The sequence below is a fragment of the Protopterus annectens genome, chromosome 2.part1 (assembly GCF_019279795.1).
Source record: "Protopterus annectens isolate FY-2018-M chromosome 2.part1, PAN1.0, whole genome shotgun sequence".
NCBI classification, from domain to species: Eukaryota; Metazoa; Chordata; order Ceratodontiformes; family Protopteridae; genus Protopterus; species Protopterus annectens.
This window is the reverse complement of record NC_056729.1, coordinates 199,672,987-199,745,075: the sequence shown is the minus strand read 5'-3', so window position 1 is coordinate 199,745,075 and position 72,089 is coordinate 199,672,987.

The following is a 72,089-nucleotide window of genomic DNA, read 5'->3' as shown; positions in this document are numbered from 1 at the left end:
TGGTGAAGAATGGTAGGTCTTAGACCAGTGCATGGGTGCATTTCTGTACATTAAGTGGACACAACCTATCATTTAGAAGAAAAAGTCTTGGGGTTGGGAACCGACAGAAATTGTATAGCAGTGTTATGTAAGCTACATTTTGTTTCCTAGCTTTTTCACCACTCCTAGACACATGCAGTCTGCATTGTATGATCTAAAGATCTTGTGCAGTATGTTCTGATGGATTATAGATGTGAGAAATTGGCCACTGATTAGGTTTCTTTAATTGCTGGGTACCTCCTGCCTTACATTTGGCTGTCCCAAGCCTAGTGCACCAATGCACCTTAACTCACGTGAAGCAGATCTTATGAAAACAACCTTTGTCTCATTGCTATTTATTCTAAAGGGTCGGTTGCTGACTGACAGGGAGCATGGCATGATGCACAAGCTGTAGTTTGCATATTAACATTGTAACTAACATCGAAAAAAACAACTGACCAAAAGGGTCAGAAAAGTAAAATACTTTTCTGTGTCTCTGCTTGATTCCTTGTACTTTTAAACTCCCTCACATACAGACTACTTTGCAGTGACTGTTCCCCCAGAAAACAAAGTTGTTGCAAATTTCCACCTTATATACCCATTGCACAACACTACTGACAATCACTGACACAAAGATCTTTAACTCTTGAAATATGAAATTCCAAAGCATGATCTGCATAAAACGAATGTCCACCTAAAATAGAAATGCAAATGTGCATCTTATTCACCTAAGATAGACATAGATATAGTCACTTCTAAAATTATTTATGAAACAGCAGCCTTTTCTAGAAATGTCTGTCTACCTATACCTATCTACTCCCCTCACTAATGTGTGGCGCTCCTCTATTAACTAACTTGTCACTCACTTCAAAATTGGAAGTCTGTTATAATGAGATTTCTAAATTTGTCACCAAAGCCAAATACTCCTCCCATCACTGTATTGCCCTTAATTTGTTACACAGGCTTGAACCCTCCAACCATCTAGACTATCTTCAGATTACCACAACCCACAAACTAATCTTTCAGCCCTCTAAGTGCCCTGCTCTATGCAACATCCTTCTCCCCTACACCCCTAAGAGAACTCTCAGATCTACTCACCAAAACCTAATCTGTGTCCGAAAACCCAATCGCCCTGCTGGTCAGCTCCTGCTATCCTTTTTCTTAGCAAAAACAATTAATTTTCTTCCTTCCTCTCTAAGGACCTGTGCAAACTTCGAAAACTTTAAATCTCCATTACATTCCTACATTTACTGTAACAGGAAATGCAACTGCATTCTCCCCACCTAGTCCTATAAGTTTCTCTCCACCTCTAAACCCCTCTCCAGCTATGATCACTAGCCTCTCTAGCTATGATCTGTAGGCTACCACATATGTACATATTGTAAATATGACATTTGTACCATGTACCTAAGAATCTGTACCTGCTCTCTAACATGAAATTTAACTGTAAATTGTTCATTATAGTATTGTGTCTGTATCTAAAGGTAACATGTACCTAAGAAATTACATCTGCTCTCTAGCATGAAACATAATTGTAAATTGTTCTTCTTTTCTATATTGTATCTGTATCTAAACTTTGTAACATGGAGCTTTTCTCCCTGGGCCTCCCTGAGCCCAGTGGACATCCCCGGTCATCAAACTGGAAATGAATGAATAAATAAATAGCTCATCAGAAAGGCTATTTTCTACCATGTAATGCTCTCTTGCCTGTTAATGTAAAACACCACTACGTTGTAAAACTTTGCTAGTAATGTAGTATATATCAACACAGGTAAATTACCATATTTGTCTTAACTTGTATAATTGCCTATGGCTGTGGATGTGGCTGAAATGGGTCCAAGTACAAAGCTCATAGAGCCAGTTAACAAATATGGAGTAAGTAATTGCATTTGTTTCTCAATACTGAACCCCTCCCTCCAGCCTATACAAGGCCATTGTATATTGTTTTGGTGCAAGCCCATCTCATCTCCCATTATTAGTATATGCAGGCAATGAATGCTAAACAGTGGCTTTTGCCAGTTGTGGGCAAACTGTCTAGTGGGCATCAGCTGATGGAATTAGAAAAAAATGTCTTTGGGTTCAAACCAAATGTTTTGATTGCTGTTTATTTTACTCTCTAGGCCAAAGGTTCAAAAGGATCAGAATAGATGCTGGTGAATAACTGTTTAAAGACGTACATTTTCTGACGGTGTTAATGCATCTTGATTCATATGTCTTACTTGACAACCTCCTCAGCATTGTGTGTGCCTTTTGAGTTGAACAGTGGAGCACCATCATTTTAGACTGGTGTGGGAGTAGGATTTACAGAAGGCGTTGCAGTGTTTTTGAAAAGAGGGTGAGAATTTGTATGTGTGGAATGATACACACATCTGTAGAGATTTAAAGTAAAAACTGATAAACTGCATGCAGACTGAATTATGTGAGACAAGGCTTCATGTATACATTCACAGGAGGTGCTGGGATTGGAAGTCTTCTTTTAAAACAACAAATGTATACTATGACTGCTTATAAATGAGCAGCTGAGAAAGCCCTTGTGCTAGAATTCCTACAGCAGTTGTACACCCATACTGTTCATTTCAACTCTGCTGTGTATAAAAGAAATTATTTTTTTCTGGACCAGCTGTAGTATATATATGGTGGAAATAAAGGACCTATCAGAACAGGCAGTTTGATGTTCAGCATGCCACAAGTTAATTTTAACAAGCTGATGTGTGAACAAAATGGAGAGGGAATGATAGTTATGTTGCATTAAAGTACCAGTTTTTGTGGTTTTGAACATAGTGAAAGAATGCTAGCAAATGTACTTTTTCCTGTAAGAATAAATGTTTACACACTTCACAGTCTTGGTTTCTGCACCTAAAGTAGCAAAATGCAAGGTAACTTGAGGGGTGTGTATGTGTGTATGTGTTGCTTGTATGTATGTGCAGTGTGTATGAATATAAATATATAAATATATGTATATATATATATATATATATATATATATATATATATATATATATATATATATATATATATATATATATATATATATATATATATATATATATATATATATATATTTAAGTATTTTAAGCTAATGTCTTGGAGATGAACAAATTTAATGATTGACTAATGCAATGGATTAATACACGCCAGTGAATCATGCTGGCTTCAGGCTACACCTGGCAAAACAATACTGTCTGAGTTAGTTAAACATTCATTTGGCCCTCCCCCTCTTTCAGACAAGACACACTTCAGATTGCACTAACTTTACAGAAGGGATGCAGATTAATTATACACAAGAGATAAGAAATTATACAGTGTTAAGAATAACACTTATTAGATTCTGGAAGATCAGAAGGCTGTGGATTATATTCCCTCCCCAAAAATAGCAGCACAAAGTAAATGGCTTTAAGTTATAAAATTATTTCACACTCTTAAATGAAGTTGGTGACTGTGTGTCTACAGGCTAAATAGCTTGGTAGTTACAGCATGCAGAAAATGCTGACTTTTATGGGTTTATGGCAGTCCAGGTGTGTACCCTGCCCTGAGGATTAATGTTTCATGTGTTTGTTTTAGTGTACTTGTGATCATATTCAGTGGTTAACTTGGCAACAGCAAGCAATCCAGTGACACATTTATCTAAGTTAGCTGATATGCTTCCCTCTTAACAAACTTGCAGTGTTATATTTTACTTTGTTGTACTCTTAACATTTTCCCAGAACAAGACATCTGAGTGTAATAATTAACTATTTTTTTAGGGGGTGGGTCATTAGCACTACTACTGCACTTCTATATATTTTATTTTTTTATATATATATATTTTTTGCCAGTATATTGTCTGAGAGTAGCTATAATTATAAGAAACTGAAAAACATAACATTAACATTTTCAATTAGGGTAGAATGCTTGCATTAGAATCTAAAAATAAGCAGGCAGTGTACTACACAATGCATTGTGTTTTAAATCAGTATCTGTGGTACTTGAATACTTCAGAATCAGTACATGTTCATAGGTTCATAGGTTTATACTAGGCTATCTGCCCTAAGGCATTTATAAGCCTAGCCCAAAGTTTTGTGGCTTACGCCACCCCTTATGTTAAAAAATACTGTGCCCATTAGTTTGTTGTGCCTCTGTCCAGCAGTGACACAGAGATGATTCCCGGGGTAAACCTACGATCTCCCATCCACTGGTCAAGATTTCTCTTGAACAGAGCCAGCGAGGTGCTCTGCCTCACATGGACCGGGATTTTATTCCACAGCATAGGGAGTCTCTGGGTGACAAATCTATCCCTCCAGCATGTCCTATTTATATCCGTGCTAAGGTTTAAGTCACTTGCTCTAGTGGATCTGGTAGATTTGGATTTTTTGAGGTGGAGCATGTCGATTAATTCCTGGTTGGACATGGCCTTGTATGTCAGGCACAGTTCACCTCTGAGCAGGCGGTATGCGACTGAATAGAGCTGGAGTTTCTTCAGTCTGGCAGCATATGACAGATTTTGGAGTCTCTTTATCCTTTTAGTGAGGAACTTTTGGGGTCTCTCCAATTGCTGCAGGTGTCGGGTGAGATACATCCCGAATGGGGCATTGTACTCGATCATTGGTCTGATAAGTGAAGAGTACAGGGGAACAATGACCTCACTTGATCTGGATGTGAATCCCTTCATGATCAGGTGGGCAATGTAGAAGGTCTTTCTAACCACTTTAGCAATGTGAGTGTCAAAAGAAAGGCCACTGTCAACCTGGGTCCCCAGGTCCCTGATAACCTCTTCTGTGCTTAATGGATTGCCACCTATATGGTAGCTTGGGGTTACCTTGTTTTTCCCGAAGGGTATGACTATACATTTTTTGGCATTTAACTTCAGGCCATGGCTCTGGCACCAGTTATCAGTTTCCATGAGACCCCTCTGAAGTATATCTGTGTCCGATGTACTTTCCACTATGGCGCCCAGTTTGCAGTCATCTGCAAACTTTGTCAACCATAATCCTCCTATGTTTGCCTGTACTTCTGAGAAGTAGATGCCGAACAACAGGGGGCCAAGGACTGAGCCCTGTGGGATACCACTTGTGACCGGCTTGGAGTCTGACATGGCGCCAGCAACTCTAACCCTGTGGGTTCTGTCCTTTAGCCAGTTTGCAACCCATCTTGTGACATATGGGTTTACATTTAAGCTGGTAAGTTTCTCTATAATACCCGAGTGGGGTATTGTGTCGAAAGCTTTTGCAAGGTCAAGGTAGGCTGTATGGACTGCCTTTCCCTCATCAATGACCTTGGTGACTGTTTCGAAGAAGTTGACCAAGTTCAAAAGGCATGATCTGCCCTTGACAAAGCCAAACTGGGTCGGGTCCAATGTCTGCAAGTCCCCTATGTCTTTGTTTATGAGTTCCATTATGATCCTCTCCATAGCTTTGCAGACCAGGCTTGTTAAGCTTAAGGGGCGGTAATTTCCAGGGTCCGTAGAGGTACCGCCTTTGTGGAGTGGGACCACAGTTGCCGTACGCCACTCCTTGGGCACGTATCCTGTGGTAAGGCTAAGATTAAACAGCTGCCTTATATGCGGGTTTAGTTCCTCGTTGAGTTCGTGTAGCACACAGCTGGGGACACCATCAGGTACCATTGATGCTGTGTTTTTAGCTTTAGAGAGAGCAGCTTTCACCTGTGCATTAGAGATGTCTGGGAGGCTACACTCCACTGGGATAGTTATCTCTCCTTTTGGGGGGGAGAGGGGGGTGATGTTTGCACTGAACCTGTCTGCCAGTATGTTGGCAATGTCTGTGGGTTCAGTGATTTTTGTATCATTTTGGACTAATTCTGCGCATATCTGGGAGTTTCCACCCAGGTTTTTAACATAGCTGAAGAAGGCCTTATGATTGTCTTTTGAATCTATTGCAATTTTTCTCTCAAATTTGGCCTTGGATGATTTTATGAGTGCTCGTATTTTTTTACTAATAATGATCAAGGGTGTCTTCTCTTTTACGGATTTTGCTCTATCGTGTAACAGCTTTCTCCTCTTATTGTAAAGTTTGTTTATGGCTGGGGTCCACCAGACTGGACGTTTGCCCTTGGTGGAAAGAGTCTTGGTTTTATTAGGGATTGCCTGATCCATGCAGTCCTGGAAGTGTTCGTAGAAGGTATTTGTAAGGGCTTCCGCAGCTTGGGTTGTGGTTTCCACTGGCTCAGGGGCCTTGAAGGATACCACACCAGTCTTGAGTAGTGTGAAGTTTGCTTTAGAGAAGTTCTTCACTGTGGTCTTTTTTGTTTGGGGTGGGGGCGGGATGTGGATTTCCAGTGAGATAAGTTTGTGATCTGATCTCACCAATGAGGGATATACTTCCGGTGTGGAGCATTTTGTCCCCATGTTTGTGATGATGAGATCTAGTATATTTTCCCCTCTTGTGGGAACGGTGACTAGTTGTTCCATGGCATTTGAATTTATGAACTCCAGGAACCTTTGGGCTAGAAAGTTGGGGCTTGAGTAATGTTCCCAGTCTATATTCGGGTAGTTGAGGTCACCCAATATAATGGTGTTTGGAGATACATTTATACCCTCCAGTGTCTTCAGGAAGGCTGTGTGGGGTTCCTGAGTTTGAGAGGTTGGCCTGTAGCATGCTACAAATTGTAGAGCAGTTTTGCCTATGGTTAATTGCACCTGGATGGTTTCCGATGCTTCGTGCATTGCCACCAACCTGGAGGTGTGGGTATCCTTGATGAATATGGATACACCCCCTCCTTTTGTTGTGTGGTCCGGGTTTTGGGGCCAGAACGCATGATATGAGGTAAAACCTGATAGTGCCGGGGTGCTCTCAAGAGCCTTGAACCAGGTTTCAGTCACAGCACAGACATCGATGTTCTCCATACTGAGAAGGGCCTTGAGAGCGTGCATTTTGAGATTTAGACTTCTGGCATTGAGCAGCATTACCCTTAGTTTCTTCCCATTTTTGTTTTCTAGGATGGTAGGTTTAGAATTTGAGCCTTGCCTAAAAAAGGCACTATGGGGGTGGCAAGAGCCTTAGCCAATATCCGGAATCCCAGGGTGACAGGTGCAAGCCGTCCCTTGCAAAGCAGCGTGGCTTGTCAAGCATGTCATCCCAGGCAGAAAGACACTGGAAATTAAGCCAATTGTTAAAGCTGATCATCTTGTCTCTATGTTGTGGCATCATTCTTGGTGAAGGAAGGATACTGCTCAGGGTCAGGGTCATACCTGCCTGGGCTACATAATCAGAGAGCTCCTCTATGTCTCTTTTCATGTAGTCCAGGGAGGTACGTCTCAGGTCGTTCACACCAGCATGGACAATGACTGTGTCATATTTGTACTTGCTGTGGAGTGACCCGAGTGCTTGTGTTATGTGGCGGATTCTAGCGCCCGATAGGCAGCTTACTGTGACCCTCTCCTTGTTCAGCCTGGTGAGTGGGACGTCAGTGTGTCTGACTATGGAGTCACCTATGATAAGTATGTTTGGTGTTGTATTTGGCCTTAAGGGCTGTGACTGCTTTGCACACTGATTTTGCGGTTTATGTGTTGCCTGTGGTGTGTCATGAGGTGGCAGTTGCTTGGATGTCTGCTTTGGAGGCCTCTGCTGTTTAGGTAAATTTTTGCTCAGAGCCTCCGAGTATGAGTTTGTGTGTTTATGTGTTTGATTCATTGTTGTGATAGCTTTATGTGAGACTGGTTTTGTGGTGTGTGTAGTTGCCTTCTCCTCCTGTCTGGTCTTCCTCCAGTTTGGCTAAATAGCTGCATCTCTCGCAAGTATTTGTGTTATGTGGGAGGAGGAGAGGGTTGTCAGTGTACATGAGGCAATTGTAACATTGCCTCAATATTCCCAAATTCACCAACTGGACAGGAGAGGACGCCAGCATCTGGCCCTTTGACATGCTAGAGAAATTTAGAAGTTAGGGGTGTAACTGAATAAGAGAGGACTTAGTAAGGAAGTGGGTACTCCTGGGGGGGGTTTGCTAGTGAGGGACTTTGTATAATACAGAAGTGCTAAATCTGAAAAGAAGATGCTTTTAAGACAAGTAAAAGCTTTTAGGAACAAGTGCTGCACTTTTTAGTTAAGGGATATACTGTTTAGATTACTAGTAGAGCAGTTCTAAGGGAAAAAATGAAGAACAGACTTGATGGAGCCAGAAAAAAGTTTAACCTTGTTAAATGCTGCTCTAATGGCAACTCCGCGCTAAATCGCGCTAAAGCACTCTAAAGCGTGCTTGATAGTAGGGGCTGGAAAGAGCCAGGAATTGACCCAAAACAGCCAATAAAACTACAGTTTCAAGTCAGTAACCACTCCCACGGGGGGCAGGGAAGCAGCCCAATGTTTATCACTGCCACTGATCAACAGAGAGACTTTCCTTTAGCCCAAGCAAAAATGGCCTCACAGAAACTTACAAAACAGTTCAAGAACAGCAAGCCAGTAACTTGAACTTTTTTATGTGAAATGGAATGCCTGGAATATCATTTTTGTTATATGTGTATTGGTCTGAGACTGGTACTCTGTAGTCTGTATGCATCCTCCTTTTCTGGAAAATAAAATTAAAAGATATTGTGCATACAAATAAGGAAATGATTGCATGTGGAAATGCTTGTACATGACTATGGTGGTTAAATACAGTATGATATTTTGGCCATTTTTAGGAGTCTTTCTTTCTGGAGGTTAGGACATCTGTTGGGGCATTTCAGATCATTTTGTCAGAAATAGCCTAGGTCTCTGAAATGAAATAGCCTGTAGTTTACACAGACACACCACCAAATAAAGTAAAATTATGTGCAAGTTCTTGGCTATTGTGATGTGAAAGAAATGCAACCATGGAGATTTATTTCACTTAAACATTGTAGGCTGAAAGCAGTTTCTCTGGGTAGGGAGTTAGGCTGGGGGCAATGCTTGTGTGAATAGCTGCAGTTCTGTCTACATTTGCAACAGTAATGTGAATTTCACTGAAATAAGATCGACCAGAAGCTGAAGCTATGAAATCTGAGTGTGGTTTGTATGTGTGTGTGTGGGGGGGGGGGGTCAAGGAATTTTTGTTAAACCATGTTTTATTGTAGAAAGTCTGGTAAGTAAAATTAATTTTAAAATTAAATGTGTACTTGGCTGATGCACACAAGCTGTGATAGTGAGTCTGTCAGCAAAATGAAAGTATGCAAATGCAGCTGTTAGTATTTGCACTTTAATCCTGACCAGTAAAAAGTAGCTACTTCATTAGGTAATGGGGGGGTGGTGTTTGTGAATTCATTGATGTGACTGCCCTTCTTTACTGTCAGTTATGGCTTTGCAAGATGACTGTTTGGGTAAAGTCTGCTGTTGAGCAAGCCTGTAACTACCATTTCTGTGCAATGGACTAAATTAATGCAGCCATTTGCAGTTCATTACTGTTTTGCTTTCTGATTTCAAGGTTTTTGAGCCAGGTACGTTTGGTAGGCTGTTGGGATGGGGGGGGGGGGACTTTCATGTCGCCAGTGTTGGAATGAAATAACCATTTAGTGTTGTAATTCTGGCTTTGCAAAACTCTATGTCTGAGGGAGTAAGCAATATGCATACAGGCTGTGACTACGGTCTCTGTGCAGCAGATATATTTTAATGCTGGAAGGATCAAAGCAGAAAGTATAGTGGGGGCAATGAAATGACTGCCCCTGTTAGTCCTGCAAAGACAATGTAAGCAGTGTGTGCATCACAAATGCATTAATAGTCTTTAATCCTGGCAAGGCCAAGCCAGATAGTTGGTAGGTCATGGCTGTGGCAGACTGTCAATGAAATGAGTGCTGTTTCTGAAGCTGTAAATCATTACATGTATACAACAGTGGCACTTAAATAATTTCTGCAATATCTTCATTTCAGAGTTGCAACAACTACAATAACCAGAATGAGTGAACAGAGTGAGAAGAGTGTTACAGTGGCCTATCTGAAATCTATTAATTTTAAAGAGTTGACTCTTGATGAGAAGTTAAGAATCAAGAGGACTGGAAGACCCACACCTGATCTGAAGATAGAGTCTGCAGGTACAAGTAGGTCAAGAACATACACACGCAGCTTCAACAGGTCAGTGTATGACAAACACACCTGGATCTGTGGTTGTGAGGAAACAAACAGCTTGTACTGCTTCCCATGTTTGTTGTTTGGTGGAGAGGAAGCCTGGACATCAATTTATTTTTTTTATTTTTATTTATTTTACATTTGTTGACCGGGCTAGTCCAGCTGGATACATATCCATTTTCAGCAGAGGCCCGGGGAGAAAAGCTCCACGAGAGTACAAAACAATATTTGTTTTTAATAAAACAAAACTATAAAACAAAACTATAAAATACATTCAAGGTTAACAAAATGGAAGTAGTATATACAATTAAGTTATTTTATGCAAAAAAGAACATATTGAAGTAAACAGTTGGGTAAAATAAGTAAGATGTACAATACAGGAACACACTTGAAGAGGTGAGTCAACATGAGATATTAGTGTGACAATAATCAAGGGGTATGGATGACATATGACATGAAGAGACTGGAAGAAAAGTCCAGAAGGCATGAACAGTCTGCTAAACATTTTGACAACCAAATGAGTCTAGCAGTGTTGGGAACTGTGGATATCAGGTGTCAGTTAAGTAGTGGATACCAGTTATCAGTAGAAAGACACAACAAGAAAGTGGATGACAACCGTTATGTTCTGTCTATTTTAATAGAATGCATCAAGGTGTGTGGTGCACAAGAAGTAGCTTTAAGAGGCCATGATGAGTCTGAAGAGTCATGGAATCCAGGAATGTTCCGGGCACTGGTAGAATTAATCTGCCAGTTTGATAAGAAGTTGATTGACCACGTGACAACTTCAACTGTTTTCAAAGGAACATCAAAAACTATTCAAAATGAATTCCTGGACTGCATGCTAACAGTATGCAGAGAAGAAATAAAAAAGGAGATTCGTACTGCAAAATTTATAGCAGTAATTGCAGATGAAACCATTGATTTTGCTGGGATATGGCAAATGGCTATTGTGTTCCGTTACGTTGTCAATGGACAGGTGGTGGAACATTTTTGGGGATACTTTACACCACTTGGACAGACAGCACAACATATTGCTGTTGTGATAAAACAACAGTTGAAGGAAGTAGTGGGAGACCAGCATGAAAAAGTGATTGCTCAGAGTTATGATGGTGCATCTGTTATGAGTGGCGTTCAGCATGGGGTCCAGGCCATCGTAAGACAAGAGTTTAAATATGCCTACTATGTACACTGCTATGCCCACCAACTTAATCTGGTAATGCAAAGAGCCACACAACAGAATACTGAAGCAAGGACATTTTTTGTAACACTTGGTGGAATTCCAGCCTTTTTCAGTCGTTCAGTTCAAAGACAAGCTGCACTGGATAGTATAGTATCACGACACATGCCAAGAGTGTCAGGAACACAGTGGAATTTTAACATCCGTACTGTAAATGCAGTGTACGAAAACTTGGAGTCACTGGCAGAGTGCTTTAATTATTTGTACAAGAGTCCACATCTGCTGCAGCAACTATACTGGAAGCAAATGGGCTACTGCGATCAGTTGAAGATGACGAATTTAAATTTTGGCTTACTGTTTTCCATCATATAATGCCCCATGTTGACATTCTGTACAGGCAACTTCAGTGTCGTACCACAGATGCAACTGCTGTTGAAAAGGATGTTCAGACATTTTTGGATGCAACTGACAGTGTTAGATCGGGTATCGATGGTATTGCAGGGCAGTATCTACAGACGGAGAACATCCGGTCAAAACGTAGATGAGGGCCATCAGCTTCCCGACCACTGCATGAGACCTTGCCAGTTGATGCAGAGGAAGTGTGTGATATCATAAAGTTCCAGGCATCATCACGATTTCAACAAACTGGCCATCTTCAAGCTTCTCAGTTACTTCTGCATGGAAAGTTTTCAGCATACATAACAGAGTTTCCAGAAAATCTGTTCACAGAAACAATGGACAACTATCCATTCCTGTTGAGGGGACAACTTAGAACAGAACTTGGAGTGGTGTATCAACGTGAAGACTTTAAAGCAGCTGGCAGTGCAGTCAAGATGTTAAAATTCTTGTTGGACAACTCCTTAACCAGTGTGTTTACACAGACTTACAAAGTGTTGTTAATTATAGCCACCACACCAATGTCAACTGCTGAGGCAGAAAGGTGTTTCTCAACACAGAAAAGGATTAAAACTTTTCTTCGTTCTACAATGGGGCAAGACAGATTGAATGCTTTGGCTATGCTTTCCATAGGAAAGGAGTTAATGCGGAGTATAACTATCTTCAACCACAGAGTTATTGATTTGTTTGCCCAAAATAAAGAGAGACGAATGGACTTTATCTATAAGTAACGGAACACAATACACAGAAGAACACAAGAGGCACTTATTTGGTACTACTAGTACTACAAGCACTTATGTAACCCAGCCACTGGGGATGCACAAGCCAGTGCATTTCTTTGTGCCGGTCCCAAGCCTGGATAAATGGGGAGGGTTATATCAGGAAGGGAATCGCATATAACTTCCTGACAAAATTTTGTGGGACAACAATACAGATTTTGATACAGGATTGGTTGAGGCCCGGGTTAACAATGACAACCACCAGTACTGTGTTAACCAAAAGGGTGCTGGCAGAAATTGGGTGGAGGCTACTGTTGGCCCTAGAAGAGGGGGAAGGCATGTCCAAAGGTGAGATTGTGTTGATTTGGACATGTGCTGAGGAGGGATGCTGGGTATATTGGGAGAAGGATGCTGGGGTATATTGGGAGAAGGATGCTGGGTATATTGGGAGAAAGATGCTGGGTATATTGGGAGAAGGATGCTAAGGATGGAGTTGCCAGGGAAGAATAGAGGAAGGACTTGTAAGGTTAGATTTATGGATGTGGTAGAGGAAGTGATGTGGTGACAGAGCAAGATGCAGAGGACTGGAACCAATGGAAACAGATCTGATGTGGCAAACCCCTAACAGGAACAACTGAAAGACTACAAGCACTTATTTGGAACCAGCTGGGGGTCACATGAATATTATTTGCTTGGGGAAACTTAAAACTGTCCCTTTTGAGCCTCCGTGAAAAAGGGGGTGGGAGAAATCCAGTATGACCTGATGTGTTCTAGACCACAGCTTCTCCTCAGGTGCAGAAATGGAGTATGAAGTACTGTTTGCAGTATACCACAGAGGTAAGTGTTCAAACCAATGTGTGCATGTAACAATGTGTGCTGTGTAGAGTATTCAGCATGCGCCATCCTGACTGAGCATTTATTTCATGTAAATAAGTATGTCAAGCATTGATCCCATTGCACCATAGCCCCACCCCTTCTTGTTGACCACATCCCTTCTTATTGGCCACACCCATCCTGCAGCCCCCCTTTGATTTGAAGTCACCAGCCGCCACTGTATATACATACGTTCATATATATATATATATATATATATATATATATATATATATATATAGAGCGAGCGAGAGAGAGAGAGAAAGAGTTATAATATATTTAGAGAGAAGAATAAAACCCTTTTCTAACTGAACTTACATTCATTACTCTCTCTACAGAGCCAAAGGCATATTCAAGTTTTTGGGATGAATTAGATATGCTGAAAACTATTATGGTCAGTTATGGAGAATAAACACTTTCTTATGCTTAGAACAGCACATGCCTATGGGCAATATACATATGTACAAAAATATAAGTGGCAGTCTCAACAAAAGATGCCTACAACAAGCATTACAGGAAATTATTGCCCTTTACAAATGGTGAGATCTATGGGAAGCCTCACAAATGTAGGGGGTATCTTCCACACAAGTCTTCAATTTCAAAAAACACATGACAGGAGCATTACAGTGGCAAACATATTGAAACAGACCAAAAACATGATATAGCACAACAGATGTGACATAAAATAAGTCCACATATCTTACTATCGGACATTTGCACTAATTCACCATGTAAAGGTAATGCCATGTATGTGAGCATTTCAGAATACTACAGACTTTTATATCAGCTGCCCTGTTTTCTTCTTCAGCACCACATGTTGCCATTGGACCTCTTTAGTATACAATGTTTCAGAATTTTGGGGGCTGACAGCATACAGAACCTCTGCCTGCCAGTCCTTGATGAGTCCAAAAGTATGTGCCAAACTTTATAAATCTTTCAGACAAAACCAGTCATGTTGATGTAGAGTAATAATGTTTTTAGCTGGTCCCAGGAAGCCTGTTTTCAGATAGTAGCCCAAGCACATGTCAGAGCTGGTGGCAAAGTGAGGAATGATGAGGCTATGTCTGTTCATCCCTCGCTTTTCAGAGGAGGCAAGGGATGCTGGGATGAGGCAGGACATTTTTGAAGCCAAAGTGAAGTTCAGAGCCATGAACAGGGGCCAGAGAAGGTGAATGTGCAGGGTATGAGAGGGTGCCTCAACTTTACAGCAGGTTGTGGACGCCTAAAGAAATGCTCATGCCTAACAGCTCACAATGGTCTTCTGAATAAAACACCATGGGTTTCGGGTTCATAGCCATCCACTGCAGGCAGCAACATTGGCTTCCAGTCTTACTTTTCTCCTGGTCACTGGCTTAATCAAGCCTTACTAACCTGTGATTCTTGTCAGGGGGGTGGTGGGCATAAATACTTAATGATGCTTTATAACAGTGGTATTATGACAATGTGGGTTCAGGATAGACAGACTTCCACAGAAGTCATCATATTGAGCAGAATCACCTCATATTTACAAAAACAGAGAGAAAGTCCAACAAATGAAAATGTGTCTGATACAGAATTTATTTCCAGAATTATAGAGGAGCACAGCTATTCAGCTGCCTGGACTTTTTGATATATCTTGAATTTTGCAAACCTTTAGGGTACAGTGCAGTATGGACAAGCCTGAGTGAACATAAAGCTGATGTTTGCTAATATGTGGTATCCTGAGCAGTATGACCATATTGGTGCACAGTTCTGGACAATGTAATGCAATGCAATGTCTAAGAGACAGTTGATACTGGTTCATGCATATCAGTAATATAATTACTTTGCAAAAAAGTTAACTGCAGCAGTATGGTCCAATGCAGTTCCAGTAGCTGAATTAGCCAATATCTCATGCTAATATAAAATGATTTGTCATGGTAGAAAATGTAGTCATATATATGTATGAAACTGATCAATATGATTAGCATAGGACTCAGTCCCCCATGCGTAGTTGTTGCAAAATTGTAAGGAAAGCTTGCTTGATTAAATGACAGGAAACTTACCCCGGGATTCATGAAGCCCGGCGCAAGGACAGCAGTAGGCTTGCACCGACAGTGCAGCATGAAGATGGTGCCATAGTGCCAAATGCATATTAATGAAGGCGCGCTGCCGCCACAGCCACGTGCACAGGAAAGGAGCACGAGTGCATAGGGTGTGTCGAAGTGCCGCACGGAGGCGTGGAAATGGCAGCTGTCGATGTGCAACCTAAAATGCTTGCATATAACAAGTTGCAAGAGAGTAATGACATCTGTCAGTGTCTGTGGATACTGAAACGTATGCAAAGCATGCAAGAAAGTTCCTGCGAACACAAAGTGAAGAAGCAAACACAAATGCATGGTAGGGAATAACGGGTCCCTATCCCACGAACAAATGACATGGAAGACCGTGTGGCCGTAGTCCAATGCAGTGTAGATAGCTATACCAAGTGGAAGTGAGACGCATCATATGTTAACAAGCCGCCAGTTGATACATCCAGCCCAATGGTGAGGGTCACCAGCTGACCCATAATGTGAGGGAGGGTACACAGCTGGCCAGATGTGTCCATAACAAAATACATGATAAATGTAGATATCTAGCGACCATATGTCCGAATCATATCCCACAAGGCATGTAATAGTCACATACAAAAGGTATGCCCATATTTCACATACCAAATGTGATAGGAAACAGAATAAGCAAGTAAATAAAACAGGAGGAGCATATAAACAGCTACAACAATAAGGAAACATGTAGGCTGAAAGGAACAGTATTATCCGTACCGTCGTCTGTGGGGACGTGTTGTCCAGTACAGTCAGATATGTGTACAGAATATATCCCATCCTGGACATAGGAAAAGGTGACATCCTACCAATGAGTAGAACAGGCTGCCAAATTCCGGAAGTCAGCGGTACAAGCCGAACTTGTCAGGATGTGTCACAGTTGAAAGGGTAGTACCCGGGTATACCAACCATGTAATGAAAGTTAAGTATGGGTGTGTACCTATGTGCATGAGGTATGGCATGTGGAAAGCAAACATGGCAGGGTAGTCCACACAACCATACAGGTACCTGACACATGTAGGGTATTCAATGTGTTACTCTGGCCATGTCATGGGCCAACAACCAAAGCAGTGATGTATGGGGTGTGAGGAATCTGTGTGTGTGGGGGGGTGGGTAATGGTACAATCCTCCAAGGAGATACTGTGTCGTATGCAGAATAGGTGAACTGGAGGTGTATGAGGGAGCAGCAGGTGAAACTGAAAGAAACACAAACACATGTATAAACAGCTGCAATACAAGCAGACAGGCCATACTGTAGAACACAATCCCACAAACATATGAATATTGAAATGTGCGAGACAAATGTATAGACATGTCACCAGCACGGGTCCCCTTTACTTTACCGAAACGACACTTCACCGACACGCGGAAGACCGAGACGAAACGACCGACAGGTAAGTTGACCGAAAAGGTGATTTGCCGACAGCCGAAAGACCGGCAAGGGTAACTTGTGAGCGTGACTCGGTAAGTATGCGATAGTGACGGAGTTAGGAGCGGTCAGGTAAGTGTGCGATATTGTGGGATTTTGGGTTAGGGTGTGGGAAAGGTGAGTGTGTGGTAGTGTCGGAGTTAGGGTTTGGGTAAGGTAAGTGTGTGATAGTGACGGACTGTAGTTTAGGGATGGGTTAAGTGAGTTAGGTTTAGAGTGCGGGTAGGGTGAGTGTGCGATAGTGACGGGCTTTATGTTTTAGGGTGGGTTAAGTGAGTTAGGGTTAGGGTGCAGGTAGGTTAAGTGTGCGATAGTGACAGTCTTTAGGTGTAGGGGTGGGTTAAGTGAGTGCTTATGGGTCAGCTGGTGAGTGGGTTAGGGTGCAGGTAGGGTAACTGTGGGGTAGTGTCGGACCTTAGGGTTAGGGTTTGGGTTAGGGTTAGTGGATATATCATTGTGTGTCATGTGTAGTTTACGTTGTTTGTGTCGGTGTAATTGTGTTCGGTTTTGTGAGTTGTCGGTGTTGTGTGGTTTTGGTTATTTGGGGTCGGTGTTTTGTGTGTCGGTGAAGTGTCATGCCGGTAATGTAAAGTAGACCCCACTGGCACATACCCACAGATTGGTCCTGATGGAACTGGCCATAACAAATGCAACACACCTGGATGCATAATGGCCTACCCAGCATCTCCTCCACATCACACAACCCGCTCCCGTACCTGAACGTCCACCAAATCCAGCCATACTTGGCCTACTGGTTTGGTGCAAACACAGCTACACATAGTGACCAGTACAAATATGTAGTAGGTAGTGTCACCCTAGGCAGTTGCAGGATTGCACAGTATGTATCCCTTGCATGTGAAACCCCCAGCACATTTTTGTAACGCCAAAAAGATGTTCGTTATTTCTCTTGTTGTGGATCGGTCCAATTTTTGTATATCCCTCATGGGATACGTAACCTCTGTAAACATTAGAATGGAAGACATGAAGTCCAGTCCAGTAGATATCTGGACACAAGTTGGAATGTGCACAACACAGTCCAGCCCTAAGTGGTCATGCATACCCTACTACCCAGGATCAAACACCTTCCCGTGATGCACGTGTCCCGAAACGAATAAGCGGGAGAATATATTGCACAATATATTGCACACATTCGCATAGTGACACATGATATAAGGGTGATGAAGACACTGATGTAAACAGGATACCCCTGATCCACTGTGTGAGGGACAATTAATGTGTGTGTAGGTGTGACCTGACCAACAATGGTACAATGCCAAATGTCTTGTGACCGTAGGGAATAACTATGCACCATACTGCATGTAACAGTTGCCTAAAGCGGTCACGTTAGGATAGAATAAATGTAATTCGTACAAGAAACAGGCAAACAACAAAAGTGCCAAAGGTATAAGGCTTACAGCTAGAAAACAAATGACTGTTCTAAACCTGCAGTGACCGTGGCTATGTGTTGGCCCAAACAATCTGGTGTCCGCAGTAGGGTTGCCATCTGTCCCGCTTTGCGAGGGATAGTCCATCATTGGACAGTTGCGTCCTGACAAAAGACATTTCAAATGGCAAATGTCCTGAGATTGTAGGACATAAGTATGTCCCATATGCTATGTAATAGTAGCAGAAAATAATTATTGCAGTATCTACAATACCTAAATGTTACAAAAAACAGAATAAGCAAATAAACCGCTACAACAATAGGCTTTTATGTAGGAAAATAAGTAAAGTTCTATCTGTTCTACTGACCGTGGGTATGTGGCAGCTTGTAAAACCTGGTGTGTTCCGAAAATGTCCCATCTTGGCCATGTGAAAAGGTGCCAACCCTAGTCACCGGAATACAGCACAATCCGTACATATGACAAGGTCAACGATACCAATGGTCAGAGCATTCGCACAATAACTGGTCAGACCCTTAAAAACTCACAAAGTCAGTTGCCTTTGGGGGAAAGGTGTTGAATGAGAATGACTACTCACAACAATGAAGAGTACTAGATGCATTTAACTGCAGACAATTAGTAGTATTACGAATCTGTCAACATGTTCCAAGTTAATAGTACTAATATGGTTAAAGTGTCCGTGATTGTCCCTGAGTTGTCATAGCCTTGTCCCTGTCTCTGTAGACATGAGTCCCCGAGTATCAGAGCGGTCCGTTTACAGAAGTACACCAACCAACTGTCCCAGCTGTTGACTAGACTATTGCATACCTGTAGTGATTTCATAACAGATGTCCAGAATAATATTCATTGTATGTATAAATGAATGAAATAGTCAAATGGGAAGGGAAACCACCCCCCCAACCTGCATTATGTAGTGGAACCACTCCCCGACCTAAATTATGTAGCGCCGACCCAATAATGTAGTCAGAAGTGCCCAAACACCTGCGTCTGTAAACACAGGTAGAATGTGAAACTCTGGACTAACTCTGTCCATGTGCTACATCTGATCTTTGAACACTGCTAGGGCAGTGCTAGTCACCAGTCGGCCGAGCCAAAACCTGGACCAGCTAGGAGGTCAGCTAGTACGTAGTTGCGATTCCCAGACAGAGTGTCGTTTGCATGGAGACATGCGTGAATGGGCGTATCGTTGTCGGACTTTGTGCATCAGGTCTGGCAGCATGGCACTTAAAACCTGTATGCCACCAATGAGCAGAACGGAGTTCTGCTGTGACAACCCCAAACCGGGAAAAGCAGAAAGACACAACTACATAAAGACAACAATTTGTCGACGTACAGTCACAGTAACACAAACACACATCCTATCAACAGTAATAATATGAATGTGTATAGAAACAAACACAGTAGCAGGAATAATAGGCTGCGCATACGAGGAATAGGTCGAATGACACTATCACAACCCAGCTAGCAGTGGCACCCCAGACATAAAAAACCTGCGACATCTGTCCACTGCATAATGTGCAATATACTGAGCACAAGTTCACCGGAGTGAAGTGTCGATGTCAGAATGACTAAGGCAATAGTATGCTGTTGAAGCAGGGATAAAACCAATACGCATGTGTAAGCATCCATGTCCGGGAAATGTATAGGTTAACGGACACACAGATGTATATATAGATAAAAACGTACATATACACATAGCTATAATAATTTACATACACATATATATCCATACGGACACACACACACACACACACACACACACACACACATATATATATATATATATATATATATATATATATATATATATGTATACACACACACAAGGATATACTACGGATATATATATATATATATATATATATATATATATATATATATATACACACACAAACAACAGGTAGTGATATATACACATACAGACAAAACAAACTATATGTCAGTGTAGATATACACATTCACATGAATAGGTTACTTCACAGCAGTTAGGGGTAACATATTTATAGCCTGAGCATTTGTGACTGGGAGGTCCAATAAAGAAACGTTGTACCCCCCACATCACCCAGCTAGGCCGGACAGACTTACAGACAGGCAATACAGATCAATACACTGCCGCTGTCCAAAACACTAGTAGGAAAGGACCAGTGGGAGAGTTCTGCAAGGTTTACACTTTAAACATGGATAACGGTGTCCCTTGCGGGACCCCAAAAGGTCAGGTATGAAAGAATCTGCTGACTCTAATACAAGCAGGATGTAGGTGTACATGGAACAGTAGGTCGTGCCAGTGTGATAATACATGGGTTGACAAAACGTACAACATGTGTCCCGAGATGGGGAGAGTGGGCATTGTGTAGGGGTGTGCTCATACCCCAGCTGCGCTCACAGTAAGTATTTGTCACGACTGCTGTAGAGGGGTGCCAGGTAGGTAGACCATGGGTATGCATTAATGGGCTTAAGTGTGCAGGTGCTGGTTGGCAGAGATGTAGTAGGCCTGCCCAGTGGAAGTCATTAATATTTCTGTGTGGGCATAGCATATGCCTACACCTCCCAAACCTGAAGAGCACATCTACCTGATAGTTTGTAAACCATCGGGGAATACATAGAGACCTACATATTGCCGTGTACCCGAGTAGCATGGACGTCCATAGTTATGTATCAGAATGTAACAAAGTCCAAAGAAACACTGCCAGAACTACTGATATTAGGTGAACAGGTGGGGGAATACAGATAATGACAGATGACAACATGTATGAGTCATAAGCAGCATGTACCTCGACAAACATGAATGAATACATATGTTCTGTGACTGTGAATGTGTCTGGTTAATAGAACCAATCATCTAAATGTGTCCCACTGGGTGTTATGCATTGTTCCTGATATGGTGTTCAGTCACACCCATTGGTATGTGAGTTCTGCTACCGACGGAAAGTGCATAAGTTGCTGACCACTTCAGGTAGATGATAGCATAATAGAAGAGGTTAAACACCCGTACGCCTGCGAGGGACACACCTGTCTGGGCAATTGTGTCTTGCAAAACGACAGTTATGGCACATGGCCTCTCAACCAATTGGGGACAAATTTCAACAGAATCATGGATAAGTCAAGAAATCATGAGGACAATCAGGGACACATTTAAAATATTAGAGCTATTAACTGGAAACATTGACAGAATCAGCACATATGAATTAATACACATTTTCTGAGGTTAAAGAAGTTTGTAACTCTTACTTATTGTCAGTATTCATTAAGTGTAATTCACCACCTTTCCTCCAAACGTCACTAGATTTGGGAGGGATTAAGAGGGACAGAGTTAAAATATGATCCAAAATCAGGGACAGCTTTGAAAATCAGGGACAGTTGAGAGGTATGCTGTGGGTATGTGTAGCCTCGACACATGTGATAGCTCTAAATATAGGGTCTATAGGGCCACCACCAGTCTGAACGGCGAAAGTGGAACCTGGTCTGTAGAACTGTCAGATGTACCAGGGCAGAACATACTTACAGCCATGCATAGTACAGAAATATACATATCGGAGCAAATCAAAGCATAGTCTAGCAGCAGTATAGTTGCTTATGCTACTACATATGACATATCGACGTATCAGGTATACAAGACCAGTAACAAGCAACCAGTACAGACACCTACAATATGAGAAGGTCCCCTAATCAGGACAGTTGCAATGGCTAGAGTATTGTCCATACCACTCAACTGTCCCTGAATGTCAGGTACATCCCTGAGTTTGATTGAAAGTCTGACTGTGTCCCTCTTAATCCCTCCTAAATGTAGTGACTGTTGAAGGAAAGGTGGTGAATTACACTTACTGGCTGATGACAATAAGTAAGAGTTATATACAACTGTTACGTCAGAATATGTGTATTATATCATACGCTCTGATTCTGTCAATGTGTCAAGTTAATAGCACTACTTTTGTAAATGTGTCCCTGTTTTTCATGACCTGTCCCTGATTCTGCAGAAATGTGTCCCTGATTGGTGGAGAGTTCTGGTATTGTCACATGTGATGTGTGATGAGGGACTGTCCCATGCAAAGTGGGAAAGGTGTCACTCCTACAGTCTCCTGTCGTGCAATCTGAAAGGTGGTCACCGTGCAGCTGGTATGCAGTAGCATGACTCGGCAGACAGATGCGTTAACAAACTCAAGTCACATGTCAGCATTGCAGAGTATCGGTTCCCATTATCAGGCAGATGGGAGCAGATCGTATGAGGAACACTCATATAATATGATTACGTCACTGGACAGGCTGCCGAGTCCGTACAGTCGAACGGCTGCCATCACAAAATGGTTACACATACCTGATACTGTAGTCATGTAGTCCGATGAAATACGCATCACAAGGGATCGCACACACCCAGCGTGAGTGACAAATGTAAGCGGAAATGTCGAAGAGCAAGTGGCTGTAAGCTTTTTTGTCTACCAGTATGCCAGTAGTGCCCTGTCAAAAAAATGTGGAGTGTAAATGTGTATAAGGTGCTGTGACCAGAGCTCAGCAGTGCTTAACACTGTGCAAACAAATGCACAACAGCTCCCACCTGCTGGACTGTGCCTTACTTGGTTTGTATCCAAAGGCGTCGGCCTGTCCACAAACAAAGAACCGCCCTATACATATGATGGTAGACGTACTCTGCGCACATAGCTCATGTGAATGAACAAGAGACCATGGAATATGTACAGACAATAGACCGGAAACACCATACAGTGCAGACATCCAACAGTATAGCAATGTACTGGCAGATATGTCCGGACTACTGGTGTGTGCATGCCTGGCCATCCTGTGTTTCAGTGTGTGAGCATGCCCAGTATGACTGTTGCACATGTTGTAGACTGACAATACCGTCATGTGTGTGAGCATGCAAAGTATGGTCAACTGTATTGCATGTGTCACATGTGTCCAGATAGTTAGTACAGTGTTGCTGACCCCTCCATTCCACACAGACAGGTGACATGCTGTGTCTGCAGGGTAGATAATGGTCATGTGGCATTGACAGTTGCTACATGTCTGTATAGCGTGGGGGGGGCATGCAACCACAGTCCTACACAGCACCGTGGGTGGTGCACATGACTCTCACATGTGTAGGTGTGACGGGGGCACAGCCAACGGTTGAACACATCTGCCACTACTGTATTGGTCTGCCGGGTACTCCATGTCAGTGTGTGGACCTACCTAAATTTCTGGTTGGAGGGATACCAGGGTACGTCAGTTCCCAGCATTAATTACCAGCACAGTGGTGTTGGACGTCCTATTACACATCCTACATCAAACAGCCTGGCCTACTGTTGTCTGTTTGTGTCATACAAGGTTGGGGTCAGTCAATGGGCATATCCATAGGCCATCGTATATCATTTGTCTGTAATGGTCCACATCTGTCCAGCTGCATGGAACATGTGTGGGCTGTATGGACACACATGATGGTCAGTCCATAATCTGCAGTGGGTAGGACACCCTGTGTACTACAGGCTACCATTGTGACCCCTGTATGTGCTACAGAGGTCATGGTGCCACTATGGATGTGTACTGTCTGCTGCCCTAACATTTGGCCACCACAGTCACTTGCATGCTCCAATACATACCAGAGCAATGGGTAAGTACACATTCTAATACAACCACCACTTGTTAGGTCAATAGACATACCCTGGTTGTGTTACGGACTTAAGGACTGTGCTGGAGTGCTGCCTATGTCGGATGCACACAGTGCACCTCCCATACATGGCCGAGCACAGGTACTGTCATGTTTGTTCATCCATTGTACTGTGTGCAGGTCAGTGAGGGGAAATCCGTGGGTACCTGCTGTGTCAGTGCCTATGCCGTGTGTTGCCTCTTTGCCAAGGGCAAGTCATACTGTGCACTGGCTGTCGCCGACTGTGCCTACACACGTAGTTCCTTCACCAAGTCACACTGTGCCTGTACAGGCCTTGGCAGTGGTGTTGGGCTGTGTGGCCCTGCCCCATGCTGTTTCTGCTGCAACTGTTACTGCAGGCTAACATTGTGTAGCATAGAAAATAACATAACAACATGTATGCATGTAGCTTGTGAACACTGCAGAGCCCCTACAGATGTGTCCAGATACCAGAACTGTGAATTGAGCATCCCAAACACATGCACATGTATATGTCTTGCCTGTGCATCCACCTCAGTATGGTGTTAGTGTTCAGGTGTGTGTGTATTGCTGATGGGTGTTATAAGCCACTACACCAGTGTTTACCTCGCATCCCCCACTGGGAGACTGTAGGGGGTGTCCACATAGGCATTGGTGTGCTACAGCTGTGTCAGACACCATATATCAGACACATCACAGCTTCCAGGGCAGACAGCACACACATTCAATCTCATGACCTGGCCATCGCATAGGGCCTAGCTGTTGGAGGGTATGCCCCTGCACTGACTGTAGGCCCTACCCAGATCCCAGGGTGCTGCTACGTGTGCAGGCTATAGCACCTAGTACCCCAGGGTACTCATCCATGTGGTGGAACAGGTTCATATTGCTGGTCCACTAATCACGTATGCGGAGGACCTGTACGTGCTCACTAGCATATGTTGACATGGCATCTGTGAAGTGGTGCAATACTCTGGATGCAGATGCCTGTGAGATACCCATGATATCCCCAGTTGTGCTGTGTGAGGTACCTGTGGCTAGTACACCTAGGACAACACATCCCATGGTATCCACTGTGATGCGTTCCCCTCAGCCTGTGTGATGTGTTAGGCACAGGTCAACAAGCTGTTGTAGGAGGTCTCTGTCCACCCCATAGTGCTCCAACATCCCCAGCCCATGTAGACCCTGGTAAGTCACCCTCGGTCAATAAAGTCTTATGTCACCCCAGTAAGGGTTGTTCGGCAGCATACACATGTGCACTACCCCAGCCCCCTGCACATGTTGGTATATGTTCCTGCTGCAGCACATGTCATTTGGTTGGACTGTGTCGTGAAATGTCCCTGCAGGTATACACCGGTGGTGTAGAGTGTGGATGAAACATGTGTGTATGCTGCTTGCTCGCATTAGTGTACTGTTCATGTGCGAGCTGGCCATGTCATCAGCTGATTGTGCTGATCAACACCTGTTTGTGCAGCCTGGACACCCTGACAACCCCACCACTGCTATCATCCCTCCCAATGTCACCAGGCAGGTATAGACACACCCCTAGCTTAGGTTTGCTAAGGCAGGAGCACTCCCGAGGCAAAGTTCTGCAATGTACTTACAATATGCCTGACCCCCCTCCCATGCTATCAGCTATATGCGAGACCTGCACCTGGCTGACTACACACATACACTCCAGGGACCAGCAGCACACCCTGGTGATAAATGTGATACACCATAGTCAACCTCATATGCATAGTATAGTCTTCTAATGAATAGTTATATGGCCCATACCGAACCTCCAACATATTAACCACTGCTCAGTGTCTCTCTGATCCACACACAACTGGCAACAGGTGCCTTACCATCACCATATTCGATGTCCCATGGTCTTCCCAGCAACAAAATTACCGGTGTCGACATGACAACAATCCATGGCCCTGCACACCACAGATGATGTGCATTAGCACTACGCCATGGCAGATATACATAGATCCAAGGTTATCACATACAGATCATCCGGCACAAATAGTCAATAATGCTGAAGTCCCCAGACATATGTTCACATCTATGTCCACCTCTACATATACATATATCATATATATTATTTGTAGACATATATACATGGAGATATATATATATATATATATATATATATATATATATATATATATATACATATATATATATATGTACATACACACATATACATGTACACATATGTAGATATGGCATTTATGTCACAACAGCGAACCACATGACAGTAATGCATTAGACAGGAATGGAAAGGAAACCACATGTGCCACCTGCATCATGTAGTGTTGTCAATATCAAGGCACGTGTGTTATGTTGCATCACACGGTTCAGACCATAGCAAGGGTAAGAGTAGGGCTGCTAACAGTTACTCAACAGACCTATTGGCGACTGTATGTGTTGACAACCCAGTGTCTAGGAAGAATATGCGGGCTGTGGACATTAAATAGGTCAGCAACAAAAAAAAAACTGGACACATCCTGCAGCTAGCCACCCACAGATACCAACACATATGGTATAACTGCCAAACACACACCTGCCATGTCCTGGAATCGAGCATCTACCTGTCTAGTCTACCACACTACAGCATTATGCAGTAACAGAACATGCTACTGAGTTCGGACATCACCACACTCCCACAGTCATACTTCTAGGCAGATGACATCATCCGCAAAGGCAAAGACGCTGATAGGGAATGCATGTGGTGTGAGCCATCTAAAAGCATTACTCAGTCCCCAGGCAGCTGGCAAGACACACACACACACACACACACACACACACACACACACACACACACACCTGGCAGGGCTGGGAGTCGAACATACACCGAACTACCTTATCACACTACAGCATTACACAGTTCCAGAATGCGCAACTGAGATTACTGAACACAGCACTCCCAGAGGCATACTTCTAGGTGGGTGACATCATCTGCAAAGGCAGAGACGCCAATAGGGAATGCATGTGGTGTGAGCCATCTAAAAGCATTACTCTGTCCACAGGCAGCTGGAAACACACACACGCACACACACACACACACACACACACACACACACACACACACACACACACACACACACACACACACACACACACACACACACACACACACACACACACACACACACACACACACCTACCAGGGCTGGGAGTCGAACATACACCTAACTACCTTATCACACTACAGCATTACGCAGTTACAGAACACTCTACCGAGATTACTGAACACAGCATTCCCAGAGGCATACTTCTAGGTGGGTGACATCATCTGCAAAGGTAGAGATGCTGATAGGGAATGTATAGAGAGTGAGCAGTCTGCAAGCATATTACTGTCCCAAGGTAGACGTAGACACACACACGGCAGTGGTGTGATTGGGGCAACTGAATATCTACGGAGCACTACAACAACACTACATGGATACGGGATGCGTCATAGACAGTACACCCTTCAAGACAGTCAACCATTGTGTTCAATGTAGGCATCCATCGTGACGTTGTAAATGGACATCTGTTGCCTGGATGACCACCATCGCTATACAGGATGTCAGTGGCCATGCCCATACACAGAGGCACATCACTTACAGAAGGTGTCACTGGGCATGCCCACACACCTAGTATCACACATCCATTTGGAATGTACTGTGTGGCCATCTATAATGGCATACTGGGCATACTCACACACTTAGCAGTTGCAAAGGGCCGTCTTGCATGCACATGGATTCTAAACACAGAAGGGTGCAGTTTGGCATGTACTGTGTGTCCATCTACACAACGGTGTACTGGGCATGCTCACACACTTAGCAGTTGCAAAGGGCCGTCTTGCATGCACACGGATTCTAAACACAGAAGGGCACGGTTTGGCATCTTGCATGCACACGGATTCTAAACACAGAAGGGCACAGTTTGGAATGTACTGTGTGTCCATCTACACAACAGTGTACTGGTCATGCTCACACACTTAGCAGTTGCAAAGGGCCGTCTTGCATGCACATGGATTCTAAACACAGAAGGGCGGGGTTTGGCGTCTTGCATGCACATGGATTCTAAACACAGAAGGGCGCAGTTTGGAATGTACTGTGTGTCCATCTACACAACGGTGTACTGGGCATGCTCACACACTTAGCAGTTGCAAAGCGCCGTCTTGCATGCACACGGATTCTAAACATGGAAGGGCACAGTATGGTGTTACTGTCCACACGTACATTAAGGCCACTCACATGTACTGACCAGTACACACTCAGGAGCCATCACAGATGGATCAGGTGCAGATCACAGAGGTACACACCGCTGTCTACAATGTAGCCCTCAGACATCACCATGTTGTTGGACCAGCAATACACAGCCATACATTACCACAACACTGTGTGACTCATGACCACTGGACTGTACATAGGTCTACAGCAACTGTACAGACTACACATGTACTGGCAGGGTTCCATCATGGGTTATGCATTGCAATGATATCACTGTAATAACCAGGTCGGCTCTACACATACCAGGGGTCCTGGGTCTTAAACAGCTGTGACAGATGACGGTCGCTGTACACCCAAGAACACACATGTTTGGATATGACATACATGTAATCGCAGTGGATATGTGCATGGACCATGCACACAACTCATATGTACATAGCATAGCTTTTCCTTGTGATCCGTGCAGACAAGTGGCTACAGCAATCACACGCATGCAAATGGAAGGTGGGTCCACGGCTGTTGAATGCTAACAGTACATGAGGTAGCAATGTTGACTGAGGACACATTCCCTCTGTACTAGTTACCCATGACACCCGTCATATCATACAACAGTCCATGTGCTATGTATGTCATCACACATGTCTACCAATTGCAATGCATATAAACACAGCTACGTGACAGGCTTGTAGGACCAACACACATGTACAACTTGTAGTGCGCATGCAGCTACCATGCATCTGCAGTAGCTGATGTATGTCACTCATCTGTGCCTAACTACAACATGCAGTTGCAATGCAGCCCCATCATTGACACCTGTATATGGTGACATACTGACAGTACGGTAGGATGTACATCAGGTATGGCTGGATGTGTACATAAAGTGGTGATCCACCTGTGCAGATGGATGTTTGCCGGGGATGGCTCACAGGTGTGTCACACACCATCCTACTATTACATGTGCAAACAGTATGCTATGTTACTGTTACTTGACGGTGAAGACAAAACCTACACATCGGTCAGGTGTTACTGACTGTACATCACTTGACACTTGCCACACTTACATCTTCCCATGTGCATATAGCAGCACAATTGCCAGACGTAGCATTGGTACACATAATGAGGCCAATACTGCTGCATGTCTGTCAGACGTATCATCATATAGCAGGTGTATCATTCACAGTACTGCCATGTGTGTTTGCTTGTGTGACCATATATGCCACATATGGTGGGGAATACATCCCAGTTCTTACACACCCCTGTACACTGTTGTAGAGATCTGTACATACTGTAGTGTGGAAAGCATGACGTAGGCAGGGGTGGTGTGTGTATCACACACATCAGCTATCCGTATGTGTATGACATTTGTGGTCTCCACAGTGTGTGGGTGTTTATGTATGTATGGCTGTCCGGTGCTTGAAGTGAGGGTGTATGCTACCATACAGAACACACAGGATCCCTAACCCCTCATGGTGATGCAGTCTGCTACCCTGTTGATGCCATTGGTCTCAGCCATACTGGCTACCTGTACATGTTCTTACTCTGTGTCACATTGTGTGGGTGCGCAATACTGTGAGGGTGATGACCACATAGGCAGGGTTCCTTAACTCAACACTATGGGGTGTGCGTTATAGTGTTGTTGACCCCTTGAGTGTGGGCATGTTCCTGTAATGTGACAGGGTAATACTGCTACACAGTGAGGCCTCATGCTATCAAGTGGCCTCTAATGTTATCATCGGCCAGACCGCTGTGTACAACCCCTGCACCATGTCAACATACCAGTGATGTGACTTGGTATGGATGTCACGTCTCTAGCCACTGTAGCCTATTAAACTGCCCACATGCTTCTGGATCAGTATATGTGTGGACATCTGTGGTATGTTAGCCTTTCCAACAGTCAGGATGAGGCTACGTATAGCATGCTGATATTGCCATATGTGCCTGTGAGTACTCCACAGTTACACATGGGAGACTGCAAACACTGCTACCTGTAGGCACATGCAAGTAGACCATAAGGAGGGAACCAGGGCATCATTACCAATATGCTGTTACTGTTGTTACTGAGACACATACTGTGAACATATAACAATGCCTGCTAAACCTGTACTACATGGTATGTCTGGTGCATGTTAACAGTACACAACTAATGTAATATACACTTCTCTCACTATTCTGTTCACACTGTGCATCAGAACATTTGACCATGTCCCTGCACTGATGGTATGGATGACAGGGATACAGCACAGGCTTCATCATATGCACAGGGTGATAATGTTTGCCAGGAGCATAGGCTGCACCAATGGATGACATCATGTGTGTGGGTAAGGGCCGGTGATATTATTGGACATGTCAGTTCAGTATGCATGTGGGTGTTGTGGTGCCCTACAGATGTGCATGCTGTGTTTGTGTATGTGTGCACACAGTTCTGCCTTTTGTGAGGCCTACACAGGGTTATTATTGACAGCTCCAGATTGTACAGACCAGGTTGTACAGCTCACTGTGTCCAGCCACGGCCATGTGACCTGTGAAAGCCAGGGGTTACACGGGCACTACCAGGCGGAGGTACAGATTGGCTACTGTCCGACGACACATGTCCACTGGAACTGTGTCCCCGCTGGGAGCGTGCAAGGCCACGTCCACGTGGCATGCTGTGTCCAGGTGTGGATGGCACAGCACCAGCTGCACTTATACTGCTACCAGCACTATGGGAGCGGGCATGTGAGATGGCATGCTCACATTGACCTGCACTGGGTGGTATAGCTGGCCTACACCTCACTCCTACCAGATGTTCCAGCACAGACAGCTCATGCTCGCGGATTGCCATGCCATGGTCAAGGATTCCGACCATGTCACCGAATCGCCTGTCCAGAACATCAGCAATCTGCTGTTGGGCATTTGCCAATGCCTGGATGTTGTCATTTAGGGTACAGATAGCAGCTCTCTGCAGCCTCTGCCCTTCTCTGTTCTGCCGTTTAGCACATGCCTGTGCCGCCATTACAGTCTGGAACATGCGTCTGGTGATACCAGCTGCTGTGCTCTGTCCTACAGGTGCATGTCTGCCAGAGGTCCTCCTACGTGCAGCACCGGCCACATGCCTGTGTGGCACATCTGCAGTCATTACACTGACACTATGGTGTGGAAACACACCTTCTGTAGCCACCACATGTTCCTGTTCCATGCTAAGAGATGCTGACTGTACTTCCTCTATGGCCAATGGTGATACAGTATGTGTTGGCAGCAGAACTGTGTGCAGGGAAGAGGGGGACATAGCTGGGATGGCAACCATTGGCACAGATTCTGCCCCTGACAACCCTGCCTGTGCCTCATGCATATGTTCATCACTGCTAGTATCTGTGGAGACACTAACATCAGATGGACCGCAGGAGGATAACACACCTACATCACCTGTGAATGCAAAGAAAGACTCTAAATTACAATAGACACACACAGACACACACACACAGACACACACACACACACAGACACACACACACAGACACACATACAGACACACACACACACACCATGCATGTGATTTGACAGACGGCATGCAGCATGCCTGTGATACAGCAGACGGCATGCAGCTCAGACATTAATAGTGTTAGTTAGCATACCTCCCTGGGGTGCACACTACAGCAAGCAGGTGTCATATCAGTAGCCATGCAGTTCACGCAATCATGGTAGTATGCATGCATCCCTGTGATACACCATGTGGACCAGAACAGGATAACAGTACACATTGCTGACGTGACCTTGACATGTCATCTGCTGATGTGTGCATTAACAGGCATACATGTCTGACACAATGGTGTCCTGACACATGTACAGCATCGTAATGGGCATCACATTGCGGTGTTGTCTGTATGCCCTACAGATAGATTGCATGTTTAGCAAATGTGCATGAGCATGGAAGGGTATTGTGAGCCGTCTACATTGCTATACAGTGTGAGGTACAGACACTGTGCCATTGCATGGCATCATGAGGCATCTATATTGCTATACAGTGCATAATATATATACATTGCATAGCTATAACTGCATGCATACCCATGACATAACTGTGGATGGTGAACCACAATGCTGAGGTGTATACACAACAAACCATGGTGTGTCATGTGACAGGTCACTGGAGGACCTACATATGACACCCCTGCACAACTACTACAGAGTCTTAGCTGCCTGGCAACCATGGCCACACATAGCAGACTTGTCAATTCACCAAGTCCCACATGACATTGATGTACCACCCACACGAGGTGCACAGCTAACGGTGATGTCCTACAGCAGCAAGGGAAATGTACAGTATCTGTGGCCTGATGTGGTGACAATGTCTGTGGAAGCTGTAGAGGTGACTACTGTGATGCTATGACACAGTTGTGATGTTCAACACATCTTATATGGTAGACTTCAGTGACACCTCAACTAGCTGTGCACAGGCTTCTAGGATGTCCAGTATACCACAACAACTGTATAATCAGTCAACTAAGGCTATAATTGGACCATGTGTGGACAATGTGCAACAGGGTTTATACATATCCCATCTACTGTGTGGCTACCTGTGTCATGCCATCCCCCATGGCCATGTGTACACATGTGTTGGCCAGATGTGTGTGATGGCTGTCAAACTCACATGTCTGTGTTGTCCCATATAACATACACCCATAGATGTTGGATATGTCACCATCCACAGGGCTATGCAGACAATGGGTTGTATATTTGTTATGTGGGGTATGGGTTATGGGATAGTGTGACAATATTGCAGCCAGAACACTATGTGTCTGGGACATGTCAGATGGCACATCACAATGTGTGCACCCATTGCAGGGGCATATAACACAATGGTGACTCCTGTGTGCTGCCCATATCACATCTCACTGTGTGGTACTGTTTGCATACCACACGTGTCGTTCCAATGTATAGTACATATGCCTACGTTGTACAAAACCTCCACCGTTGTATGCACAGCTGTCCACACTGGTAGCAATGACAAATACTGTGGTGCCATGTTGGTGTATCATTTTGTTTGTATATATTGCACATGGGTGGCCAGTGTGAATGATGGGTGATGTGAACTGTATATCGTTACTGGACCAAACATCATGTGTACAGGTGTTAACTGGCCACATGGCGAATAGATCTATGCTTTAACATGCCTGATACTGATGACAGTCTCACCTGCAATGGACTGATGTCTGTGCGGCACGCCAGAGGTACCTGTATAGGGGTGGCACAGCAGTTTGAACATTATCCATGACTGTATGACAGCCAGAGGGTGCACTGTGCATGTTCACACATTCGCCTGTACAATAGCATATAGTATGCACATGTGTGCATACACAGGGTAGCATACTGTAGTATGCAGTATGTGTGTAAACATACCTTGCATATGAAGTTACATTATATAATGTACAGAGACACATGCAACTAAATGGGATATAATAGCCATATGTGCAGTAGTGACTTACCAGGCAACTTCAGGCTCATTGGCTGGGAGACACCCACCTCCACGATGGCAGCTAGTGTTTGAGGATGCTGTTCTGAGGGTGTCCCCAGACTGGCCAGTAGCTCCTCGATGTGCGTGAGTGGGGGCTGGATTGGTGGCCCACCACCTGTTCCACCTTGTTTCCTGGTGATTGCAGTGGCATGCTGTTTTACATGTCATATCAAGTCTGTGCAGTGTCTGCGCACCTGCTGGTAGGTGTGGTTATGGCCCCCACATCATTCACCCTCCTGCGAAGATCCTGCCACAGGTCGTCATGCTGCTGGGCATGCTGTGGCACATGGCTGAACAACACCTCATATTTCTCGTGGAGGTACGAGATGAGGACATCATCCTCCTGGCAGCTATACGCTGGCAGGCGTGTACGAGGCATTATCTGTAAGACATAATGATGGTGACAGGTCACAGTATCAGAGATGTACAGAGATACTGCTGCACATACATTTCTAGTAAATCTAGTACATCTGCACAGTTATCTTTGCAAATCATCGTGACACTGACATGAGTGACATGTAACACCCGTTATGCATTGGATATCATCACCATATGTGTGTGTCACCTCATTACATTGTTCATACTCCATGTGAATGCTGTTTTGATGTGGGCATCTGTGTTCACCTGCACTGGTGTTCTTACCTATCAGCGCATACCTGGATGTGTCCACGGTAATGCCGTTGACCTTGATGCTGTATATATGTCACATATCAACACATACACTGCCTTAATGGACTTGAGCAGTGACAATGCACACAAATGCATGGAAACCTTTACATGCATGTGTTTTGCCATATACATCTACACGGCACTGTACAGCTGTTCAACATCCTGCCACGGCTTGCCTGTGTTGCACATGTGATAGACATGGGACAATGGCTAGTCGGACGTCATTCGCAGGGATGGTTATCAACTATAGCATGTGTGGGCAAGGCTTCCTAGCTGTATCTGACAGCCATTTTGCCACCGAGAGGTGCATCAGTGCCACATTACTGATCCAGACAGTTGATGCTACATCTACCATGTGGCCATCACACCGTGTATGACAGAGATGACATGTGCAGCTTTGATGGACAGGGTTGCATGGTATGGTGGGAGTATGTCACATGTATGGCACAGGGATCTGTCCAGCATGTGGTGATCCTAGTAGTAGGATGGTGGCTGTCCATGACGTATGTCTTTCAGATCAGGATATGGACATGTAGCATGTCCAACATCATAGTGTAGCACATGTCTTTATGCAAGGTAGACAGCATGCTGCATAGTGGAGGTGAGGATTGTGAAGGGTGGCATCACCCATCCACGCATGACCAATACCCCTTAAAGGTGATAGGTGATTCAATATTGGTCACCCAAGTGCTGTGTATGCCTATCCAATGCTCTCCATGGTCATGGATAGCACCCTGTCATGACATGGGTACCACGTATGACTACATAAGGGGCCTGGATATGTCACCAACTCAGGGAGGTGAACTGCACAGTACCATCCCTTACACAGTGTCCATAATGTTGACCACAGCCTAAGTGGTAGTTAATGGGTACAGGGATATTTACCTAGCGGTGACAGTACTGATATCATCCGTCAGAATGTGCACATATGTCACACACCTCATCCACAAAGCCCATTCTGTATGTTGTTCACAACACTGAGATAGGTATTGCTCATAGGTCATGGCCATTCACATCATTACATACACAGATGCCTCACTTTTGTCTGTGTGGTATGGGCTACAATGAGGGCGGAGTACAACACATTAACCCTGTTTTACTGTAGCTGGCACTAGTGTGATATGCACATGTCACTCTGGCACCTTTTGTAGTGTTGATTCTGTCAACAGGCCACTGGAAGAACACTCCTGTGACATACGAAGGTATATGTAGTCAAACATCCATACTGTCATGTACATCTGTACTGCTAACATCTACATTGATAATGGTACATGGACTTGCAGACCATACTCAGCAGGTTTATAGTGTGGTGCCACCAATTATGACTGTCATCACCACTTGTGGGTTGATATTATCCAACACCCTATCTGTATTGTATTTCCATGCTCAGCACTTGTGCAGAACTTGTGAGCACTTCATAAGCTACTGATTAATATAGCACCCATTCCACACCATTTCTCACATGTACACTGTCTTTCCTGACATTTCCAGCTTGCTTACAGTACGACAGCTGTTGTACACACGTAACTCACATATCTTGTGAGACATGGTTGTATATACAGGCATGTCCAACTGTCACGTACCAGTGCTACTGCCTGTCTATATGATGAATATGTCATACATGTGGCAATAGAGCAATTGTCTCATGTACACAGTCAATGCCCACCTCCCAACATACGACCCTACAGCCTGTGGGAGATGCACATATGCAGCCTTGATGGGGGTAATGCTGTCACCAACCCTGACTGCACCTGACAATCATGTGGGGATGTGTAATATTCACAACACACTCCACTCATCACATAGTCTCACAAGATCTCCACCACCACAGGCCACACATATGGGTACAACTTGTGCAGTACCTCTCCATAATCTGTGTAGGCACCAAAGGCAGCCCTCATCTCCAAACACAACAACAATAACTTATAGCCCACAGACTCATGTGTGCCCATCACATACAGCCAATAGGGTGTTATAACATACACAACACACCTGCCAAAGGTGACTCTGTAGGCAGTCACACTGATGTTCCACTCAGCAGGCTACACAAGGCGATAGTCGCTTGCATCTTGCTGTCGGATAACTGGTTCTGCAACATAACTTATGCACCCATGCCACACCTCACCAGGTACAATTTGACTGTCATTCTCCATGTTAGTGTGACTGCCCTGAGATGCAACTTCACAGACTACATGTGCAGGGACATGCAATAGCTCACTGGTCTTGTAGCCCTGAAGGTATGGGACAAGCCCTGGGGAGCATTATGCATTAATTCGGACCCGATACCACTGTACAATGACTGACTGTGTCACTTCAACAGTTGCATATACTTCTGCTGTTATTCCACAGGCATCTGTCCGTTTTGACTGACATGGTCAACAAAACACGATGTTTTGGCACAGCTGACTTGCACATGTCTGTCCTGGGAGTACAGATAACATGTAAGGCTCTTGCTGCTTCAATACTGCCTGTCTTGCACAGTTTCCAATAACATTCACCACAAGAATGGGAACAGGAAGCAGAACATGGGGTCATGTGACGCAATGCTTGACATCTTCATCTCTGATGCACGCAAGCAAGGCACTCCTTATAATGGACCTCTTCAATATCTCTGCAGTGACTGGGACCTGCCTCTAGGCTCTGCAGAGCACACCTGCAATGACAGGTTATACACAGACCATACCTTTCAGTCATGTAACCTGCACCGGCACACCCATGGCTGAGGTGTTCCCATATTCCACTATGTTGTACACACATCCTGGCTAGTTACTTAGCACAATGCATCAGAGGTGCTCCACGTGCAACTAACTGTGGCCAGAACTACTATACACATTGTAACAAGCTATGTATTCAACAACATACCCCACGGTTATCAGACCTCATTTCTTGGTGTACTGGACATTAGGGCTCAGACAGGTACTACTGATGTGAGACTGACACTACCCCACACTTAACTGGGATAGACACTCATGTACCGACACATTAGGCCAAAGCTGTCCGGGATTCATAACCTCCACTCAGCTGGATCAACCCAAACACACCAACTCCAAGACCAACAATATCCTTGACATGGACACTACCATCATGTGACTGGTGTTCCACACCTGGGGTTATCCCCTCATTGGTGGATTACGAACATATGCTAATCACCCTTGTTATCCACATCCCGGCACCACAACCTTCACGGCATACACAGTACAAGAGTACTACAACGCCTACTACAGATGTCTTATGACAGCAGTAGTTAACGTCATGACAAATGTGCAGATGGACAATGCACATACAAATGCTGCAACATACCCCAGTGCACTTCATTAGCACTTACACGACTGCATGGATCATGCTATTCCACACAGAGCCATGATGGTACTCACCAGATAACGGACACCACTCTGGGGGTCCAGTTCCATGGACATAGTTTACAACAGGTGGAGGCTGTTGCAAAGTGGAGTACAATCTCATGGGTGGGGTAGCTCAATGTTCAGCCTCAGTAGGGCTACAGGATCCCTCATCACATATTCTGAAACTAGCTACGTAAACATTACAGCGACACATTCCAGGGTGTACCACAAGGCATTATGGAGTTATGTCAGTAGTCAATGGCAATACCCACATCTTTTCTGACATACAACAGTTACTCAGGAACATTACAGAACCAGGTGATGTTAGCAACATGCTGGCGGATGGGTTCAATGCTAACATTACACCCTCTCACTCCCTACAGGGCCGCAATCCATGCAGGAACATTGCTGTGTCCCTGCCGTCACACCAACACAGTACTAACCTGCACTCTATATCACCTGGAACACTGGCCCCATGTGACCGTCCAACATCCCAGGCTGTGATTTACACAAACCTCTAAACGACATGTCTCCCACTTGGCCACCATATTCAGTAATAGCCTTGTATCAGACATTGTGGCCCCTGAATGGCACACAGCAACAGTTATCACACTCCACACAGGTGGCGCCACAATGCACGAGGGGGACTATTGTCCTGCACACCTGACTGGACTGTTCTGCAAGGCTATGGGGCACATCATCATGGAAGTCATTCACAGAGACATTGTTGGGCGCCGGTCCTTTGATGCCACCCAGGTTGGACTTGTTAGGGCCAGATCATGGCTCCTACACCTGGTGGACTCCTTTCATACAGTTACCAGGGTAGTTGATGATGGTAAGAGGGTCCACACAGCCTACATTCTCCTCTCATTGCCTTGCAGCACCGTTCTCCATTCTGGTATTGACAACATACACATCCACCTGCACATCGACCCCTATGTCTCAGGATGCTATGCAAAGTGGCTCACAGACAGGACACACACAATGAGGGTAGCATACCATAGTACCTACTGTATTTCAGTTACACTTGGCGTACCACAGTCCTCAGTAATAGGGCCCCTCATGTTCGGTATATGCTTCCCTGAGGTACAGGCTAACACAGAGGGACTTTCCCTGCCTAGCTTTATAGACAACTGTATACAAAGTGCTATGATTGATCCACCAGCTGATACTGACCCCCTCCATAAGGGTGTCACTGTGACGGATACCTGATATCAATATCATGGCCTCAAGCTGCATGACACAAGGTGCATGAACATCCCCTTTGCATTACACCATTCACCCACTGACTATCACATAGGTGGTAGTCCCCTACATACATGTCTCATTGTACTTGCTCGTAGTACACACGTATGTCGCACCCACTCCTTTGATAACCATATTGCCACTGTAGCGTGGATATCCTTCTACGTGGTCACACTTCTCTGTACTGGGTTTGTAGCTGGAACATAGGCACCCATTGTACCTCTGAACTCCAGACGTATACTCATATTCAAGGGTACAATACCCCATTCATGGTGTACCTTACACAACAGCTACGGCATTACATACTACAACATTAACACGCCATGACGTTTATTGACCTCCGACGGTTGAAGTATACAGCAGAACTACGGACACCACGTCTGTACACATTTGCATACTATCTACTCAGGGGAGACCTCTGCTGAACAGACAGGGCCCATGTCCACAACAATATTCATGGATATACTCCACATACGTGACATAAGCAAAAGCCACTGTGAGCAAAAAGCTCATGGATATGTGCACATACGCAACAATGAGTGGGATGTGCTTGAGGGTTACATTCCCAAACCAGACACTCACCATGCTTTGGAACATGATTCCTATGTACATCACTCAGGGACACTCAGTAGCACTGTTCATGTGATACCTCACTTGGTGGATGGGAGACACTTGTATGCCAGGGATCACTGCAGTGGCTGTACTGTGCAGAGGTGCAGGTAACACATGGCTCTGCTGTTCACAGACAGGACACTACCCTAGAGAGGTGCAGCTGGTGTGAACACTGTAGTTGTGCTTACACAGACTTGCCAGACTGCATAGTACCCCACTATGAACCTGTGAAGCTATTACATGTCCTTTGTGCGTGGTTAATTGAGTAGCCCTTCCATTTAGATTAGCTATCATGTTATTACAGTGTCCCGTGACTACAAGCCATATGTATCCTGTTATTGTATATTGCACATGCCAATAGATGATACCTTTGGTATGCATGATATGCCTGTTATGCTGTGTAGAATATCTGACATATCTACCTACAATACTGTACATTACACATATTTTACATAGTATCCCATAATGCAAAGTATACTTGCACAGCGGGACCGCCTTCGACATGTCATTATTGTTATATGCCCATACACATGCCCACTGTGATGGTTTATCAGCATATACTATCCCCTGCTATGGCACGTACTTGTTGGACATACCCTACCACTGACGGCAGGTGGTATGGAATTTTTCTGTTTAAAGCCCTCATGTAGCATCCCTTGTGGTGTCTGTGATGTTTACCTTGTGGCCCACTGCAGGACACACATTTTCTACAAGCGTTACTATGCTCAGCAAGACATCACTACATAATACCTTTTCCCACTTTATGCATTGCGGACACTTTTAATTAATACAAAACAGGCTATACATACACTAACATAATTAATACATAACAAGCTATACATACATTTACATACCGAGTGTTCTACATACCTTGCTATCGTTTTGGACTTTTGTAACTATCTCTCTTACACTGTTTAAACAGTTCTATGGTATGAGCATACAGTTTGAATGTCTGGCAAGTCATTCTTATATACATCGATACCTGTAACATGTGGTTTCCTGCCGCCAATTGCTGTTGCTGAGTGACTTCTTACTTGCACATCAGCTGTGCAGCTACTCCATTCACCAATTACGCGGCAACAGTGGGGTATAATTTAATTCTCCACTTGGGCATTACCCATTTGCCCTACCTCCGGGGAGACGGCCTGTATTGTGTTTTGTTCTGTGTAATTGCAACTGCTATGTGTAGAGACACGTATAGTTTGGATTCATGTTCTCCATGGATTGTGTGTGACGGCTGGAGTATGTGGTTCTACATGTGAGTGTACCTGTCATACCAACCATCTGATAAGGGACTATTGCAAACAAAACCTGTAACATCACCATTTGTTCCATTATACAACGGCTACGATTTCACATGCCGCCTTTAAATGTGTCTCTCACAAGGTATGTTAACGCTTCTGCAGATGTAATTGACTGACTGAATGTTTGTGCTGTAATTACAGTCTGCATTGCTATAGTTTCATGTTTTGGGGATGTAGGTGGGTGTACGTAGCATATACAGGTTTGTGGGGCTTGCATTTCTACATATTCCATATATGTGTGTGGGCTCCTTCCCTAATTAAAGAGCTATCAGTTAGTAGACATTTGTTACGGGATTATACATTGGACCATTGTTAATTGGTTTCTATATAGTATGCAAGTGAGGTTGATACTTCCATACCTTCGGAATTACAGCGATATGTAAAGGGATGTTACTAACTGACAGCTGTCCCGTGTATTTCTGTCCCAGATATTTACAGTCATTGCAGTTGTGTTGGTAACTGAACCTCTTTGGCATGGGTTGCCACCTTTTCAAATAGACATTGTGGGACACTTGTGAGACACACATCACTGTTTACAGGCTGACACATACCCATGGTCAGTACACAGGATAGCACATACTTTTATCCTCAATACATACTTATTGTTGTAGGACTTTGTCTACTTATCATACTGCATGTAACATTTGCATTTCTGACATACAGGCATAACTATTTAATGCAACTATTACATAATATATGGGACATAATAATGTCCTACAATCTCGGGCAGTTGCCCTTTGTAATGTTTTATGTCAGGACACAACTGCCCAGGGAGGGGCTGTCCCTCCTAATGTGGGACAGGTGGCAACCTTATGCCTATGGCTAGCTATAACCACACCTACCGTAATGATCTACCTCTGAGTTGGCACTAACAGACACATGATGCATATACACACACACATTACAGTCACACAGAAATGCACACGGCACCCTCAACACACACATACACAGACTACAGCAATCACAAACACAGTTGAACACAGTACCTACGTGGACTGCAACACCGGCAGCAGTAACTAAATGTCCCTTCTTATCGTGATAATATTACTCAAGGTTCTAGTGTTCCGGTACTGTGTTCTTTTGGTCTTTCAGTCTCATGGTTATGCGTGTCGGTATGTGACACATTCCATAGTTGGCGATGTCCTATTTATTTGTATCTCCAAGGTTTTATGAATGTCATTGATCTATCTATATATTTGAAGATATCGGTGAAGCCGTATATATCAACATATATCTCTCTATCACCCTTTCTATCTGTATTATATCTATGTATATATGTATATCTGTATATAAATATATATATATATATATATATATATATATATATATATATATATATATATATATATATATATATACATATAGATCTGACAGGGAAAGTGACAGGCAAACTACACCTTTCATTGTGTACTTGTCGGTGTATACTGTTTCATGGACTCCGCACGTTTGTGTCTGAACCTGTCACATTACACACCTGCCGTAGGTACATCTTGGCTACCATAGTGTTAGGTTATTGTATACATGATTGCATGTTCTACTCCTGGCAGTGGTCATTTTACCCCTTAGAGCAGGTGCTATTGTTACAGGGGTGAATAATGCTGGTTTCACCTGTTTTGGACATCATTGACCGTGATCTGCGTGATATTTAGAGATGTTTGGCCCTGTTTCATGCATATCCGTATACTCATATTTAAATGACTCTTACCAGCACTGGGCAACGCATATGCCCGCTAACGTGTGCTAAACATGATCTGATGACCTGCATCCGGCATGCATTATTCATGCCTTCGGGATTACGTTACATCCCTTGCAGGAAGTGGGACCGGGAACATGCACGACGGTCACTGCATTTACCACTTGGCCATCTGGGATTTGTACACGTGTTATGGCATTGTGTTTGTGGAGTATACTATGGCTGTTACTCCATACTGCACTCACATGGGTAACTCAGTTAGTTTACATATGGATGAGTCCAATTACTGGTATGTCCATGTGATGTTTACTGGATGTGCTCCAGCATTGGGTATGTATATCACAGTGAGCTACACACGATAATGTGCTATACCTGCAAACAAACGTAGGTGGAGCATGCTGGGGTGACGAATACCTGTTATGGGCACACCCCATGCCTTGACACAACATCCATGATTACATTATGTGGAGCCCCTCATTAACGCAGCAGGGAATCCGTGCAGAGTGCGTGCAGAACAGTGCTTACACACATGTGATCCCACGATTGCCTCTGCTCCACTGAGCGACAGTTGGCTACTTGATGTTGTGGCAACAGCAGACACTGTTTGCCTCGTTTGGTGTATGGCCTCTGACAATCGGGTGTGTACCTACCGATGTATCTAGGAACCTATACACACAGCACCAACATCTGCTGATAGGCGCATGTACTGTTCAGGTGTTGACATTCCTTGTTCCAATAGCTGTTGTGTGTTCAATGTTTGAGGGCTGCCTATGTCGGATTCACACAGTGGGCCACCTATAGATTAGAATTTACAGGTGGTCGTGTGTGTTTGCCATCCATTTTACTGTATTTGCAGGTGGAGAGGTGTGTCAGTCCGTAGGGGCCTACACTGTCAGAATATGTGCTATACGTTCCCTCTTTGCCAAGGTGTAGGCATATTGGGCATGCCTCCATCTACCTACTGGGGCTGGCACAGGGTGTTTGTGGTCTGAATCCCTCTGTGCCTGTGATGGCCTTGGCAATTGCAGTGGGCTATGAGGGCCTTCACCATTTTGTCCCTGCTACAGCTGTTTCCGCAGGATCATGTTATCTAGCATGGCACATACTATGAAGATGTAGGCACACATGCCTGAAGAGTACTGCAAGGCTCCACCATATGTGTCCAAGCAACGGAACCATGATTTCAGCATCCTGAACACACGCTCTGTGATGATTCTTGTTTGTGCGTTGGCCTCATTATGGCATTCTTGCATGGGTATGTGCGCATTTCTGATGGGAGTCATCATCCACGGCTCCAGTGCACAGCCAGCATCCCCCACAAGGTGGCCATGTGGGATGTCCCCCCTGACAAATACCTGATACAGCTGTGAGGCATGTCAGATATGGGAGTCATGGTAGCTTCCAGGGCTGCCAGCACACACATCTGTGATAATGCCCTGGGCATTGCACATGACCTGGCAGTTGATGGAGTGGAATCCCTTGCGGTTTATGTAGTGCCTACCATGCTCACCGGGTGGTGACTTGATATGTATGTGTGTGCAGTCTATCGCACCCAGTACCTCCGGATAGTGTGCCACATGGTGGAAGTGATGCATATTGCTGGCCAACTCCTCCTGAGTTTGGGGGAAGTATATATGGTCATTGGCATGTGGTAACATGGCATCCAGGAACTGGTGTAGTACCCTGGATGCTGATGCCTGTGAGATCCCCATTATACCTCCAGTTGGCCTTTGAAAGGTACCTGTGGCTAGTATTCGCAAGCTTACATATACCTTCGTGTCCACTGGGATGGGTTCCCCTCTGTTGTTTCTGGTTCTCAGGCATGTCCGGCACAGCTCAACTATTTGCTGTAAGTTGTCCCTGTCCACCCTGTAACGGTCTACTATCTCCAGATCATGTAGCCTCTAGTAGGTTAACCTTGGTCTGAACACTCTTCTCCTCCTCTGGGGCCTGCAGTGGTTGTTAGCATCATCCTCCACCACACTGTCAGTCTCTAATACATGGTGATGAATCACAGCTATGGCAGCTCCCAACATGTACATTTTAAAAGTCCCCCGTGTGTTTACACCTATGGTGCAGTGTTTGGGAATACACAGGTGTGTGTAGGGTGCTTTCACACTTTATACTATTGTGCTGTGAACACCGATGATGTCATAGGGTGTGTATGTATGATCGTAGCTTCAGGGTATCTTATGTGTTTTACTACAGGGACTACTATTGTGGTGCCTTTGGTGTTGAATTACATTTGGCTGCCGTGGATTACCTCTTGCCCTTCCATTTACATTTCTTCACGTTTCACCTACAATTTTTTGGCATGCATCCAGCAGCCTGCTTTCATTTTTACTTTCCTAGACCTGGCTTATCTTGCGTAATGTGTTCTATTGCCAGTCTACTGTTGGTTTGCTTTGCTCTGCTATGACAGTTCTCCTTTCTTTGCAATCCGATGCCTCCCCTATCCTGTTTTGCAGGTTTCTGCAAGCAGACTTGTCAGCTGCCGTCGATTGTCCGCTGTGAGTTAATAGGTGTTAATTGCTCAGTTGTACTCCAATTACCCTACTGCGGCATTTCCTTCTTTTCTTCCTCTGACCTTCCTGTTTGTGCTATGGTTCGCTGCGCGTGCATCTGCTTACCGGATTTCGGGCACGTTTTCATCCCCGTCCACATGCGCTTTTGGGCACCATGTGTGCTCTCAGCTAAACAATTCGATACCTACCTCCCCACCCCTGTCCTGCAGCTTTGCTTAGCAATGGCCAGGCCAGATTTGCATTGCTCCAATGTGCTTACAGCTACGGTGGCACACCCCACTGCAGATGTCATGTATACCTCTGAGCCACTCCTCGGTGTTATAGTGCTGCACCGTATGGTACATCCTTAATCCAGTGGGACATTTGCGATTCAGTATTACCTGCCTCATTTGCATGGCATTGACTGTTAATTCATAGTTACCACACCGAACACTGTCACAGACCCTTAGCAGCCCTTGCAGCTTGGTTGTGGTGTAACATGCATACCATTGCGCATTATGGTGCGATCCTGATTTGTATTACATTGCGATTTTCTGACACTTGTATATATTTTCTTTGTGTTCCAGTTTGCGCACACATGCCCTGTGGTTGTACTTTGTGTTACTGTGTACATGACATTAAATGTTGTGCATCTTTTCTTATGCCATTGGCTGTGTATTTAGCCACTGGCATATGTTAACTTTGTAATACATGAGTCTGGTCCACTTCCATAGCTCCGATGTTCTGTTTGGGAAAATGTAAACCATGTTTTTTGGTTTACATTTCTGTGGGCTTATGCTACGCCTGCACTACTTCATGAATCACTATTTACCTTCATTTGCATGGTGCGGCACTGCGCATGGGGTGATTAACATACCTACGCCGAGGGTTGCATAGTTCTGGCTTACGCCGGTAGTGCACGTGAAATTGGATCATACATGAATCACTCGACGGCCATATTTGGTGTTATACCACCTACGCTACGCCTGCGCCTGGTGCAAGATTCATGAATCCCGGGGTTAATATTTACAATGGGATTCAGCAAGAACCCCTGTGCTCATAATTTGGAATATATTTACATTATTAAAAGAACGAATGACAAAAACACTTTATATAAACATTCCCTGAGATTTGAGGGTTTACATTTTTTTTTTTTTTGTAGTCAGTCATGAATAAGTGAGTGAAGAAAAGGATACTTCTTAAAAAAAGGTTAGAGAGAAGAGAGAAGAGGTGGCGATTGCTTTAACAGTCTGAAAAATATACTGGCTTGGTTGCCATGGTTAACGTTATACATTTAAAAATAAACAGAGGGTGAGGTTATTAATATAGTAGATTTTTATGTTTTGTAATTTTATTATAAAACGAATTTACATGTATGTTTCTAATTTTATATATTTTATATGCACTTGTTTTGAGTATGTGCTGATGTCATGTGATATGCTGGTTTGATTTAATAGTGAGTGTTAGTTTTGTTTTACTGTTCTGAAGACATCTGTGGTATGATTTAAAATGAAAGTGATTAACAGCAGTATTAAAGTTTTTAAATAGCCTTCTTGTCTGAAAGCTTTACAAGTGTTGGCTTTGTTTTTTAGTATTCAGTTATCATTATTCATTGTGTTTTATCTGTGTGGTAGTAGCAACAAGTGAATCACTATGGTGTTCACACAGAGTATGGTTTCTCTCTGTCTTTCTGTCTCACAGACACGCGCGCGCGCACACACACACACACACACACACACACACACACACACACACACACACACACACACACACAAAACCATAATGTAGGCAAAGCTAACTTAAGCAGCATTAGTCCATTGAAAACATCTGCCTTTTTGAAAAACTATTCTCTTGAATATCACACACAAATACAGGTTTTGCATTGCCCCTTTAATTAGTGCAAGCATTTCATAGTAGTATGGTTTAAGACATTCAGAATCCCACCATGTGTGCCTTTTCATTTATCTCTATACTCTCCAAAAGTAAAAAAAGAAAAATTAAGAAAAACATGTTTCTTCAGAACAATTTTAAGAAGACTGCTAGATTTCAGGAATTATATGTGGGAAAAGTTACCTGATATTACAAGAAGGAAGCTCTTTAATTTAGAACTCTGCTATATGAATGCAGGATGGTAAACAGTCATCCCCATGCACAAAGGTAGTGTTTCAGTGGACATGGGTAATTATAGACCCCCATAACCCTGGCCAGCCTCATCTGTAATGCTGTGGAAAGGACCATAATGAAATTAATAAATAAGGGCAGAGGTAATCTACAGATTACCAACCCAGGCCATTTTGAATTCATAAAGGGCAGCTCCTACTTACTTAATCCGGTTGACTTTCTTTGAGAAAGTTACTCATGTAATGGCCGGTGGGAAAATCGGTCTACATTGCACATCTAGACCTTGCAAAGGCAATAAAGCCATCTCACTCTCAGATATTAGATACTCTAAATAAACTCTCCAGCTAAATATAAATCCCTGTGTACCTCACTGGATAGTGAACTGGCTCAATATAAAGCCAAAGTAACATAAGTTGGTTGTCTCTACCTCCTCCAAAAGACCTGCCACTAGCTGTACACCATGTGTACAGTCTTGGGCCATTCCACTTTGGCATCTACCTTTCTTAGGTCAATACAAACATTAGGGGTTCATGGAGGATCAAGTTTGCCTATGACTGCAAACTTGTAGCCATTATAAACACACCAGAGAACAACAAAATCCTCCTAGAGGGCCTTTCACTAAGAGACAGCTGCTGTCAAAGCCATGGACTAAGACTAAATATCAAGAAATGTATTACTGCATCCTTTGGCAAACATGACTTTTTTATTTATTATTTATTGACATTTCATTACTGGGAAAGCCCGACTAGGTAGAAACCCACTTTCAGTGGAGGCCTGGGGAGAAAAGCTTCAAATTAATACAAAACATTTTAAGAAATTAATTATACAAATATTTAAAAAAAACAAAAACATCTGCAATTTAAATAATTATAACAAATTAGAAACATTGTTAAGAATCAATGTAAGGTATATGACAATTATTTAATATTTAAAGAAATTTTAGACAGCTTGTAGAAAACTTAGTCTATTACAAAAAGGAATTGCAATACAATGTGAAGAAAAACAGACTAATTGTATATTTAGAGAGAAAGTCATGGAAGAGAATTAGATGGCAGTAAGGAAGTAAGTGAAAAAGTGAGAGTAAGGAGGTATAAAGATTGAAAATGTTCTTATTCACATTTAGGTATATAGTTAATCCTGGTTTTGAGCAAGAACTGAGCCAGATTTTAGATAGGAAGTCTTTCAGAGTGGTTTTAAGAGATGAGAGGGAGGGTACAGAGGTGCAAGGATGTTTAGAATATTTAGGAAAGTTGTACTGAATTCAATTACAGTATTGTCTAAGGGGAGGATTTTTAGGAAGTTCCAGTTAATAGAAGAGAGTGTAGTAATGCACATTTCTAGGTTAAATTTGGAAAGGTTATGTGTTGTTTTATAAATTTGATGTTTAACTGGATGTGTCACATGTCTAGTCATGTAGATTGGGGAGAAGATCACAGAGAGTCTGACATTATACATGTGGTGGAATATTTGCTGGAGTCTGATACTAGGATCCAGTCCAAAAGAGAATTTGATGTCTAGCTATATGTCTTGCTATAATGTGTGGGCTGTTAATTTATTGTGTGAAACCATATAAGTTCATGTTAGATTAGGAGAGTTAGAGTTTATGTAAAGGCAATTGACATTCACATCACCTAGTAATATTATTTCTTGTGGAATGTTATGGATAGCCAATGTAGGATATCTTCCAGTATAGCTGTATTGTCACCAGGAGGGATATAAAGGACAGTAATACATATTTGTTTATCGGTTGGGCATAACAGTGCTGTGTTTCTAATGCTTAGTGAAACAGTCAACTTGTGCTGTGCTGATGAGTTCAAAACCAGGCCGAAACATGCAAGTCCACAGCTAGTGGGAGTTTGGTTTTATTGGCCTAAATATGTCCATTGAACAACTTAAAGGGTAAAAAGTCATGGGCATTCAGAATCACCATATAGCTGAAACACCTGATGTTCTTAAGGGTCATTTGCATATATCCCATGTACCTCTGATACAATAGGTTTGAGGTATCACACAGTGGAAATCCTAGCTCTGCCAGAATTTTCTTTTAGTTTTCACTGATTGTTTTTACTGTGTAACCTTTTTGCTCATTGTTTTAGTTTGTTAGTTGGGATATTTTGCAGACACCCTAATGGTAATGGACATCAGCGTGGTATAACACCCCTGTGTTTCTAATATTTTTGTCAAACAGTCCGCTTGTGCTGTGCTTCTGAGGCCATAAGGCTGAAGCATGCATGCCCATAGCTAGTGTGGTGCGGTGTGGTGTGGTGTGGTGCGGTGTGGTGTGGTGTGGTGCGGTGTGGTGTGGTGTGGTGCGGTGTGGTGCGGTGCGGTGCGGTGTGGTGCGGTGCGGTGTGGTGCGGTGTGGTGCGGTGTGGTGTGGTTTGGTTGTCCATTAAATGACTTAAATAAAAAAAGTCATAAGCATTCAGAATTGTCATATAGCTGAAACAAATAAAGAAAATAGCGGTGTCTTCTTAGGTTGCCACACTTTAATAAAACAATAAAATCCCCTCCAGTTATTGTTTTATTAAAGTGTGGTAACCTGAGAAGATACCTCCATTTTCTTTATTTGATTTTACAAGTTTGTTGGTGAAAAGCTGCTTTTAGTGATGGTGCATATAGCTGAAACACCTGATGATATTAAGGACCATTTGCATATATCCCATGTACCGCTGATACAAGAGGTGTGAGGTATTACACAGTAGAAATTCTAGCTTGGTTAGACTGCTTTTAGTTTTCAGTGATTGTTTTTTCCTGTGTGACCTTTTTACTCATTGTTTTAGTTTGTTAGTTGGGCTATTTTGCAGACACCCTAATGTTAATGGACATCAGCTGTGTATAACAGCTCTGTGATTCTAATGCTTAGTCAAACAGTCCACCTGTGCTGTGCCAATGAGGCCATCACAAGGCCAAAGCTTGCAAGTCTGCAGCTAGTGGAGACTGCTTTTATTGGCCTGAATTTGTTCATTAAATGACTTAAAAATAAAAAGTCATTGGAATTCAGAATTGCCATATAATTGAAATATTTGATGTTCTTAACAGTTATTTCCATATATCCCATGTGCCTCTGATACAAGAGGTTTAAGGTATCACAATGGGGAAATTCTAGCTTGGCAAGAATTTTCTTTTAGTTTTAACTGTTTATTTTGAAGAAACCAATAAGAGGCTGTGTTAAACAGAATTTTGGTGTTGGTTTGCTGTAAGGGGAAATGTGATAAGCATTTGGAAATATTAAAGAAATATGACTACCTTTCTTCTTTATATAGTCATTATGGATAATATTATAGCCAAGATGTTTAAGTTCAGAGTATTTTATGCTTGGTTTCCACTAAGTTTCAATTACAGTGAGAATTGTCAGGCTTATGCTGGGAAATCCAGGTATGTAGTTCAGCAGCTTTATTTCTTATACTTCTAAGATGTATTGCCACAAAAAAATAGATCACAGGAGTTGAGGTCTGGCTGTTGTTCAGGTACAGAAGTGTGTGGGAGAGAATTATCATTTTGTTCATTGTAACAGGTGATGCCAGGATTAGGGTGTATATCTCCTCCTATAAGGATTTTATTATATTAGGCAATTATGCATACTTGTTTTTTGGAGAGATTCTTGCACTTAATTTTGTTATGGTTTGCACTTAATCAGCCAATATTTGGAATAAAAGTGAGAAGCAATATTAAACATGTTTGGTGCAATGTGTGGAGATTGTAAAGAGGAAGTATGGATAGGAGGCTAGGACAGATTGGAAAGATGTTATCAGATATTACTGAGTCATGGTAAGATGAAAAATGACACAGTAGGGGGAGGAGAAGAATAGAAGATAAGCTAAAGAGTCGCATAATTAAGTACAATAATCTGTATTTTATATACATCAGGAAGTTGCAATGAAGAAGGAAACAAGATGTTGCAGAGCAGTATGAGATCCAGTGATGGTGGATTCTGAAAGGTGAAAGAGGATAGGTAAGGAGGGAAGTATTTTCCATCAAAGAAGAGAGGTAGATTGTCCTGGTATATTCTCTGGAATGTAAGGAATAGAGGGTATTAAAGATTACAATATAATAATGCAGTCAAGTTAAGAAGAAATGAGGGTTTATTTGGGAAAAAAAAGAAACAATGAAGAATATAAATGTACTATTACTTGCCTTGTAACTATCACATTGGAACACATGCATGAAAGCTGATTTGCTCAATGTAGTTCAATTGATTTTGCAAAATAAATAGAACATGTTGGCGGGATGGTTTGAGTTTCCAAGGATGTAGGTATGAAGCCATCTTTTGCTCGGGTCTATATTATATTATCGAACACTTAAAAAAGCAAATGATGAATAATCGACCCCATGTAAGTGAAAGCTTACAATCTCGAAAGCTCAGAACAGCAATTTTTTCCAAGGGAAAAAAATCACTGTTTCAAAAAAAAAAAGAAAAAAAAGTTGAACGAATACATAAAGTGAGGGGCTTCACCCACCACACACCCCGCTACTTAAATATACCAACTCTTAGATCACACTACAGTACCAAAAATGGCAAAGTAATGGAAGCAGCCAAGCAAATTCTTTCCCTGGGATAGAATTTGCTTAAAAGCCACTTTGCTATTTTGCTTTTTCATTGTTTTAAGTTCGATCAAGACACATTCAATAGAATACGTCTTCAGTCATCTAATAGGAACCCTTTAGCTCCACATAAAAAGCAAACAACTTCTTTTAGTATTTTCAAATGTAGTTTGGATAAATGGATAGGAAACCACAAATTCATTCCCAGTTTAGCACCTTCATACCTCATGGACAGAGGCAACAAGTAAAAGTCCCAACATATCCTTGTTCTGCCAACTTTTGGTTATTCATATGCAAATATGCAGGCAAAAAAACTATGATGGTAATGTACAGCTAAGCTTTAAAAGATCCTCAAAGACTGATAGCCTAGTAAGTACCAATGGACCTATGTACAGCCTAACATAATTCCTTAAGCTTTTTTGGCCAATGCTGATAGTTACTGAGGTATTAGTGCATTTCAGGCAGTAGAAGCGTCTACTTCTAGTAAGGCTGAACAGGTTCATAGCTCCTAAAATGTTACTCATCACCAATAAGAATGTGCTTTAATTTGACATTCTAGATGTTCAGTGGATCCTTAAATGATGGTTAAAATTTAGTGAATGGAGGTCGTCACTTCAGCCTGTGCTTTGTGATGCAGAGAAGAGCATGATGGTTCAGTGACACACACACGCACGTGCGCGCACGAGCACACACACACACACACACACACACACACACACACACACACACACACACAAAATATAGAACACCACTCTCAGCAGACAGCATATCAAGTTTGTTTCTGTTTCTCCACAATATGAGAGGAGAGTCACACCCCAGCTTATATGTACAATCTCCATTATTGCATGACAGTGGATAAAGGGCAACACCTAACATTCAATGAGGGTAGCTTCCGGCATGAATTCCTTTGTGCTGCCATCAGTTGGACAACCAGCATTCAAAATCCCTTATTTTCCTGGTGGTGACTGCATGAAAAATGTATGTGGTATTAGCCTTGTATTTTGCACTGTTTTCTTAAAAAAAATATATCTAAATTTTTATTTCATCTTGGAAGTTGCATATTTTGCAGAGAAAAAGGCAAAACAATTTTTAATCTTTTTTATCTGAAGAATGCTAATTCACTTTTCATAAAAAGATCCACATGTGTTCTTTACAATTTGTCTCCTCGGTGAGGACATAGTTATCACACAACTTTGCTAAAGGAAATCTGCCAATAATTCATGAATATTGATATTGATTATCAAGAAGTTTCCCTTCTAGGTAATACAAGCAAGAGAATATACTGATTACAGAATTTTTGTTTTGTGTATGAACCCATTGTTATTTTACCCATTGATTTTAGTGTCAGTTTATTGACTTTACTCTGACAGACCTAATGTTTTGAAAGATCCGTTTCACAGTATCTCTGCATTTCATAAACTTGATATACTTTTGTTTGGGGGGGGGGGGGTAAATTTGATTCTGGTGAAGGAAAACCAAACTTCACATAATGAATATGATACCTAATGCTTCATGATTTTATAATTTGTATGTTCTTTTTTTTATCATGATCAGGCACTATGGTCTTATGGGAAGGACTTTTCTTTTGTTTTGTCTTCTTGTCAGTCTTGTTGTAGGATATATCTTTTCTTTTTACAGATCACTTTACAGACAAGATTTACCACATAGTGAAATTATTTGTACATTTAATAATCATTCCTTGATTTATCTCAAAATCATTTCTGCCCACCCAAACTCAGCCTTTTCCAAATTAGAAGATAAATCACAGTTTTCTTAACAAACAAGAGGAAACTGGACAACTGATTATTCTAATTCTAACACAATACTTTAGTGACCAACATGACAATATGATATAAAATGGGCAGCATTAAGGAATATCATCATTAGCAAAGAGTGTGTGTTCATTTTCAGTGTTTACCTCAAATATTTAGAATATGAGAATATTGCATCATCAGAAAATAAAACTTTTCTGAATAATAATGCATTGGGAAACTCTTCCAACCATGTTAAATATTTATTAACAGACTTAGTACAAACTTAAAACAATACATGCTTGGAATCAAACTCTTTTTGAAACAAATATTGGTGCTAAAGATGCAGAATGGGTCACTGCCCCATGTAAACTAGTAATATGTTTACTCAAATTAAACTGTTTGAATAATATTGCACATTAAGTATAATGAGACACTTCATAGTCTCAAGTTTTTTGGTATTTTGTCACCCTTGTATAATATGATTGTGAAGATTTAAGCCTATAGTTATTTACATATAGATACACAATTTCTAGAATATTTTACTATCACAAACATTCTTACAGTAAGCTATAACTGGCTTGGTGAATAAAGATTTTTCTCTATAATATTTCCTTGATGCAATCCCTTCTTTTAAACATAGCTGGGCTTAGGATATATATATATATATATATATATATATATATATATATATATATATATATATATATATATATATATATTTGGATCAATCCCAAGCAATATTTATCTTCAAACAATATTCAGACTTTCTATATTACTAAAACTACTACACCATTTCTCTTATTATTCTTAATATAAAAATGTTTGCAGCAAAAATATTCTCATCTGTGGCAAAACAAATATTCTAGAGACTCCAGTCCGATGTCATAGAATTCAACCAATTTAATATAACAGCTTTATTATAAAATTAGATCTTAATCATAAAGCAGATAACTGACCAGCAAAAGTTTTTTTTTTTTGCTCTAGGAGTTAACATTCCAACTAATGTGTTTATGCACTTTTAATGTTGCTATGCTAAGAAAATGTGGTTCTCAAACAAAGCATATTCAAGCAGTGACATACCTATATTATTCAATTTCAGCATGCCTTTAACTAAATAGTAATCTCTCAGAATCAATCAGTATTTTGAATAGTACAAAACAAGTGTGATCCATCATGTTGTCTCTTTGTTCTCTCACTAGGACCATTATTAAAAAAATATATATTTAAAAAACTCCAAATAAACAGGTAAAATTTAGTAATTTTATCATTGATATTGTATATACTGCTGAAAAAATTATTGCATTTTTAGAATGCTATGTTTCAAATGTGATGGAAATTATTGTGAATGACACCAACACCTCCAGTTATAAACTCAACTTAGTAAAATTACTCTTTATTCCCTTGGTTATGTAAAGTGCTGAATATATTGCACATTATTCCTCATAAATAACACGCTAAATGGACAGAAATACCTTATGGTTAAATATGATACAGAGTTTTTTAAGCTTATTGGTTCTAAAGTAAATTTAGCTATGAGCAATATAAACTTCACTATAGAAAACACAATAAATTATTTGTTTTCATGTTTGATGATGTCATCAATAATCAAAATGAACGTTTCCAAAAGTTTTTGTATGTTTCTGTAATGACTGCATTTCACATATACATTAAGATGCTGTCAGTCCATTAAAAATTGTTAAAAAGTTGTTATGCCAAATAAATAAGTAAATATTAAGAATAAAATAGATCCCAATTACAGGGGTAGAATTTGTAAACCATCAGCTGTGTTATTTTTTCCTCCTGAATGGTCAAATTATTCACTACATCTCTCCATCTCATAACAATAAATCACTGTGAATTATAACCACAAATTCATTAGTACACAACCTGAGATTTCATACAGATTGCTCTAGTGTCTATTGATCATCAGCTCTCTCCATGGCAACTTGATCTAGTAATTATCCAGCACCATAGACGGGGGTTAAATGGACAGATTCATCATACAGACAGACATACTATGATGGTCTGAGATGCTGTTTTTCATTTTTTCTTTCACTGTTACTAACTGCAGCACCCAGTGAGGGATGGGGAGGCGCTTACATTGGGATGTCAGAGGAGGATATGCCCTCTCTTCAACAGAGGGATATTTTAACCAGACATCCTTGCTCACCCCTTAGTACATGAGCATTGGGATTCCCAGTCTACAGCAAGAAGTCAGCATCACCTTATGTTCCCTCTAGTCAGAACAATCCCTCCCCAGGAGAGGTGAGACAGCCATGCCCTACTACCCCCTTTCCTGTATGGATCTCCCAGTACAAGTGTTGCTGTGGAATTTAGATCACCTGGGAAGCAGATAGTAATCTGCATCCTATACAAGAGAGTCAGGTCACTGTTTAAAATAACAGATTTTAAATTTGTCTTATTTTTCAGAGACATATATATCTCCAGGTATTGGTCTTCTCATTCGAGTTACATAAACATTCACCCTGACTAATCTTCAGTGTGACACATTTACCATTTCTCAGTTTCATTCATTAATAATTTATAATGTTGTGTGACACCAGTGCACTGTCTCAGTAATCAATGAGTCTTAATCCTCATCACTAGCACCAATGAGGGGTGTCCACATTGGGAGGATAACAAGTACACAGACAGTAAACTACAAATTCTGTTAAGAGCACACAGAGATCATAGTCAATCTGGAACTGGTTTCTCCCTTTCTCTCCACATCCCTAGTAAGATTCCCCACTGGCACAGTTATAGGGTACAGATACCAGCCTAGTGGTCAAGTCAAAACCTCCAGCACCCTCTCTGTCCAACCAGTGCTTCGTCTCCCTGCCCAAGTAGCTGACACACACACTTTGAGATATGAGTTATATACACACACACATACACTCCTGGGGAAGGCTGGAACACGTTCTCCAGCTATACCCCCTTCTTGCCCAGAATATAAATTAGAAATCAGTGCCACCAAATTCTTCTTATCAGCTACTAATAAGGCCATTCCCAAAGGGTGACCAATTTTACTGTGCAATATTACTGTTATCCAAAAGGTAAGTGAGACCCAGGGCTAAGGCTATTCTGGAGTGGCTTAGTACAGTATCACCAAACACATGCAAGTTCTCTTAAGAGCTTAAATTATCTCTACACAAAACAGCCACAGTTGAAAGGTTTAAAATATTTAATAATAAATAATAAAAACACAAGACAATACTCATCAGTTCAACACAATGACAATAAAGAGTTCAGAAATCATTGGAAATAATTTAAAACAATATTGTAGGACAGTCTGACAAATATAGAAATCAGCTAAACTAATCTGGCTAAATTCATATCTTACTCTAAGAAAAATCACTGTTCCAAATACTACTTACATACAGACCAAGCAAGTGCTGATGAGTGAATGGCCTTACTAGTTTCAAGACAAGATACAAAGTGCTCAATCTTTCTCTCTGAGAATGTCTTAAATTGATAATACACAGTACTGCTGACGTATCTCAAATTACATAATTTTTATCACTTTTCCTTTAGTTTCCAGACTAACAGAAACTAAAAATTTACATTTATTTGTAAGCTGCACCTGCCAGGAAACCACAGCAATAAAAGACACATTTACACGTGAAACCTAGTAATTATCTATGTCTTAAGACAATAGAAAAATATTTGCCAGCCCAGACATCCTGTCTCTGAGCTTTAGATCAAACACAGTTGTAAAATGCTGTACTTAACAACTTTCTTCCAGCAGGGTGCACTGTAGTTACATTTTTGAAGCTCAGAACATATGCAGTTTTCTTACATTTGTCAAACAAGCCTGTGATTCTTATTAGTATTTACAAGGACATAGAATTATTTACAAAATTCTGTCTAGCTGGGCTGGCAGCCTTCACCCCCCCCCCCCCCATGGAAAACTCAAGCTAGTTTTTCAACTGACCCTTGAGAAATGTTGCTTGAGAGGGTTAGGTCTCTCTGGGTATACCTAACCCATTCCCTGTCTTGAGAGCCCATTTGCATTGGCATTGCTAATCCCACTGCATTGCTGCACCAACATATCATATGCTTGCATCCCTAGGCTCCACCTTAGCAACTTGGCATTTTGCTGGCTAGCTCGATGTAACCATGTTAGGGGATTGTGATGTATGTCTACAGTGAATTTCCTTCCATACAGATAAGGCTGAAGTTTCTGCAGTGCCCACACTATGGCTAGGCATTTCTTTCCTGCAGCTGCATAGCATTCCTCTCTGGTTTGGAGCCTACAACTGACATAAACCACTAGGTAGTCTTTTTCCTCTGAAGAAATCTGACTAAGTACAGCCCCCACCCCATGGTTTAAAACATCCACCTGCACAACAATTTATGTGGTGTAATCTGCAGTGGCTAACACAGGTGGTCCTCCCAAAACTATTGTAAGCTTCTGGAATACCTGCTCACATGCTGGGGTCCACACTACCTTATCTGGCCTGTTTTTCCTTGTCAGGTTTGTGAGGGGAGTAGCTATGGTACTATAACTGGGGACAAGCTTTCTGTAGTACCCTGCTGTCCGTAAGAGTGCCCTCACCTGCTTTAATGGCTTCCACTCTGGCAGGTTCTGGCCTGATCTTACCACTCCCCACTCTATGTCCCAGGCAGGAGACCTCTGCCATACCCACCTGACATTTGCTGGACTTAATAGTCAACCATAACTCTTAACCTGGTATCATCAAAAATCTGGACAAAGGCCCATGAAAAATAAGTACGAAGGTTGTATGCTGATTAAGATAACATTTGCATACATAAGCATGTAACCCCACCCACTTCAATGGAATTGTGGGATACCACCATGAAGATTAAAGTCACTAAATATTAATAATAAATAGTTGGTAGACATTTGAATTTCAGACTTCATAGGCCTCAGAAAATTCATAATAATGCAAGACCTGTTATTCTAGCAACTATCTGAGTTTACAAGAGCAATATTTAAAATCTGTCCCTCGACTACCACCCTATTTTGGGCCGTTGTCCCACCATTATTGTTGGTTTTGTCCAGACTTCCTGCTGTGAGAGATTGAGACTTGAGAGGTATGTATACAAGTTGTTGTGGTAGTGGGCATTTGGAGCACAAACAAAAAATCTCTACCCCATTTTAGCAGACAATAGCATCACTCTTGGCATCTGACTCTCCTTTTGGGAGAATGAATGGGCTGATAAGCTCTCATTCCTGGAAATAATGAATGACAGATCCACTGACTGCCTGACGAGGTAAGCTTGATGGTTACTGTTGGGGTGTAACAGCAGAAAAAAAGCAGCGTGATCTCCTCAGTTTATTTGAAATCCATACCTCGCATTATTCAACTAGTTTTCTTACTATCCTTCTACACAGCACAATAACAGACAGAATCCCCAATTACTATTTATCCTCTGTCTTATTTATTTACAGTTATTTTCCAGTAGCACTGTGTTTCCATTGCTAACCCGCCCCCATGCACACATGCATGTGCACACAAAGTACATAAAAAGTTTGTACATTTATCCCCATACATTAATCCTGTACAATTCCAGCCAGTGGAAGACTCTCCAGAAATTGCACCTCTAAGTCAGACATCTATTAGATGGAATAATTTACAGCTAAGCATTTAGATCACTTGATGTATTAAGCTTCCAACTTCAATTCATTTTATAACTTAAAACTGAAAACCAAGAGAGACATGGAAAGCTAAATCAGAAGTAAATCAGTGGAAACGACAATTAAATAACTTGTTTTTAGTGCTTTCATTCATTTATTCGAACACAGAGCACAAAGATTGTAATATAATTGCCTTTTGGTTTATTAATTTGAACTATGTGTTGATTTTTTAGTTGAATATGCATCATTTTCTTTCAAGAAAAAGTAGCTGGTTGCTTTATTTACTAAGTTTTGATTGATTAGTTGTTGCACATGATATATGGTGGGCGGATCTTTTAAATTCAAGTGAGATTAATTTTAAACTCTTTTCTGATGAAGTTCCAGGGTTCTAATAAATGAGCAAAAGCACTAAAAAACAAGTTATTTAATTGTCGCTTCAGCTGATTTACTCATGATTTAGCTTAATTGGCTCTCTTGGTTTTCAGTTTTAAGTTTTTTAATGTAAAACACTTTACACCATGAACAACTCGAGTCCTAAGTCAAACCAACATAGAAGAGCAGAGGAACTGATAAACCCTTTGCTTAGACAGTGTAAAGCAGCAGCTTACTTTTACGATTAGTGATAAATATATGCATTTATGTATACATGTATGTATGTATGTATGTATGTATGTATGTATGCATGCATAAAGCATCACTTGCTAAGAGTTTCTGAAAAATACAAACTTGCTAGGTAAATTGACCATCAAAGCCTGACGAACTTTATTATGAGTTATCATGTATCTTTAATCCCTATTTAATAGATTTCAGACAAGAAGATCTGGGAGACTAATTTGGATTCAATATGTAAACTCAAATATCTAGGCATACTGAAAGACAAAAGAACTGCATACAGAAGGAAGCAAAGGTTACTTCTTTACTTAAAATTGTACAAGAAACAGAACTGCCCAAGTTTTGGTAACACTCACCGTGAAGTTAATCCTTTCATTCAAATCCAAACCAAAAAAATATTTAAGTTTAAAAACAACAATGTAAATGGTTTTGCCTTACCGGTGTGGCAGATTAGGAATGCAAGTCAAGATAAATCAAACAACAAAGGTCTGCACATGTTACAGGAGAGCTTCAGCTTTTTCAGGATAATTTTTTACTTTCCCACCATAAAGGACATTTTAACTATTTCAGTTTGTGCCGTTACAGAAACCAATTACCCCAGACTTGCTGTAAATAATCAATTTTTCCTGTAAAACATGAAGATACTTCTATTACAAATATGTGACTTCTACTGTACAAATCACAATTCTGATCAGCATAACAGTTAAAAGGCCCGTTGGCTGTGTGAAAAACTTTTACGTAATTTGTAAAATAAGAAAGTTTATGAAAGAAAAATATTATTTAAGAGTCTGTTGGTTTTCCATGTACATAAACAGTCCACACAGTTAAATTGACAGAGTCCTATCTGGTTGACACTCGGAGCCATTGCAAGCTGTGGGCAGCTGCAGCCATAAACAACATTTATTTAAGATGTCCAGGTCTCAAACAAGTAGTTAAGCACTGATGTCATCGTGCATGCTACTGCATGATGATGTTGCAGGATATTCAGCAGGTGATGCATGATGACCTCAGCAGCAATGAAAAATTATTTAAAAAAAATTGGGATTTGAAGGGGCACTTGGAAATATGTGGCACCCCATTATTTTGCCATCAAAATCAGGAAATACAGAGGAATTTGGTATGGTTGAGAGGTAAGTGGTCAATCCTGCCCTCTGTAGTCTGCACAGCACCTCCCTGACATGCTGAAGGTGCTCTTGCCAAGAATGGTTGTTGATGGCAATATCATCTGTGTAAGCAATGTCAAACCCTCCTGTTCCTACTAGGATATGATCTACTAGCCTCTGGAAAATCACTTGGGCATTTTTTATCCCAAAGGGCACCTTTGTGAACTCATACAAGCCAAAATGTGTCACAAAGGCTGATCTCTGGTAGGATCAGTGGTGGTAAGATACTTAGCCCCACCCAGCTGCTCTAGGGTTTTACCTGTCCTAGGTATGGGGAAAGCATCTGATTCGGTGTGACTATTTAATTTCCTGTAGTCCACACAGAACCTGGTGCTGCCATCCTTCTTTGGCACCAGCACCACTGGGGAGGCCCAGGGACTGCTAGACTCTTGAATTACCCCTAGTTCCAACATATCCTGTAGTTCCTCCCTCAGAGTCTGTATGACTCTCTCAGGCACACTATAAGGGGTCTAATAGGCCTTTGGGGTCTTGTATCCACCTGGTGCTGCACCAGGTGGGTGCACCCTGGTTTCCCAGTGAACATGTCCCCAATCTCCTGTAACACTGCTCTGATTTCTCGATCATGAGTAGGAGAGAGCTGCTGTGACATTGCTACTCCTTCCACTGAGGTGTAAGTCTCAGCCTCACTGAGGAGATCAGTCACCAGATCTCCCTCCGACTCCTGCTACAATCCACTGTAAATAATCAGCACAAGGGTCTCCCTATCATGGTAAGGTTTCTTCATATTAACATGGTACAATTTGTGCTCCTGCCTCCTGCCTAGTACTTCCACTATGTAGTTAACATCACTGACCTTCCTTACCACCTTCTAGGGTACCTCCCTAGCTGCTTGCAGCTTGTTGTGTCTGATAGGAATGAAAACCATTACCTGCTGACCTACAGCATACTCTCTAGCTCAAGCATTCCTGTCATACCAGACCTTTTTCTGCTGTTGGGCTTCTGATGAGTCTCCATGAGTTCTCTGAGCCTTGTCCTCAGGTTTAAGACATATGCCACAACAGACTCCTGGTGAGATTCACAATCACCCTCCCACTTATCATGAATTAAATCTAGAGGTCCCCTCACCCTATGCCCATACAGCAACTCAAAGGGTGAAAACCTGTGAATTCCTGGGGAACCTTTCTGTAAGCACACAACAGATGGGGCAAAGATTTGTCCCAATCCCTGTTAAACTGGTCTGGAAATGCCCTAGCATGGACTTAAGTGTAGAGTTTAACCTCTCAATAAGATCATTAGCCTGGGGATGGTAAGGGGTAGTCTTTAGGAGCATCACCCCACAGTACTTCCACAGACAAGTCAGCAGGTCTGACATGAAATTGGCACCTCTGTCAATCAGTATTTCTTTTGGGAAACCTACTCTGCTGAAAATCTCTAACAAGGCATTTTCCACCTTTTCTGCCTCAATGCAGGACAAAGCCGCTGCCTCAGGGTATATTGTGGCATACTCTACTACCACTAGGATATACTTTTACCCTGTGGAACTTGAGGTATTCAGAAGACCACACAATATCCATAGCTACCCTCTGAAATGGCTCCTCAATCACAGGCGAAGGCATCAAAGGAGCTTTCACCTTGTCCCCTGCCTTATCTACCTTTTGGCACAGCTCAAGGGTCCTGCAGTACCCTGTTACATGTCTGGAAATCCCAGGCCAATAAAAGTTCTGCATAATATGTCTCTTTGTACGTTTTATGCCCATATCATCTGCAAAAGGAATATCATGGACTATGGCTAGACATGCCAGATGGTAGGCTCTAGGCACTACCAACTGCTGTATCCTCTCATCCTCTAGTCCTCCCTCAGGAGTCTACTCTCTATACAATAACCCTTTGTTCCAGTATACAGATCCCCCTTCCCTTGAGAATCAGGTACCTCACTAGCTACCTCCCTCAAGCATTGTAATGTAGGATCTGAGGGCTGATCCTGTCTCAACTCTCTCTTTGTAACCCTTCCGAGCTCCCCTTTCACAGGAAGTCTGGTATCCTCTGACAGTGGTGCCTCACTGTCACTCAAGTACTACTACTCATCTCTACCCTTGCAGTCACTCTGTCCAAGGGACCGTCAGTACCCACAAGCAGTGGTGTTTCACCTTTATTTTCACTGCTACAGGGTAGCTCTCTCTCTCTGAAGAAACCACCTCACCTGTCCTGGCTGCAAGTGTGCGGTCTGTCTGGGTCTCCCCAGGGCTACAAGACCCACATGGTTGTCTCCAAGCCTGACTGCAAGTAATCGCATGAACACATGGTACTGCATTATCAAAATCATTCCCCATCAGGACATCTGCAGGGATATCCTCAAACACACCTACTTGCTGGTTTCCCTTTCTACCCACCCAGTCAAGGTGAACCCTAGCCAAATATATTTGAAATGGGGTCCCTCCTAAAGCTCTGACTGGAGTAGACTGCACAGGCAAGTAGTTCTCCCCTGTAAACACTGCAGGCTTAACAATGGTTATGTCAGAGGCTGCGTCCCTCTTAGCAATGGCCTCTTTGCCATTCACTACGATAGGATATAACCTCTTGTCATAGCTTGGTACCCTTGCTGTCGCAAGACAGCCTACTGTTGGCATTTTACCCTTCCCACTTACTGGCTCCCTCACCTTTTGTTCCCCATCTTGCCTCCATGAACATCTATATGCCACATGGCCCCACTGGTTGCATTTAAAACATTTAGCTCTAGGCCCTGGACATGTACCTGGACTAGTGGCTTACCCTTCTACTTGTAGATTTTGTTGGGGCAGTCTGGGCTGCAGGCCATGGGTTCTTTTAGACCCATGAACAGTACTGGGGGTCCCTTTCCTGTGCAGTGATGCCCTGCATGCTAGGTATAGGGCTACCTTCTTCACCAACTCATCTGAAGTAGCACATTGTCAATCAGCCAACCAGATCCTCATGTACACAGGCAAAGTGGTAAGGGCTTGTACCCTCACCAAAAGGTCTGCCAGTCCATCAAAAATGGTGACCTGACATCCACTCACCCATCTATGAAAATAAGTGCTTAGTTCAACAACATATTGGCCATTGCTAAGAGGGAAACAGCCTCTGACATAAACATTGTTATGACATCCCAGGCTGTGTACTACATGAACTACAAAATGAACTGGCACCTCACCTAAATGTCATGTTTAATTATAGCCTCACCTCAGGCTTCGTGCCCACTGAGTGGCACACAGTTACAGTTATCCCACTCCACAAGGGGGGATCCACCCTGGATCCTGGGAACTACCATCCCATCAGTCTGACAAGCCTGATCTGCAAAGGCATGGAACACATTATCATGGAACTTATAAACAAAGACATTGGCAACCTTCAAACACTGGACCACATCTAGTTTGAGTTTGTGAAGGGCCGATCTTCTCTCCTGAATCTGATTGACTTCTTCAAATCAGTCTCCAGAGCTGTGGACGAGGGTAAGGTGGTCTGCACAGCCTATCTGGACCTCGCCAAGGCCTTTGACACCATCCCCCACTCTGGAATCATAGATAAACTTACTAAGCTGGGCATAAATCCCTACATCACTCGATGGGTTGCCAACTGGCTTACTGACAGAACCCAGACTGTAAAAGTAGCCGTCTCCAAATCCAGCTCCAGACAAGTGACAAGTGGAGTACCTCAGGGTTCAGTCCTGGGACCACTCTCACTTGGCATCTACTTCTCTGAAGTACAGGCCAACACTAAGGGACTCTGGCTAACAAAGTTCGCAGATGACTGCAAACTGGGAGCCATTATTGAATCCCCAAATGATGTGGATATTCTACAAATGGGCCTTACAGAAACAGATGCCTGGTGCCAGAGCCATGGGCTCAAGCTTAATGCCAAGAAATGTATAGTTATCCCCTTTGGAAAAAAACATGTACCCATGAATTACCACATAGGTGGCAGTACACTAAACATCAAAAGTGTGATGAGAGACTTAGGGACACAGGTGGACAGTGGTCTTACTTTCGATAACCACATTGCCACAGCAGTCAGGAAATCCTTCTATGTGGCACACCTCATCATTAAGGGCTTTTCATCTAGAAAAAAGGAGGTCATTGTCCCACTGTACTCATTGCTCAATAGACCCATTATAGAGTATAATGCCCCATTTGGTATGTACCTCACAAGACATCTGCAACTGCTGGAAAGGCCACAGAAATACCTCACTAAAAGAATCACAGGCCTAAAGTAGATGCCATATGCTGACCATCTAATAAAACTCCAGCTATACTCTGCAGCATATCGTCTACTCAGAGAAGATCTCTGCTTAACATACAAGGTCATGTCAAACCCTGAGCTGTTGGGCATGCTCCACTTAAAGAAATCCCAATCCCTCAGAGCCACACACTTCAGGGATCTAAACCTTGTCATCACAATGAACAAAACATGCTGGAGGGATAGGTTCCTGACCCAGAGACTCCCCATACTCTGGAATAGACTGCCCATACATGTCAAGCAGAGCACCTCATTGGCCCTATTCAAAAGGAACCTTGATGATTGGATGGGAGATAGGAAATTCCCCCTGGGGATAATGTCAGTCACCCTGCTAGACAGGGGTCCAGAGAAGTAAATATTGTGGGAAGAAATATCCACGGAATTGTTATGTCTAGGCTTGTATAGGCCCAAGGTCCGATAGCCTACTACCAACCTATGAACCTATGGACCTATATTCAAACACACTTTCATCTGCCTTGCGTCTATGCTCACAAAACTTTTTCCTATAAGTTTCAGGTGTTAGCTTAAAAAATTCCAGCAAACAATTCTTTACAGCATTATAATTTAAGAAATCATTGTTAGACAGTTTGGAAAGTACATTTACAGCTTTAGCATGGAGTAAGGGGGTCAGGACCCATACCCAGAGCCTTTGGTCAGTCTCATACTGTTTACATACCCTCTCAAATGCATGAATGAAACTATCAAAATTACCCTCCTCTGTAAATTGTAGAAGAAATTTCTGACCTTTTGTGCTTCTGGGGTTCGTTTACTCCCTTTCCCATTACCTCCATGCCTCTGGCTCACTGACAATGACATGATCACTGACTGCCATCTCACTGACGGCAGGTGGTATGGAATTGTTCTGTTTAAAGCCCTCATGTAGCATCCCTTGTGGAATCATGGAATCATGGTGAGTCAGCATCTCCTTTTCATGTCGCCTCTGCCTGTCCTTCTCCTCAGCTTCTATTTCCAAATGCTTGACCTCCAACTCAAGTCTCTTTAACTCCAGATTGAATTTAAGTCCTCTGTAGAAAGGTTGAGCTGTCCATTCTCTGAGTGTTATTCATGTCTACAGCCAGTCTGGTCGTCCCTCTGGTTGCTATTTTCTGATGGAGCTGTGACCAAAGCTGCAATCGTGTCTGCCTTAGTCAGGGTTCCATGCACCAGTCCTTCAGCCTGGCACATCTCAGTTAACTGGCGCCTTGTCAGCTTGCCATACTCTACTGACATGCCTGCCTACTCTCCCTGACTATCTAAGCTAACAAAATAAATAAAACAATTGAACTCTGAATGTTCACTGTGTGGTTGATTTAGAGTACAAAACCACCTTCAGTGATCACTGCACACAAGCTACAGGAATTCACTATCCATACCACTACAACCCAATTAATATGTGATGTGGCTAACTCACCACTATCAAACAATATTTGATATGGATATCCCACCACTTCCAAACAATTAATATGTGACACCTATGCACTGACCCAGTAATCAAGGAGCCTCAATCCTTATCACTAGCACCAGTGAGGGGCATTCACATTGGGAGGTCAGTCTGGGGCTGGTATCTCATTTCTATCCAGATCCCCAATAAGACTCCCCACTGGCACAGCTACAGGGTGAAGATAGCCTAGTGGTCAAAACAAAACCTCCAGCACACTCTCTGGCCAACCAGTGCTTTTTGTCCCTGCCCAAGTAGCTGACACACACACTTTCAGATACGGGTTATACACAAATACACAGACACTCCTAGGGAAGAATGACACAGGTTCTCTAAGTATGCCCTCTTCGTGTCCAGACTATAAGACAGAAATCACTGCCACTAACCAGTACTTATCAGCTACTAATAAGGCCCTTCCCAAAGGGTGAAAAATTTTACTGTGCAATATTACTGTTATCCAAACAGTAAGTGAGATCCAGGGCTAAGGCTATTCTGGAGTGGCTTAGTACAGTATCACCAAATACATGCAAATACTCTTAAGTGCTTAAATTATCTCTACACAAAACAGCTACAGTTGAAAGTTTTAAAATATTTAATAATAAATAATAAAAACACAAGACAATACTCATCAGTTTAACACAATGACAATAAAGAGTTCAGAAATCACAGGAAATACTTTAAAACAATATTGTAGGACAGTCTGACAAATATAGAAAACAGCTAAACTAATCTGGCTAAATTCGTATCTAACTCTAACAGAAATCACTGTTCTAAATATTACTTACATACAGACCAAGCAAGTGCTGGTGAGTGGATCTTCTTACTGGATTCAAGACAAGATACAAAATGCTCTGTCTTTCTCTCTGAGAAAGTCTTAAATTGATAATACACAGTACTGCTGACATCTCAAATTACATCATTTTTATCACTTCTCCTTTATTTCCCAGGCTAACAGAAACTCAAAATTTAATTTTTTGTAGGATGAACCTGCTAGAAAACCACAGCAATAAAAGACACTTTTACATGTGAAATCTAGTAATTATTTATGTCTTAAGACAATAGAAAGAATTTTCCAGCGCAGACATTCTGTCTCCGAGCTTGAGATCAAACACAATTGTAAAATTCTTTACTTAACAGCTTTCTTCCAGCAGGGGGCACTGTGGTTAAATTTTTGAAGCTCAGAACATACACAGTTTTCTTACATTTGTCAAACAAGCCTGTGGATCATATTAATATTTACAAGGACATAAAATTATTTACAAAAGTCTATCTAGCTAGGCTTGCAGACTTCACATGTTGCATAACCTAGAAATTTCCATAAACTTTCAGGGATGCAAAAGTTTTCATTATCTGAATGTTTGCTATATAGAAAAATAAAAATGCAAACTTATTCTCATCTTTTGACTTTGTAACAATATTCAACCTGTCTAGAACATTTTGTTATACATGCTGGTGAACTACTCAGTTGCTAGCAATAAGAGAGACTACAAGTGGTAAACCAGTAGAAGACAGTTATTTTCTTTCTTTAATTTTCATTTGAGTCAAATCCTTCTTTATTAAGCACTGATAAAAAGGGATACATTTCACACTAATGTTTTCATGCAACATTTTCTAAGCGGTTTATATTCATGGAAATTAAAGGAAAAAAGTGAGAGACTGAAATAGATTTTCCAATGCATGGGTACTTTTTAGTGTATTTGTTATAGGTGAAAACTCCATGCAATTATTTTGCTTGTTTTTATTATAAACAGCATTTAATGGTGTATGCATTCATTCATATTGTTTTTTCTATTCTGCTTTTTCTCAGCTAGATGGGTTTAGATTGAGCTGTGTGCTTCCATGTACATACTCTTTCCCTTTAGCTCAGCAGATTATGATCTGTTATGTTTTGAACATCTAATCTGTTATTGCTGTGCACAGTATTCACCACAATGTGTAAATGTTTGCTCTGTATTATTTTCCTGTGTTAGTACTGACTAATTCTCGGGCTAAAAATTGATATTTGCGTGCATTATTTATTAAAATCAGATTTCTCTGTGATCATTACTGCACTTGTTATACTTCTTTAAAAAGTACTATAAATACATGTGATGTCAAATACATGATTGCCATTTTTACTCTGTGGAGACTGTTCAGCCTGCTATACCAAGTCTATTTTTTTCAAAGCAGAAATGAACTCACTTTTCCTACATTTGTGAATATCGTTACATTTTCCAGATTACTGAGCCAATGTTGTTCCCGTGGTGGTGGTGGTGATGTGGCAGCGTTGTCGCCACACAGTAAGACGCTGTCCGGTTCAATTCTCAGCTAGAGTGTCTTCTGCGTGGAGACATGCATGAATGGGCGTACCTTCGTTGAAGGTTGTGCATAAGGGCTGGTAACTCGGCATGTAAAAATCAACTACCAATCATTAGTGGACCGGAGTTCCGCTGTGGTGACCCTTAACTGGGAAAAGCCGAAAGACACAACAACAACAACAACTGAGCCAATGTTGTTAGATCTTAGCATGATGCCTCATTGAAATCAATCAGTCATCAGCACTGTTGATCTCCAAAATGCTTGCTGTACCAAACCCCTCTGCCAATCATTGCCTCAGACTTAGATATTTCACCTCAAGTTAGCACTTTTCTTTGTTCTGTTCAATTTATCACAGCCACTGATTTCTTATGGCATCTGTAGTAGCACCCATTGATTTCTTACGGCATCTGGAGTAGTGGGTCAGCATGGCTTTCTCCACTACTTGATAATTTTTCTGCTGACTAGTGACTTATGATAACATATTTAAAATGGATGTACATTTGGTCACTCAAGCTGTACTTTCTAGATCTGCATAAGTTTTGATCTCTGTGGATAGTGACTTTATTAAGGAGAAGAAAAGTTATCTATTTTTTTTTTAAATCTCATTTTGTTCAAATTGTTTATTATTAAGCACTGTTAAAAGGGGATTAATTCTCTCTATAGCTTTGGTGTAACTTTTTACAACATGATTCATATACTTGGACACTGGAAGAAAGAATTTCTAAGAGATACAGAAAGATTTTCTAATGCAGAATAATTTTCATTGTGTTAGGTTATAAGTGAACAGCCAATGCACTAATTCTGTTTACTTTTACTGTAAACAGTATTTAACAGTATATTTGTGCACCCAAGTTGTTTTGCTATGCCACATATTCTTAACTAGATGAGCTTAGCTTTCTACTTCCTTTTAGATATTATTGCTCTTTAACTAGCAGGTTATGATCTATTATGTTTTGAGCATCTATATAAATACAGTTACACACAGTATTCAATGCAATGAGCAGATGTTCTTTCTTTATTATTTTCCTGCGACAGTACTCATTTTCATATTAAGAATGAATATTTGAATACATCATCTGTTTTGTTTTTCAGTACTGCATGTGAAATACGTCTTTGAGATTTTTTTTTTTTTGCTTTTAAACAGTACAAATTGTGATTATCATACAAATTTGCTGTGATGTCAAAAACATGCTTGCTATTTACACAATATTAAGACTGCTGCAGGTCCAATTTTTTTAAACCAAAACTGAACTTAATTCTCTTACATATGTTCATATTTTTATCTTTTCAATGTTTATGTATCATTTTTTTCCAAAACTTGGAAAGATGTCAAATTGGATTCAATTAGTCCTCATTACTGGTGATCTCCAAGAGTCTGGTAGTATCAAACAAACCATATATTTTGGCAGTGTTCACAATTTTGCTGCATTGCCACTGATTATATCATTCCATAGGAAAGGGCAACTTGATATGGTTTGTAACTTTATATAATTGTGTTGTTGCTTGACCAACTTAAAACAGAAAACTACCTTCATTTTGCTCAACAAGGTTCTATTATCAACACATGCATGTTATAACATAACTGTGTTTCCTTGTTTTAAAGCCAGACATGCCATTGTTCATGTAAAAGTATTTATCATGGAATAGTATGTCTTTGACTCAGACAGAACACCACATCTGGGTTTCTTATCTGAAGCAAGAGATTAAAAAGTATAGGTCCTACAAGTAAAAATATAAGCCATGATTTCTGAAACGCACACAAAAACAACAGAATTTTAAAACTCACTTTTACACATTAAGGTATATTTGCTTGAAGATGCCCGACACCTCTGATGGAGGGGTCTTACCCCCCCCCCCCCCGGTATCTTCTGCACATGTATACCAGCTCAGTGATTGCTCTACCTCATGTCACCTTTCACTGGAACAATTTTCACAGGGAGTGAGGGAACAGTTCACATTGTATTCATTTGTCTAAATCAAAAAAGTTGAAAACATCATTCTTTAAGGAGGCAAGCCCCTATGTAATACCATACTTCTGTATCTCTAAACTCTATCTCTGTCTACAAAATGACAATTTCAACTAAACATAGAATAAGCAAAAAAGTATCAGTGATGCTATTTCATTTCAATATGGCTTAGCAAAGTACTGGAGTCTCAGACTTCCATTAACATAAGAAATATTACTACTACTCCAATTTACAAAACACATCAAATTGCATCATTAAATGAGTACAAATATATGCTTTGCCAGAAATTAGTAAAACATACTTCTTTGAAAAAATAAGATCATTCAAACTCCATCTTTTGCTATACCATTTGTTTCCTGCAACATTACTTTGGCTATAGCTTATTTTAAACTAACATGCAATGTCATTTATTCAAAATGCTATTATATTACTCTAAACAATAATTTATACAAGCTGAATATGCTTGTTTCATAATGCTGCAAGTTTTTTTTTTTATTATATTATATGTAATATTCTAGAAAGGAGAATAAACAAAACAAATCATTTAGCACTAATACCACTTTGAAATGACTTCTGGCTGTGTTACCTGTTTGTTGAGATATTTAGAAAAATATTAACATTGTTACAATAAAAATAAACAGTATACAAATAATATTCAATATCAGTTTAGCCACATTAGACAGAGGTCAAATATCAATACAATTGTGTTTACAACCATGTATGCTTTAAGATGAACTCTTCTGACACATTATACATAGCATGGCTTTGGAATTGTTAATGCAAATATGAACAAGCAATATTTGATGTCTAGAGTTGTCAGTAGGCGTTAACTGCAGAAATGCCTGGAGTCGCACTCGGCTGTAATGAATAATGTTCGCTTCATCTAACACACATACTGTATAATGCCTCGTTAAATCACAGTATTCTGTAACAGCAGCATTTCCTTAACCAGTGAAACTACTTTTATAATTTTGTTTAATTTTCATTAGTTATATGTGGAACTTTAGTTATGCTCACCCAGTTAACATACTTAAACAAACACATACATAAATAAATAAATACCATTAGGTACTACAACTTTGAACATAGTATTAATTCCTCAACACTCAGTCCTTCATCTGTGTTATAGTGGACATCTCAAACATGGTCATCATTATTTCAACAGTATCCCTCTCCAGCTGATAACCTTGCTTTAGTCATTGCAGATCTCATACATATATTATCTTTTTTGTTTTTTTCATGGAAGAACAGAGACAGTTTTAGTAGAGTTAAGTGGCTCCTCATTAACACACAATGTTTTTGTTCCATATTTGTGCATAGATTATGCCAAACACAATGCATCCATGTGAACACATGGCTAGCTCAACAGCTTTACAGATATGTTTATGCTACATTGAATTGTGCTAACAGCAATGGGACTGGAATGGGGACATGGGATTGGCAGTGAACTGTCTTGAACTAAGCAAGGTTCTTAATGAATCCCACAGGTGGTTGCTGCTCTACAGCTCTGTGTCATAATTTCTATCTGATATCCATACCAGCATATTGCTGGGGACTCACCTAGGTATATAAAGTGCATTAGGGCAGAAAACATTTGGCATTCTTAAGGGAAGTTCAGTT